This window comes from Triticum urartu, chromosome 6A (genome assembly GCF_056163025.1).
Source record: "Triticum urartu cultivar PI428250 chromosome 6A, HENAU_Tu73, whole genome shotgun sequence".
NCBI lineage: Eukaryota > Viridiplantae > Streptophyta > Magnoliopsida > Poales > Poaceae > Triticum > Triticum urartu.
This window is the reverse complement of record NC_141878.1, coordinates 269,501,059-269,573,147: the sequence shown is the minus strand read 5'-3', so window position 1 is coordinate 269,573,147 and position 72,089 is coordinate 269,501,059. Positions and strand designations below refer to the sequence as shown.

Sequence of the window (72,089 nt, the reverse complement as noted above, 5' to 3'; positions counted from 1 at the left end):
ACCATGACACCGGAGGAACACATAAAAGAAACCTTCTAGAACACTCCAGAACCCTGACAAATAGGAGGTACGTGATACGATAAGTAAGTGGACTCCGAAAAATCCGCCAAAATATTGTAGTGACCTGACTCGGTAAGAGTCGAAGTCTCTATGCTTACCGTGCTAGTCCCTGGATTGACTTGCTAGCACACACAGTACTCAATGAAATAACAGAAATAACACACATCTCTTTATTACATCGATAATCCAGGAGCAATACATTTATTACAAAATAGGGCCTAGAGCCAATAAGCAAATACTGCGGAAGCAAAGTAGTAAATGAGTCCAACTCCACAAGCAAGGTTGAGTGTAGAACATTGACCTATCGCACCTTAATCCTCGTCGGATATATCTGCAACGTGATAAGTTGCAGCCATATAGGTCAGTACATTGAATGTACTGGCAAGTCACATCATAAGTGTAAAGAACCTACTTGTACATGCAATTTGGCTGGTGGAAAGCTCTAAGTTTAGTTTTTGCATAAAGCTAGTTTTTCCCTATTAGAAAAGATGTTATTCTACTACTACACATTTGCATAGGATGAGTTGGCAAACCCAACTCATCCGTTCCCAAGTTTTTTTTAAACCCAACTGTTTAATCAAAGGTGAGGAGATCTCCCGGCATTTCCACTACTAGATGCTCAAGTTCTCCGTAACCGAGGACACGGCTAATCGATTAGGTGACACTCTACAGAGGTTGCGCACTTTTCCCCACAAGACTCGACCACCTCCATGATCGGATGATCGAGACATAGTCTTTCGAAAATGTTCCCCCTTAACCCACGGATAGGCCGGTACACCTACATCATTCTACATCTGCTAGCCCATCCTGGAAGGGGTCACACTAACTACTCAACTAAGCCAGAGCCCATATTGGCTTGTGGCTGCATAGTCAGCTTCTAGACATGAGAATATGATTGATCTCTTTGAGCCTGAGCGGACGGTCCACTAGTGGTGCACCACCATGGATTTCCCATGCGTGGCCCACTGTACTTCGGCACCATTCCAACAAGTTTCTGCCCAGGTAGTTCATTAATTAGCTTAGGTCCTATTTACTACATTGTCACTCATACTTTACAATGATCACTCCCCGATCCACATCTACTTAGCGAAGCAACACAATGTAAAACGATGGCGATAATGTTATATGGTTCAGACCTACCTCAATGAACTACTGGGTGAAAAGCATAATCATGCGGCTTCAATTCCTACCATGCAATCCTACTGCAAAGAACTAAGTGCATAATAAAAACATAGGTAATGAAACATGATCAAGATGCAACTTGCCTTAGTACTGCTGGTTGAATTCTAAAGACTGATAATATTCTCCTTCGCACTCCGGGCAATCTATCGCAAAGGAAGATACACAAACATAACCAAACATTTCTGAAAAACCAAGAAGAACATGCGAAGCAAGAAGTCTTGGAAAAACCAAATGAACATACAACACACTAAGCTACCATAGAAATAGGCCTATGGTTTAAAAAGTGATGTTAGCTATAGTGCATACTAATAAAAATATTAAAGGGCAGATTCTAGTGTGTGAAAATTATTGTGAGAAAGGTCCAGGTGATAGGGTTTGGCTACGGTGACAGAATGCAAAAATAAACAACTTAATCGGAGCTTCAGTTTGCGAGATATGGCCATTTGAAGTTCGAATTTGAATCTGAATAAATTCAAATTTGAATCTACCAAAATATTGCAAAAAGGATACAACTGCATAGCTCTAAACATGACGAAGAATTTGCCGTTGGTTCCATCGATTTTGGATCTACGGTTTAAAAGTTATGGCTAATCTAAGATCAGGGACTAATCTATGATAAAAGGGACTAGATAGTGAAGAAAAACTATCGCAAATAGGTCCCTAGCGCATGGCAGATTCCTACTGGCCGAAAGGTGTTCACCGCGTAGCTTATACAGCGGACGACCACAATCTAAGGAAAACGGCGGCGGCGGCTAACATATACAGAAACCGATCGGTTTTTAGAATAAAAACCCGCGGTTAACCGCGTACCGGTTCAACTAAAAAGACTAACCTAATCTAATCTGGGCCGTTGGTGATCGATCTAATGGGAGGGAGTGGGGTGGCGGCTTACAGTGGGTGGTGGTGGTGGCCGGCGGCGATGAAGACGTCGGCGCGGCGTCGGTGACGGAGGGGGCGGCGACTGCGGTGGTCCTTGTCGACGGGGAAGAAGACGGGAAGGAGCGACGCGGCTTGGGCGTCCGGATGGTGGCGTTGGGGCACCTCAGGGGCGTCGGGGTCGGCGAGGCGAAGACGGTGGCGCTCCACGGACTCCGGCGAGGTCGGGTGTCGTCGGGGCTAGTGCTCCGGCGGGTCCTGCGGTCAAAAAACGTGTCAAACAGATGCGCGTTGTCGCGGGGATCCAATTGACAAATGAAGGAGAGCTAGGGGTGCCACAGACAACGAAATGGAAGAGGAGTGGCGCAGCTCCGGCGAGATGCGAACGGCGACAGCGAGCAGTAGGGGCGGCGTGGGAAGAAGCGGGACGACGAGGTTGGAAGAGGGGGTCCTGGCCTTTATATAGGCGTGGCTAGGAGCGCTACGGGGCTGCGGATAAGCCTCATCCATGAGGGAACCGAGCGGCGGTTGCGGGAGCACGGCGAGGATGTTTATGCCGTGTGGTGTGGGAGGTCGGGACGGCCTGACGGGCGGGTCCCACCTGGCAGCGGCAGCGAGGGAGAGCGTGGGGCGGTCGACCGGTGTCGGAAGGTTTCAGGCGCTGGGTTCTAGGCGCTGGCCTTGGGCCAAATGGCCAGCTGAGCCGGTCGGGGCGCTCCTGGGCCGAACCTAGTTTCGGTCCAAGCTGCGTGCGGTTTTATTAAAAAAACAAAGACTAAACTGGCCCTAAATAATTCAAATGAATTAATAAAAACACCAAAATAATTTCTAAAATAACTATATAATATTTAGAACCTAATGAACATTAACTTAAGCACAGAACATTTTGAAAATATTTTCCTAATGCAATTAATGCACTTTTTGTACAAAAAAATAAATACCGATAAACTCCAAAACTTCAAATAATATTCAAAATAAAATTTCCCACTCCTTTATAAGTTTGAGGAAGTCATCTTATCCCCTCTCATTTGTTTTTCTCGAGTGGAAAAATATTATTTGAATACTTTAAAAACTCCAAAATGCAAAGAAATATGACATGCATTGAATGATTCTATTAACATCCAAATTTAATAAAAATTGGGACGTTACAAATATTTTCTGTCAATTTTGGAATATTAGAAAAATTAGGAAAATAAGAAACAACTAGGAACGAAACTGAGGTGGGCACTATACATGATCGAGGCGAAGGTGTCCCGATGTTTCAATCAGATGGATATCATTTTCTATCGGAGTCGACTTTGACGATCCGACTACGAACGTGCGAACACGTCGCGCCTTAGCAATCACTAAACCAACTTCCGAGGGTTATTGACCATGCCGGAGCACGATCAACCTGACCACGAGGGTCTATTTCCTGCGAGCAAATGAAGAACAAGCAAGAAACTGAGATTGCAGTCTGGATATTGCGAATAAAAGAGGAAAGCTTTATTAATGAAGGTGGGGTTGTGTGACGCCTTGGTCTGGTCGTTGAACACAAACGAAGTACGCGAAGTTTCAGCTATGCCGAACTTTTAATCTAAACAAAACCCAAAGTCTAAACGATGCCCTAAGGGCTATATATATGGAGGAGAGAGGGGAAATTTCATGGCCCTTGGTGGAGGGGTCTAAAACCAACCCTAACTCCTGTTTCCCCACACATACGGACTCTGAAAACAGCCTATACTTAAGTATTTCGAAAATACATGGGCCTGGCCCAATAATAAGGTGATGCAGCACCTAGAATAACCTCTGGACGAAATTTATGAAGTTGCATCTTGTATATTTTGTCCAATGCTTCATGCACTCATTATGGTGGCTTCAAAGTCCTGGAATCATCACTTGTAACTCCGTTCTTGTTCCCCTTGCGCATGCCATCATCTCCATGCTTGAACTTGCTCCAAGGTTCATCTTTCTTGTCCAAGCTAGGCCCTTCATTTGTAAGCAAAACAAATGTATCCAATTTAGGCAACATCATATTCTCATGAACATTAGAATCGGTACCAAGAAATGAAAGTACCTGATAATTAAATTGGCATGCGCGAGCTCTAGTAATTGGTCCAGTATGTATAACAACAAAAGCTGTGGGTGTAACAATGGTATTGATGTCCTCGTCATCCTCCCCTTCTTGAAATGAAGTCCTCCTCGACGAAAGCTCATCTTCCTCACCCAAATAAGGCTTCAAATATGCAAAGTTAAAAGTGGGACTAACTCCAAAATCTGCAGGCAGCTCAAGTTTATATGCATTATCATTTATTTTCTCTAACACCTTAAAAGGACCATCAGCACATGGCATTAGCTTTGATTTGCGCAAATTAGGAAATCTATCCTTACGCAAATGTAACCAAACAAGATCTCCAGGTGCAAACACAACATATTTTCTACCCTTACCTCCAGCAAGTTTATATTTAGCATTCATATACTCAATGTTTTCCTTAGTTAACTCATGCATTTTTAAAATCAATTCACCACGTTCTTTAGCATCAAAATTAACCTTCTCCGAAGATGGAAGAGGCAACAAATCAATAGGTGCACGAGGTAGGAAACCATACACAATTTCAAAAGGGCACATCTTAGTAGTAGAATGCAATGAACGATTATAAGCAAATTCAATATGAGGCAAGCATTCTTCCCACATTTTCTTATTATTCTTCAAAACAACCCTAAGCATAGTAGACAATGTTCTATTGACTACTTCAGTTTGTCCATCAGTTTGGAGGTTACAAGTAGTACTGAAAAGCAGTTTAGTCCCCAACTTAGCCCATAAACATCTCCAAAAGTGGCTAAGAAATTTAGTATCACGATGTGAAACAATAGTATTTGGCACACCATGCAAGCGAATAATTTCACGAAAGAACAAATCAGCAACATTAACAGCATCATCACTTTTATGACATGGTATAAAGTGTGCCATTTTCGAGAACCTATCCACGACAACAAATATGCTATCCCTCCCCATCTTTGTTCGAGGTAAACCTAAAACAAAGTCCATAGATATATCATCCCAAGGAACACTAGGTACAGGCAAAGGCATATATAAACCATGAGGATTGAGTCGTGACTTAGCCTTTTGACATGTAGTGCAGCGAGCAACAAAACGCTCAACATCCCATCTCATCTTTGGCCAAAAGAAATGTGTAGCAAGTATATCCTCCATCTTCTTAACGCCAAAGTGTCCCATTAATCCTCCTCCATGCTCCTCCTACAACAACAAAAGACGAACGGAGCTAGCTGGAATGCATAGCTTGTTAGCACGAAACACAAATCCATCGATAAGAACGAACTTGTTCCAAGTTCTCCCTTCCTTACAATTCTGCAATACATCTTTAAATTCAGCATCATCCACATATTGATCTTTGATGGTCTCCAATCCAATTATTTTAAAGTCAAGTTGTGAAAGCATAGTATAACAACGAGACAATGCATGAGCAATAACATTTTCTTTACCCTTCTTGTGTTTAATGACATAAGGGAAAGTCTCAATGAATGCAACCCATTTAGCATGTCTACGATTCAGTTTTGCTTGACTTTTAATGTGTTTCAAAGATTCATGATCAGAATGTATAAAAAATTCCTTGGGCCATAAATAATGTTGCCATGTTTCTAAGGTCCGAACAAGAGCATATAATTCTTTATCATAAGTAGAATAGTTCAGACTAGGCCCACTCAATTTTTAACTAAAGTATGCAACAGGTTTGCCATATTGTAATAACAAACCTCCTAATCCAATTCCACTAGCATCACATTCAAGCTCAAAAGTCTTATGAAAATCAGGAAGTTGGAGTAAAGGAGCATGTGTCAACTTATCTTTCAATACTGTGAAGGCTTCTTCTTGTGCGGTACCCCAAACAAAAGGCACATCCTTCTTTGTAAGCTCGTTGAGAGGTGAAGCAATGGTGCTGAAATCTCTCACAAAATGCCTATAGAATCCAGCAAGGCCAAGGAAAATCCTAACTTGTGTGACCGTTTTGGGCTGCGGCCAACTCTCTGTTGGGGATCGTAGCAGAAATTTAAAATTTTGTACGCATCACCAAGATCAATCTATGGAGTAATCTGGCAACGAGGGGAAGGAGAGTGCATCTACATACCCTTTTAGATCGCTAAGCGGAAGCGTTGCAAGAACGCGGATGAAGGAGTCGTACTCGCAGCGATTCAGGTCGCGGTTGATTCCGATCTAAGCGCCGAACCACGGCACCTCCGCGTTCTACACACGTGCAGCCCGGTGACGTCTCCCACACCTTCATCCAGCGAGGGGAGAAGGAGAGGTTGGGAAGACTCCATCCAGCAGCAGCACGACGGCGTGGTGGTGGTGGAGGAGCGTGGGACTCTAGCAGGGCTTCGCCAAGCACTACGAGAGACGAGGAGGGAGAGAGGTAGGGCTGCGCCAAGAGAGAGATCAAATCGTGTGTTGGGCGGCCCCCATACCTCAAGTATATATAGGGGGAGGGGAGGGGGCTGCGCCCCTCTAGGGTTCCCACCCCAAGGGGTGCGGCAGCCCCAAATCCCATCTAGGGTGGCGGCCACAAGGGGGAGAGGGGGAGGCGCACCTGGGGTGGGCCTTAGGGCCCATCTGCCCTAGGGTTTTCCCCCTCCCCTCTTGGAGACACCTTGGGCCTTGGTGGGAGGCACCCCAGCCCACCTAGGGGCTGGTCCCTTCCCACTATTGGCCCATGTAGGCCTCCGGGGCTGGTGGTCCCACTTGGTGGACCCTCGGACCCCTCCGGTGGTCCCGGTACACTACCGGTGATGCCCGAAACACTTCCGGTGGCCAAAACCATACTTCCTATATATCAATCTTTACCTCCGGACCATTTCGGAACTCCTCATGACGTCCGAGATCTCATCCGAGACTCCGAACAACATTCGGTAACCACGTACATACTTTCCCTATAACCCTAGCGTCATCGAACCTTAAGTGTGTAGACCCTACGGGTTTGGGAGTCATGCAGACATGGCCGAGACAACTCTCCGGTCAATAACCAACAGCGGGATCTGGATACCCATGTTGGTTCCCACATGCTCCACGATAATCTCATCGGATGAACCATGATGTCAAGGATTCAATCAATCCCGTATACAATTCCCTTTGTCTATCGATACGATACTTGCCCGAGATTCGATCGTCGGTATCCCGATACCTTGTTCAATCTTGTTACCGGCAAGTCTCTTTACTCGTTCCGTGACACATCATCCCGTGATCAACTCCTTGATCACATTGTCCACATTATGATGATGTCCTACCGAGTGGGCCCAGAGATACCTCTCCATTTACATGGAGTGACAAATCCCAGTCTTGATTCGTGCCAACCCAACAGACACTTTCGGAGATACCCGTAGTGTACCTTTATAGCCACCCAGTTACGTTGTGACATTTGGCACACCCAAAGCACTCCTATGGTATCCGGGATTTGCACAATCTCATGGTCTGAGGAAATGATACTTGACATTAGAAAAGCTTTAGCATATGAACTACACGATCTTTGTGCTAGGCTTAGGATTGGGTCTTGTCCATCACATCATTCTCCTAATGATGTGATCCCGTTATCAATGACATCCAATGTCCATGGTTAGGAAACCGTAACCATCTATTGATCAATGAGCTACTCAACTAGAGGCTTACTAGGGACATGGTGTTGTCTATGTATCCACACATGTATCTGAGTTTCCTATCAACGCATGGATAATAAACGATTATCATGAACAATGAAATATGATATAATAATAACTAATTTATTATTGCGTCTAGGGCATATTTCCAACAGTCTCCCACTTGCACTAGAGTTAATAATCTAGTTCACATCGCCATGTGATTAACACTCACAGGTCACATCGCCATGTGACCAACATCCAAAGAGTTTACTAGACTCAATAATCTAGTTCACATCACTATGTGACTAACACTCAATGAGTTCTAGGTTTGATCATGTTATGCTTGTGAGAGAGGTTTTAGTCAACGGGTCTGCCATATTCAGATCCCTATGTATTTCGCAAAACTTTATGTCATATCGTAGATGCTGCTACCACGTTCCACTTGGAGCTATTCCAAATTGTTGCTCCATTATACGTATCTGGTATCTCTACTCAGAGCTATCCGGATAGGTGTTAAGATTGCATCGACGTAACTCTTTACGTCAAACTCTTTATCACCTCCATAACCGAGAAACATTTCCTTATTCCTCTAAGGATAATTTTTGACCGATATCCGGTGATCCACTCCTAGATCACCTTTGTACCCTCTTGCCAGACATGTGGCAAGGCACACATCAGGTGCGGTACTCAGCATGGCATACCGTATAGGGCCTATGACAAAAGCATAGGGGACGACCTTCGTCCTTCCTCTTTCTTCTGCCGTGGTCAATCTTCGAGTCTTACTCAACTTCACACCTTACAAATCAGGTAAGAACCCCTTCTTTGACTGATCTATTTTGAACTCCTTCAAAAACATGTCAAGGTGTGCGTTCTTTGAAAGTATCATCACGCGTCTTGATCTATCTCCATAGATCTTGATGCCCAATATGTAAGCAGCTTTATCCAGGTCTTCCTTTGAAAAACACTCTTCAAACAACCGTTTATGCTTTCTAGAAATCCTACATTATTTCGAATCAGCGATATGTCATCCACATATATTTATCAAAATGTTGTAGTGCTCCCACTCACTTTCTTGTAAATACAAGTTTCTAGCAAACATTGTATAAACCTAAAAGCTTTGATCACTCCATCAAAGCGTATATTCCGACTCCGAGATGCTTGCTCTAGTCCATAGAAGGATTGCTGGAGCCAGCATACCTTTTAGCATCCTTAGGATCGACAAAACCTTTTATTGTATCACATACAACTTTTTCTTACGAAAACTGGTAAGAAAACTTGTTTTGGACATCCATCTGTCAGATTTCATAATCGAAAAATACAGCTAATGCTAACATGATTCCGACGGACTTAAGCATCGCTACAGGTGAGAAATTATCATCGTAGTCAACTCCTTGAACTTGTGAAAAGACCCTTTCCCACAAGTCGAGCTTCATAGACGGTAACATTGCCGCCCTCGTCCGTCTTCTTCTTAAAGATCCATTTATCTCGATGGCTTGCCGATCATTGGGCAAGTCCACCAAAGTCCATACTTTGTTCTGATACATGGATCATATCTCGGATTTCATGGCTTCTAACCATTTGTCGGAATATGGGCCCACCATCGCTTCTCCATAGCTCGTAGGTTCATTGTTGTCTAACAACATGATATCTAAGACAGGATTACCGTAGCACTCAGGAGTAGTACATATCCTTGTCGACCTACGAGGTTCGATAGCAACTTGATCCCGAAGCTTCATGATCACTATCATTAACTTCCTCTTCAACCGACATAGGCGCCACAGAAACATCTTTCTGTGTTGCACCACTTTCTGGTTGAAGTAGAGGTTCAACAACCTCATCATGTTCTATCTTCCTCCCACTCAATTCTTTCGAGAGAACTCCTTCTCGAGAAAGGACCCGTTATTAGCGACAAACAATTTGCCCTCGGATCTGAGATAGAAGGTATACCCAACTGTCACCTTTGGGTATCCTATGAAGATGTGTTTGTCCGCTTTTGGGTTCGAGCTTCTCCGACTGAAGCCTTAAGCATCGCAGCCCCAAACATTAAGAAACGACAACTTTGGTTTCTTGCCAAACCAATGTTCATATGACGTTGTCTCAACGGACTTTAGATGGTGTCCTATCTAAAGTGAATGCAACTGTCTCTAACGCATAACCTCAAAATGAAAACGGTAGATCGGTAAGAGACATCATAGATCGCACCATATCTCATAGGGTTCGATTACAACGTCCGGACACACCATTACCCTATGGTGTTCCAGGTGGCTTCAACTGTGAAACAATTCCACAATGTCTTAAGTGATTGCCAAACTCATAACTCAGAAATTCTCATCGATCAGATCGTAGGAATTTGATCTTCTTGTGATGATGGTTCTTAACTTCACTCTGAAATCGCTTGGACTTTTCAAACTTTTCAGACTTGTGCTTCATTAAGTAAATATACCTATATCTACCCAAATCGTCAGTGAAGATGAGAAAATAGCGATATCCACCGCACGCTTAAATTCTCATTGGATCACACGCATCAGCATGTACGATTTCCAACAAGTCACTTGCCCATTTCATTGTACCTGAAAACGGGGTCTTAGTCATCCTGCCCATGAGGCATGGCTCGCATGTGTCAAGTGATTCAAAATCAAGTGACTCCAAACATCCATCGACACGGAGTTTCTTCATGCATCTTACGCCAATATGACCTAAGCGGCAGTGCCACGAGAAAGTGTACTATCATTATTAACTCTACATCCTTTTTGGCGTGAACATGTGTATTACCACGACCGAGATTCAATGAACCATTCACATAGGGTGCATGACCATGAAAGTTATCATTCATGTAAACAGAATAACCATTATTCTCTAACTTAAATGAATGACCGTATTGCAATGAACATGATCTAATCATATTCATGCTCAACGTAGACACCTGATAACATTTATCTAGGTTCAATACTAATCCCGAAGGCAGATGGAGCGTGCGATGGTGATCTCATTAACTTTGGAAACACTTCCAATACACATCGTCACCTCGCCCTTAGCCAGTCTCCGTTTAGTCCATAGCTTTTGCTTCAAGTCACCAATAATGGCAACTGAACCGGTATCCAATACCCAGGTGCTACCAGGAGTACTAGTAAGGTACACATTAATAACACGTATATACTTTGTTGAAGTTGCCAGCCTTCTTAACTACCATGCATTTGGGGTAATTCCGCTACCAGTGACCGTCCCCCATACAATAGAAGCACTTAGTCTCGGGTTTGGGTTCAACCTTGCGTTCCTTCACTGGAGCGGCAAATGGTTTTCCATTCATGAAGTCTCCCTTCTAGCCCTTGCCCTTCTTGAAACCAGTGGTCTTGTTAAACCATCAACACTTGATGCTCCTTCTTGATTTCTACCTTTTGCGGTCTTAAGCACTCCGAACAGCTCCGGGATCAACTTCATCCCTTGCATGTCATAGTTCATCACGAAGATCTAGTGGCTTAGTGATAGTGGCTAGAGGACTCTATCAATCACTATCTTATCTGGAAGTTTTAGCTCCCACTTGATTCAAGTGATTGTAGCACCCAGACATTCTGAGCACATGATCACTAGCTGAGCTATTCTCCTCCATCTTGTTGGCAAAAGAACTTGTCAGAGGTCTCATACCTCTCAACACGGGCATGAGCCTGAAATCCCAATTTCAGCTCTTGGAACATTTCATATGTCTTATGGCGTTCAAAACGTCATTGGAATCCCTATTCTAAGCCGTAAAGTATGGTGCACTAAACTATCAAGTAGTCATCAGGATGTGCCTGTCTGGTGTTCACAACATCCACAGACGACGTTGTAGGGGTTTGCACATCGAGCGGTGCATCAAAGACGTAAGCCTTCTGTGTAGCAATGAGGACACTCCTCGGACTACGGACCCAGTCCGCATCATTGCTTACAATATCTTTCAACTTGGTCTTTCTCTAGGAACGTATTGAAACAGGGAGCTACAATGTGAGCTATTTATCTACAACATATTTGCAAAGACAATTTAGACTATGTTCATGATAATTAGGTTCATCTAATCAAATTATTCAATGAACACCCACTCAGATAGACATCCCTCTAGTCATCTAAGTGATACATGATCCAAATCGACTAGGCCGTGTCCGATCATGACGTGAGACGGACTAGTCATCAACGGTGAACATCTCATGTTGATCGTATCTTCTATACAACTCATGTTCGACCTTTCGGTTTTCCGTGTTCCGAGGCCATGTCTGTACATGCTAGGCTCGTCAAGTCAACCTAAGTGTTTTGCATGTGTTCCGGAGCCATGTCTGTACATGCTAGGCTCGTCAACACCCGTTGTATTCGAACATTAGAATCTATCACACCCGATCATCACGTGGTGCTTCGAAACAACGAACCTTCGCAACGGTGCACAGTTAGGGGGAACACTTTTCTTGAAATTTTAGTGAGGGATCATCTTATTTAAGCTACCGGCGTTCTAAGCAAATAAGATGTAAAACATGATAAACATCACATGCAATCAAATAGTGACATGATATGGCCAATATCATTTTGCTCCTTATGATCTCCATCTTTGGGGCTCCATGATCATCATTGTCACCGGCATGACACCATGATCTCCATCATCATGATCTCCATCATCGTGTCTTCTTGAAGTTGTCTCGTCATCTATTACTTCTGCTACTATGGCTAATGGTTTAGTAATAAAGTAAAGTAATTACATGACGTTTATGTTGACACGCAGGTCATAAATAAATTAAGAGAACTCCTATGGCTCCTGCCGGTTGTCATACTCATCGACATGCAAGTCATGATTCCTATTACAAGAACATGATCAATCTCATACATCACATATATCATTCATCACATCCTTTTGGCCATATCACATCACAAGGCATATGCTGCAAAAACAAGTTAGACGTCCTCTAATTGTTGTTGCAAGTTTTTATGTGGCTGCTATAGGTTTCTAGCAAGAACGTTTCTTACCTATGCCAAGACCACAATGTGATATGCCAATTTCTGTTTACCCTTCATAAGGACCCTTTTCATCGAATCCGATCCGACTAAAGTGGGAGAGACAGACACCCGCTAGCCACCATATGCCACTAGTGCATGTCAGTCGGTGGAACCAGTCTCACGTAAGAGTACGTGTAAGGTCGGTCCGGGCCGCTTCATCCCATGATGCCGCCGAATCAAGATAAGACTAGTAACAGCAAGTAAATTGACAATATTGACGCCCACAACTGCTTTGTCTTCTACTCGTGCATAGAAACTACGCATAGACCTAGCTCATGATGCCACTGTTGGGGATCGTAGCAGAAATTTAAAATTTTCTACGCATCACCAAGATCAATCTATGGAGTAATCTAGCAACGAGGGGAAGGAGAGTGCATCTACATACCCTTGTAGATCTAAGCAGAAGCGTTGCAAGAACGCGGATGAAGGAGTCGTACTCGCAGCGATTCAGATCGTGGTTGATTCCGATCTAAGCGCCGAGCCACGGCGCCTCCGCGTTCAACGCACGTGCAGCCCGGTGACGTCTCCCACGCCTTGATCCAGCAAGGGGAGAAGTAGAGGTTGGGAAGACTCCGTCCAGCAGCAGCACGACAGCGTGGTGGTGGTGGAGGAGCGCGGGACTCCAGCAGGGCTTCACCAAGCACTACGAGAGACGAGGAGGGAGAGAGGTAGGGCTGCGCCAAGAGAGAGATCAAATCATGTGTTGGGCAGCCCCCATACCTCAAGTATATATAGGGGGAGGGAAGGGGGCTGCGCCCCCTCTAGGGTTCCCACCCCAAGGGGTGTGGCAGCCCCAGATCCCATCTAGGGTGGCGGCCACAAGGGGGGGAGGGGGAGGCGCACCTGGGGTGGGCCTTAGGGCCCATCTGCCCTAGGGTTTGCCCCCACTCCCCTCTTGGAGGCGCCTTGGGCCTTGGTGGGAGGCGCCCCAGCCCACCTAGGGGCTGGTCCCTTCCCACTATTGGCCCATGTAGGCCTCCGGGGCTGGTGGCACCACCTGGTGGACCCCCGGACCCCTCCGGTGGTCCCGGTACACGACCGGTGATGCCCGGAACACTTCCGGTGGCCAAAACCATACTTCCTATATATCAATCTTTACCTCCGGACCATTCCGGAACTCCTTGTGACGTCCGGGATCTCATCCGGGACTCTGAAAAACATTCGGTAACCGCGTACATACTTTCCCTATAACCCTAGCGTCATCGAACCTTAAGTGTGTAGACCCTACGGGTTCGGGAGTCATGCAGACATGGCCGAGACAACTCTCCGGTTAATAACCAATAGCGGGATCTGGATACCCATGTTGGTTCCCACATGCTCCACGATGATCTCATCGGATGAACCACGATGTCAAGGATTCAATCAATCCCGCATACAATTCCCTTTGTCTATCGGTACGATACTTGCCCGAGATTCGATCGTCGGTATCCCGATACCTTGTTCAATCTCGTTACCGGCAAGTCTCTTTCCTCATTCCGTAACACATCATCCCATGATCAACTCCTTGATCACATTGTGCACATTATGATGATGTCCTACCGAGTGGGCCCAGAGATACCTCTCCGTTTACACGGAGTGACAAATCCCAGTCTCGATTCGTGCGAACCCAACAGACACTTTTGGAGATACCCGTAGTGTACCTTTATAGCCACCCAGTTATGTTGTGACGTTTGGCACACCCAAAGCACTCCTACGGTATCCGGGAGTTGCACAATCTCATGGTCTAAGGAAATGATACTTGACATTAGAAAAGCTTTAGCATATGAACTACACGATCTTTGTGCTAGGCTTAGGATTGGGTCCTGTCCATCACATCATTCTCCTAATGATGTGATCCCGTTATCAACGACATCCAATGTCCATGGTTAGGAAACCGTAACCATCTATTGATCAACGAGCTAGTCAACTAGAGGCTTACTAGGGACATGGTGTTGTCTATGTATCCACACATGTATCTGAGTTTCCTATCAATACAAGTCTAGCATGGATAATAAACGATTATCATGAACAATGAAATATGATATAATAATAACTAATTTATTATTGCCTCTAGGGAATATTTCCAACACTCTCAATAGCTTCAATCTTGGCTTTATCAACTTCAATTCCCTGTGGAGTAACAACATAGCCAAGAAAAGATACTCGGTCGGTGCAAAAGGTGCACTTTCCAAGGTTACCAAGCAAACGTCCATCACGTAGAGCAATAAAAACAACACGTAAATGTTCCAAATGTTCCTCCAAAGATTTTCTATAAAACAATATGTCATCAAAGTAAACTACCACAAATCGTCCAATGAAAGCACGTAAAACTTCGTTCATTAATCTCATGAAAGTACTAGGTGCATTAGTTAACCCAAAAGTTATGACTAACCACTCATATAATCCAAACTTAGTTTTAAATGTTGGTTTCCATTCATCTCCCAATTTCATACAAATTTGATGGTATCCACTGGGCAAATCAACTTTGGAGAATATTATAGAGCCACTCAATTCATCAAGCATATCATCTAGCCTAGGAATAGGATGACAATAAGGGATAGTAATATTATTAATTCCTCTACAATCAACGCACATACGCAACGTACCATCCTTTTTCGGCACTAAAATGATAGGAACATCACAAGGACTAAGGGATTCGCGTATATAACCTTTGTCGAGCAGTTCTTGTACTTGACGCATAATGTCCTTCGTCTCCTCTGGATTGGTACGGTATGGAGCACGGTTGGGTAATGATGCACCGGGAATTAAGTCAATTTGATGCTCAATCCCTCGAATAGGTGGTAATCCCGGTGGCACGTCTTGTGGAAAGACGTCAGCGAACTCCTGCAAAATGTTAGTGACAGCAGGAGGCAAAGAGGAAGGCACGTCCTCGAATGAAAATAATGCCTCTTTGCACACAAAAGCATAGCAAACAGATTTGCCAAAATCTAGATCATCAATATCAGATTTGGTGGCAAGTAAACATGTACTTTTCAATTTAATTTCAGAAGCAACACTAGATGGTTTATTATTAGGCTTCATTTGTTGCTCAAATTCTTTTGCCACAATCTGATTTTCACTCTTATTTCTCTCCTGGTTTGCTTTATTAGCTCTATTAATATCATCTTTCAAAATGGAATCAGGAGTCATAGGAAGCAAAGTAATATTTGTATCCTTATGAACAAGAGTATACTCATTGTTTCTACCATGGTGTACAGAATTTTTATCAAATTGCCATGGTCTACCAAGTAATCAGGAACATGCTTGCATAGGTACCACATCACAATCAACATAATCAGCATATGTAGAGATACTAAAATGCACACGAACAGTATGTGTTACCTTAACTTTGCCGTTGTTGTTGAACCATTGGATGTAGTAAGGATGTGGATGTGGTCTTGTGGTGAGAGATAGCTTATCCACCATCTCCATGCTAGCCAAGTTATTGCAGCTCCCTCCATCTATGATGACGCGAACAGAACGTTCCTTCACAACTCTCTTTGTATGGAACAAATTATGCCTCTGATTTTGCTCAGCTTGTGTAACCTTCACACTCAAAACATGTTGAGCAACAAAACATTCATACCTATCAGCATCTTCAGCAGCCATGTATTATGTCTCATGATCAGAATCCTCTCCATCGTGTTCTTCATGTGTAATAAGAGCCAAAGTCTCCTCATCATAGTCACTAGCGGACTCATACCCACCATCCTCAGTAACAATCATCACACATTGAGATTTGCGTTCTCTCGCAAAATGTCCTCTTCCCTTACAACGACAACAAATAATATCACTTGTGTGCCCTGTTGATGCCATGGAAGAAGAAGAACTCTGTGCAGGCCCAGCAGGTGTGCTCTTGGTAGATAGTGGTGGTTGTGCCTGCTTTCTTGTATCACGGCTGGAGGTGGCACCTGATGCAGGTGCTGGTGCAGTGGAAATAGAGGATGCACGTGGTGTCCATGATGAAGATCGACCTGCAGAAAAGTTAGTTCGCGTCAATGCCTGTCGATCCTACACTTCACGTTCAGCTTTACAAGCAAGATGGAATAAATGAGTGATATTAGTATACTCCTTATACTCTAGAATGGTCTGAATCTGTCTATTTAATCCACCCATAAAACATGCAAGCATAGCTTCATTCTCCTCAACAATACCACATCTAATCATGCCAGTTTGTAATTCCTCATAATATTCTTCTACAGAATTTTTTCCTTGTCTTAAATGCTGCAATTTTTGAAGTAATTCACGTTGATAATATGGTGGAACCCAATGAGTACGCATAGCAGTTTTCAAAGCAGCCCAAGTAGCTGGAATGGGATATAATCTACAATGTTCAGACCACCAAACACATGCAAAGCTAGTTAAAGCACAAACAGCAGCAGGAACACGTCTCTCCTCAGGATATTGTAAACATGTAAATCGTTGTTCAGTTTCTAACTCCCAAGTAAGATATATATAAGGAACATATCTACCCTCAAATGGTGGAATGTTCAATTTAAGTTTAGGTATATGGTCATGATCACGTACCTGAGGTGGTTGTGCAGCCCTACCATTGTGATGATATGCATGAGGACGACCTGGTGGCAGTGGTGTTGGTGGTTGCACGTAGTTCCGATTTTGATCAACCTCATCCTTGTAATGGTCCTCCACCTCTGCAATAGCAGCAGGAGCTACAGAAGCATCAACAGCGGCACTAGAATTTTGACCAGGCTCAAGGGGAATGCACAGTGCCCGTCCCACTTGATTTGGAAGACGATGTTGTTGTTGTTGTAGAGGTGCGTTAGGTGCAGCCGGTGGTGGTGGTGGAAGATGCACGAGCAATTCATTAAACTTGTTATCGAGCTTTGTTTCGAACGTCTTCTCCATGCCATCTATCTTCTCCATGGCCTCTTCAAATATGTTTAGCGCATCTTGCACCTGTCCACTCATCATTTGCTGAAATTTATCATGTAGCTCTTTGTTCGACATGTTCTCCCAATCTGTCTCATCGGCTTGTGATCCTGCCATGGTTAGGAGCAATAGGAACACACAAGAATATGATCCTACATAATACTAGGAAGTGGTGGTGGTGGTGGTGTATCACAAATCCGGCAAGCGAATCTCAAATTCTTACCAGTTCTTACCCAGCAGCAGGTGGTGATCGCAACCGTTGTAGTCAAAACCCTCAAAGCTTGGATAGAGCGATTACCAGGGAGAGTCAAATGCACGACGTAGATGTATGTGGAGCTGGGAAGGCTTCTAATATGGTAGCAAAAAGGGTCAGCAATAATCAATTCAGAGATGCAAAGTTGAATAAACGCTCAACGACTGTACTGTGCTAGTCCTAGGCTAGACCGTGCTAGAGACGCAAGCCTAGAACACTAACAAAATCACGGCGCTGCATGTAAACAAGGGAGGAGCATGCTCTGAATTTTTTCTTCTTTTTTTTGCACTTTTTCCTCCTTATTTTTTTGCTCCGCAATATGTTTTTTCGAAAAAGTCTACAAATGGTCTAAAAACTGCCTAGCCAGAATTTTTTTTGAGTTTGGAACTATTTTTCTTCTGCGGATAGCACAAAAGTTCAGGAGTCCGACTCTGTCATGACCCGAAGTATCGCGTGATCTGGAACTCGAAAACAAAGCAAGAAATACTAGACTCGTACTAGGACTGGTGGCGGAGATGAATCTGTTGAAACTTAGACTGGTGGCGACGATGAGTCTGGTGGAAATCGGACTGGTGGCGGATATATGATGCAGGTGGACTCGGATTGGCGTGATGGCGGCGGATATATGGTGGCGTATATGGACTCAGATTGGTGGTGAATATGTGGTGGTGGTATATGGCAGCGACGATCAAGTTGGTGTGGTGGTGGTATATGGCAGCAGCGATGATGATGATGCGGTGGTGATATATGGCAGCGGCGACGTGAGAACCTGTGAACAGAACTCGAAACTCTAAAGGACTAGACGCTAAGACCAGCAACTTGACACGACGATGCAACCGCAAATTCAACAAAGCAAATAGAGAAAGGATTATGAAAAGGCTCATATTGGTTCGGATAGGAAGAACTAACCCTAATTTTTTTGGCTTTTTCGTGGACTATAGGTATGAAGAATAGACTCGATCTAAACTACGAAAAACAGTAAAATCTCACCGAGCAACCTGGAAATCTGATACCACTTGATAGAGGTGCTGGTGTCCCAATGTTTCGATGAGATAGATATCGTTTTCTGTGAGAGTCGACTTTGACGATCCGACTACGAACGTGCGAAGACGTCGCGCCTTAGCAATCGCTAAACCAACTTCTTGGGTTATTAACCACGCCGGAGCACGATCAACCTGACCACGAGGGTCTATTTCCTGCGAGCAAATGAAGAACAAGCAAGAAACTGAGATTGCAATCTGGATATTGCGAATAAAAGAGGAAAGCTTTATTAATGAAGGTGTGGTTCTGTGATGCCTTGGTCTGGTCGTTGAACACAAACGAATTACGCGAAGTTGCAGCTATGCTGAACTTTTAATCTAAACAAAACCCAAAGTCTAAATGATGCCCTAAGGGCTGTATATATGGAGGAGAGAGGGGGAATTTCGTGGCCCTTGGTGGAGGGGTCCGAAACCAACCCAAACTCTTGTTTCCCCACACATACGGACTCTAAAAACAGCCTATACTTAAGTATTTCGAAAATACATGGGCCTGTCCCAATAATAAGGTGATGCAGCACCTAGAATAGCCTCTGGACGAAATTTATAAAGTTGCATCTTGTATATTTTGTCCAAGGTTTCATGCACTCATTATGGTGGCTTCAAAGTCCTGGAATCATCACTTGTAACTCCGTTCTTGTTCCCCTTGTGCATGCCATCATCTCCATGCTTGAACTTGCTCCAAGGTTCATCTTTCTTGTCCAAGCTAGGCCCTTCATTTGTAAGCAAAACAAATGTATCCAATTTAGGCAGCATCATATTCTCATGAACATTAGAATCGTTACCAAGAAACGGAAGTACCTGATAATTCAATTGGCGTGCGCGAGCTCTAGTAATTGGTCAAGTATGTATAATAGCAGGAGTTGTGGGTGTAACAATGGTATTGATGTCCTCATCACTACACAAGGGCGGCCTACCCTTCCTGACGTGCCCTGGTGGGTTGTGCTCCCCTCGGGAACCTTCTCGACTCCATTTTCCTTCCGTAGGTTGTTTCCCAAGATAAAAAACCTTTATATACCCCCCGGACGTATTCACCACCTCTCCGCGGGGAAATCCTCTACTCATTTTTTCGTGTTGTTTCTCTGTTAGATCTATCAAGCCATGCGTCATGTCTTCTCCCTCCTCCAACAACATAGAAGAAGATGCTTGGTTGATGAAGCTAGAACTGAAAATAGAGGGACCAAAAGAAGCCATCAAGGAGGCTGTGGGAGATCAAGTCCAAGCAGGAGGGAAGGCCATGCTGACAGAGGAAGAAGAAGAAGATATCCTTCAACCATATTACAACCATCTCACCCCTAATGAAATTGAAGCATTTAGGACCTTTGTAACGGCCCGTGTTCAAAATAAATATCTCACTCATGAAAATATTCTGTTACAAGAGCAAATCATCACCCTCCAGAGCATCATCCATAGATTAGTGTACCTTTTGAGCCTGAAGTGTGATGCTACTACTTCATCACCGCCTCCATCATCATCTTCCCCACCAAAGGAGACTTGAGTATATGGGTATGGGCACTCCCCTTGGCTTGTGCCAAGCTTGGGGGAGATGCCTCGGTATCGTATCACCACCACTTTATTGCCTTTACCCATCTTAGTTTGATCTTAAGTTATCTAAGGATTTAGTTGAACTAAAGTTAGCATGATCTAGTTTTGAGTGTTAGTTTCGTGATCTATCTATCTATGTAATCGAGTGAAAGTTATATAATAAAGTTTAGTTGAGTTTTACTTCTTTACTTTTATGTTTCAATGAAAATAAAATAAAATAAATAAAAATATCATATGCTAATCTTATGGTAAGTAATGAAATCACATAAGGAAAAGTACAAGTGGTAAAATTTGTTGAAAGTTGACAAACATAACATTGGTCAATGATGCAATTCATGAAAGAATTAATAAGGGAAGAGAATATTCCCATGCAAATACACTATCTTGGACATCTTTTATGATTGTGAGTTCTCATTAAAATATTATAAGGCAAAATTGTTGACGTTGGACAAGGAAGACAATGTAATGATTTGTGTTTGTTCATATTCACATAGAAGTTATATTGTCATTGATCCTTTAACATGTGGTGCTTTCTCAATATCTTTGCTAGCCAAAAATTCCGCACTAAGTAGAGTTCTAGCATGTGGTGCTTTCAGGTCTAGAATTCCAGCATCCAAAAACCCTTAAACCCAAAATCTTGTTTTGGAAGTCCACCATACCTACCTATGGATTGAGCAAGATCCTTAAAGTAAGTTGTCATCGGTGCAATAAGGCAATAAAAATTGCTTCTAAATGTGTTTGACCATTTAGTGTAAGAGAAAATTGAGCGTTGTACGAACTTGTGATGGAAAAGTAAGAAAAGCGACGGACTGCATAATAAAGGTTGTTATCATAAGGGGAAATATAACGTGACATTCTTTTGCATTAAGAGATTGAGCATACAAACCTAAAAGCGCATGACAACCTCTGCTTCCCTCTACGAAGGGCCTATCTTTTACTTTATGTATTTACCTTTCATGCAAGAGTAAAAGTATTCTTCTCTATTCCTTTTTATTTTCTCTTTTTGCAAGCATCATGTGGTGGGGAAAGATCTAGGCACATATACCAAGTTGGATATGAGTGAGCATGAGTTATTATTGTTGACATCAGCCTTGAGGTGAATGAGTTTGGAGGCGATATTATAAGCCCCTATCTTTCTATGTGTCCGGATGAAAGTTTTTGCTCATGTGTATGTGGTGAGTATTAGCAATCATAGAAGATTAAATGATGGTTGAGTATGTGGACTTGCCAAAAGGCTCTAATACGAGACCCTTCCTGAAAAGATGAGCAATTGTAGCTGCAAAGTTGACTGAGAACATAGTTTGTTGGTTTTCAATAGAGTTTATGCTTTTTACTTCGATGTTGTGATCAATTGTTACTTGTTCATGAGGAGTTATATGATAAAGTTTTATGATAAAGTTTGTTGTTTTTATAATAATATGCTACTATGTATGTATTTTGTTTTTATCAACACCTCTCTCTCTAAGCATGTGGACATGTTTTTCGATATCGGTTTTTGCTAGACGACAAGTGAGGTCTAAGCTTGGGGGAGTTGATACGTCCATTTTGCATCATGATTTCCTACTATTATTTATAATGTTTTAATGCATAATAATGCTTTATGGAGTAATTATAATGCATTCACTCTCATAATATGCAAGCCTTCGTCGACCTCACTAGCGACGACAACAATGATGGCGATACCTAGGGCAGTGTGCGTGCGTGTTTTCAGTTTATTATGTCTTCTATTAATTTTTATGTGGATTTTGGCCAACAGTCGCATGTTTTAAAAAAAAATGTGGACGCGGAAAAAATGCATCGGTCACTCGTTGAGTGATGTGGCCGGCCTGATGAGGACATCACTAACAAATATACACCCACAGCCCCTACTGGTACATATACTGGACCAATTACTAGAGCTCCTGCAGGCCAATTAAATTACCAGGTACTTCCGTTTCTTGGTAATGATTCCATTGTTCATGAGAATATGATGCTGCCTAAATTGGATACATTTGCTTTACTTATAAATGGAAGGCCAATCATGGACAAGAACGCTGAACATTGGAGCATGATCAAGCATGGAAAAAATGGTGTGCACAAGGGGAGCAAGAACAAAGTTTCTAGTTCAATTTTCAGCACTTTGGAGCCAACAAATTTCTTAGCCACTTTTGGAGATGTTTATGGGCTAAGTTGGGGATTAAAGTGCTTTTTAGTACTACATGTCAGCCCCACTGATGGCCAAATTGAAGTAGTCAATAGAACATTGTCTACTATGCTTAGGTCTCTCTAAAGAATAACCTTAAAATGTGGGAAGAATGCTTGCTTCATATTGAATTTGATTATAATCGTTCACTGCATTCTACTACTAAGATGTGCCCTTTTGAGATTGTGTATGGTTTCCTACCTCATGCACCCATTGATTTGTTGCCACTTCCATCTTCGGAGAAGGTTAATTTTGATGCTAAACAACGTGATGAATTGATCTTAAAAATGCATGAGTTAACTAAGGAAAATATTGAGCGCATGAATGCTAAATATAGACTTGCTAGAGATAAGGGTAGAAAACGTGTTGTCTTTGCACCTGGAGATGTTGTTTGGTTACACTTGGGTAAGGATAGGTTTCCTGATTTGCGCAAATCAAAGCTAATGCCACGTGCTCATGGTCCTTTTAAGGTGTTAGAGAAAATAAATGGTAATGCACATAAACTTGAGCTATCTGCAAATTTTGGGGTTAGTCCCAATTTTAACATTGCCGATTTGAAGCCTTACTTGGGAGAGGAAGATGAGCTTTCGTTGAGGATAACTTCAATTCAAGAAGGGGAGGATGATGCGGACATCACTAACAAAGTTACACCCACGCCCCTACTGCTACATATATTGGACCAATTACTAGAGCTCGCGCACGCCAATTAAAATTACCAGGTACTTTCGTTTCCTGGTAATGATTCTAATGTTCTTGAGAATATGATGCTGCCTATATTGGGTACATTTGTTTTTCTTATAAATGAAGGGCCAAGCATGTACAAGAACGATGAACATTGGAGCATGATCAAGCATGGAGAAAATGGTGCGCACAAGGTGAGGGAGTCCTGGACTAAGGGGTCCTCGGGCTATCGGCCTATCTCTTGTGGGCCTGACAGGTGGGCCACTCTGTGTCTACTAGAAAGTCGAGCTATAAGGCGACTCCATGTCCGGACAGGAAACCTTTGAAGCCTTGGTGTGTCTTGCAAGTCAATATGGTTGAATCGGCATGTTTATTCCTTCATTGTAACCGACCATGTGTAGCCCTAGTACTCCTAGTGCCTATATAAACCAAAGGGTTTAGTCCGTAGAGGCTACAACAAGAAACATCTCCTACTCACCTAGGGTTTAGTTCATCTAATCTCATGGTAGATTAACTCTGTAATCACCATATACGCTTAATATAATCAAGCAGGACGTAGGGTTTTACCTCTTCAAGAGGGCCCAAACCTGGGTAAGTATCGTCTCCTTCATCCCTTATTCCCCATTGATCCAAGATCCACAGCTCGGGACCCCCTACCCAAGATCCGCCGGTTTTGACATCGACATTGGTGCTTTGATTGAGAGTTCCCTTGTGAAACCGCCGAAGGATCGATGGCTCGACTGATCATCGGAGATGGCATCAACACCGGGGACATATTTGTTCTTGGCCAGCTTTTCACGTTTGGTGGCATCGTTCTGCACGCCAACTGGGCCGGTCATCTCGACTAGGTCGAAAGCTTCATCCCTGAGCACTGGTTCAATTTCAGTAACCAAGAGTATGTCACTGATGCTCAGGGTGATCTGGTCTACACCGGGTTCTCAACCTTGCCTGAGGCGCCCGAAAACCTTGAAGCTTTGCCTTCAGGCGCTCTTTCCGACCCGATCTCCGGGTCGGCCCTTACCTTGTATCCGGTATTGAACCCGGAATCGACTTCGGCATCTGAAGACTAGGAGTCAACCTTGGCCGGTGTAACGCCCTCGATGCGGCTATATCTCCTACGTGTCGAAGCACGACTTAGAGGCATAACCGCATTCAAAGCAATGTCTCAAGTAAGGCAATCTTGACAACATCCCATGTAATATAGATAATAAAAGGGGAAGGTACATAGTTGTCTTACACTCGCCACGTCAAACAAAGTACATAAATAGCATTACATCATCCAATCACTCATGGCCCGACTACGGTGCCAAAATAAAAGATCAACCCAACATGCGACACGGTCCCGATCGCCCCAACTGGGCACCACTACTGATCATCAGGGAAAGACACATAGTAACGGCGTGAGTCCTCGTCAAACTCCCACTTGAGCTCAAGCGCATCATCTAGAACGGAGTCGTATGGCCCTGCATCTGGTTTGGAAGTAATCTATGAGCCATAGGGACTCAGCAATCTCCCACCCTCGCGATCAAGACTATTTAAGCTTATAGGTAAGGCAAGGTAAATATGTGGAGCTGCAGCAAGCGACTAGCATATATGGTGGCTAACCTGTTCGCAAAAGAGAGCGAGAAGAGAAGGCAAAGCACGAACGAATAACTAGAGAACAACCTGTGCAAGCATTACTCCAACACCGTGTTCAGTTCCCGGAATCCGCCGAGAAGAGACCATCACGGTAACTCACACAGTTGATTCATTTTAATTAAGTTAAGGTTCAAGTTATCTACAACCGGACATTAACAAATTCCCATCTGCCCATAACCGCGGGCACGGCTTTCAAAAGTTCAAATCCCTGTAGGGGAGTCCCAACTTAGCCCACGACAAGCTCTCACGGTCAACAAAGGATATACCTTCTCCCGAGACATTCCGATCAGACTCGGCATCCCGGTTCTACAAGACACTTCGACAAGTTAAAACAAATCCAGCAACACCACCCGAGTGTGCCAAAAAATCCCGATAGGAGCTGCACATATCTCGTTCTCAGGGCACACTTAGATTTTCTAAACTTCCGGTAGGCCAGCCTAGAGTTGCCCCTGGTGGCCACCGGTAGCTGACGAGGTGGACCAACACTCAGAGGAGCACTGGCCCGGGGGGGGGGTTTAAATAAGATGACCCTCGGGCTCCGAAAACCCAAGGGAAAAAGAGGCTAGGTGGCAAATGATAAAACCAAGGTTGGGCATTGCTGGAAGGGCTTTATTCAAGGCGAACTGTCAAGGGGTTCCCATTATCACCCAACCGCGTAAGGAACGCAAAATCCGGGAACATAACACCGGTATGACGGAAACTAGGGCGGCAAGAGTGGAACAAAACACTAGGCAAAAGGCCGAGCCTTCCACCCTTTACCAAGTATATAGATGCATTAAGATAACAAGATAATATCGTGATATCCCAACAAGTAAATAATGTTCTAACAAGGAACGGTCTCCAATCTTCACCTGCAACTAGCAATGCTATAAGAGGGGCTGAGCAAAGCGGTAACATAGCCAATCAATGGTTTGCTAGGACATGGTGGGTTAGAGGTTTGACATGGCAATTTGGTAGGCATGATAAGCAAGTGGTAGGCATTGTAGCATAGGCATAGCAAAAGAGCAAGCATCTAGCAAAGCAAAGATAGAAGTGATTTCGAGGGTATGATCATCTTGCCTGCAAAGTTGTCAGAGTGGACTGGATCCTCGAAAGCGAACTCAACGGGCTCCTCGTTAGCGAACTCGTCTCCTGACTCTATCCAAGCAAGACAAACAAGCAACAAGAACACAATCAACCACGTGCGAAGCTCAAACAACATGATGCAAACATGGTATGCTATGCGGGATGCGATTTGTGATGCATATGCAAGATATGACAAGGAATGAAAGAACCTGGCCTCAACATGGAAATCCAAGTGTGCCACTGGAAAGGTGAGGTGATTTCGGTTGAAATCGATATAAAGAACAACGGAATCGGATGCACGGTTTGGAAATGGCAAGCAATTCAAATATGCCACCGGTCTGCGATATACAGCAAGTAACCATCTAAATGCAATAAGATAATTATGCTACAGCACTCAAACATGGCAAAAAAAACATGGCAGGGATCCATTCATGAAGATTAACAAAAGATGTACACTGAACTACGGCCAATTAATCCACTAACAGGTTCAAACAAGCATGGCAAAAGTGCAATTGGTAAACAGATTTCAGACTTTGTGAAATTAACACTTGTCTGGAATTTCAGATCAGGTAGCACACTTTGAAGCAAGAAAACTATATGCTACAGAAACTTAACATGGCAAAGCAAGGCATGCCATGGAGCTACTCAAAGAGCTTAACAAAAGTCCCTTAGCGATCTTGAGCCAAAAGGGATCGGAAAATACAATTGCAAGCATGTGAACATGGCAAAAACATAAACAGATCACAGACTTGGTGAAAAACTTGAACATGCAAATCAGATATCAAGTAAGCATGTTTACGAGCATGATGCACTCACTACAGAGCATGTCATGACAATCTAAGCATACACCCATCAAGAATACACATTATACAAGCTAGACATGGCAAGAACAACAAAATAGCATGCACGGATCAATTACAACATCCTCGGCAAAATCGCTAACAAGTAGACAATCTGCCCAGATTCACGAAATAGCAAAAGTAGAGCTCGATTGACTCAAGCTAGGTTGCTCCATAATTGCAAACAAATACATGGATGGATAGAGCACTACAAGATTAACAAATCATCCTTACTGATAATCCTCAAAAGAGGCATGGATCGCTAGGAAACAACATGAACATATGACATATTGATAAGAACAGATCAAGACATTGACATTACTAAGTCCCTGAAATCAGCATTAACGAATGCACCACTTTGCAAGCTTGTGCTAGTCACCACACACATCACAAAAATACATGGATAGCACCTCTGGAAAGATGGCAAGGCATATAACAAAACACATGTAGAGCTCAGGGGCATATCATGCACACAATAATCATGGCAAAATGACAAATAGCTATTTGATGCAGCAGATCTGACAACTAACTCAAATAGCACTCTTCAAACAGCATTTCGGGCATCAAGATGAACTCAAATGAAAATGATGCAGTGAGATTATATGATGTGCTCTCTAAGACGAGCATTTTGATATGCTATATGCCCAAAACGGATCTACGGATGCAAAGTTACGATGTGATGAACATGGCAATATAATCTGCAGACTTGAGAAAAAAATGGAGTCAACCCTAGTTTTCACATCTGGATCCGGCGACATTGTTCATGCGCGGGAACCGGAGTTGGCCAGAGAGGTCGGCGCCGGAGTCGATCGAGCTTGCCGGCGCGAGGGGAGGAGGAGGCCGGAGCCGGGGCCGGCGACGAGGGGCGCGGGGCGGCGATGTGGCGGCTCCGGCGAGGTCTAGTGGCGGCGGGGCGAGGTCCGGTGGCGGCGGGGCGAGCTCCTGCCAGCGATGGCGCACCGGGCGGCGGCGGCCGGGGCCGAGGAAGACGACGGTGGGGCGCGGGCGTGAGGCGGCGGACGAGATGGGCCTCGGGGGCCCGTCCTGGGCCTCCCGGGCCGGCGGCGGCGACGAAGTGGGGCGGCGGCGCGGGCCAACGGGCGGATGACACGTGGCGGCGGCGGCGCGGGTCGGACAATGTCCGGCCTGTGAGATTTCGTCCGGCGGCGGGGAAAAATGGGTCTAGGGTTTCGGGAGAGGGGAACCGAGAATTTCAGAGGGGGTGAATTTATAGGCATAGAGGGAGCTAGGAGAGTCCAAATGAGGTGCGGTTTTCGGCCACGCGATCGTGATCGAACGCTCTAGATGATGGAGAGGGTTTTGGGCCAAATTGGAAGGGTGTTGGGCTGCAACACACACGAGGCCTTTTTGGTCCCTCGGTTAACCGTTGGAGCATCAAACGAAGTCCAAATGGTACGAAACTTGACAGGCGGTCTACCGGTAGTAAACCAAGGCCGCTTGGCAAGTCTTGGTCCAATACGGAGATGTTTAATCCCCAAACACGAGAAGAAGGTAGAAGTGACCACCGAAGGAGAACGGAGCGCCGGAATGCAAAACGGACAACGGGGAAAATGCTCGGATGCATGAGACGAACACGTATGCAAATGCAATGCACATGATGACATGATATGAGATGCATGACAACAACAACACACGGAGACAAAAACCCAAACCCGAGAAAATAAAATAACTTAGCGCCGGAAACGGCAAGAGGTGTATTACATATTGGGTAAATCATATCCGGGGTGTTACAGCCGGTCTCGCACCTCACCCCACCGTACCAGAGGTCGACTCCGAAGAAATCCCGGATACCGATCCAGCCGATCTCTCAATATTAAGCGAGATGCTAGATCGAATCCAAGCGATGAACATCACGAAAGAACCATCCTTGACCCATGCTCGGATTGGTCTTAAGATGTGCCACGGGGAATTTTACATCCCACCCACCACCCATGATGAGGATATGGCTACCACAATTACACCCATATCTCATGCTGTTTTACCTCTTGGAACAGTTGCTAGAGCTCAGATAGGCCAATTAAATTATCAGGTACTTTCGTTTCTTGATAATGTTTCTAGTGTTCATGAGAATATGATGCTGCCTAACTAAGATACATTTGTGTTGCTTGCTATTGAAGGGCCTAGCACGGACAAGAAGGTTGAACATTGGAGCATGGTCAAGCACGGAGATGAAGGTGCATGCGAAGAGAACAAGAACGGAGGTTCAAGTGGAGATTTCTAGACTTTGAAGCCACCATGATGACATACAAGAAGATGGACGAAATATACAAGATGGCCTTTCATAAATTTCGTCCATAGCTTATTATTGGTGTTGCGCCACCTTATTATGGGCCAGGCCCACGTAATCTATTTTTAGAGTCCATATTGTAGGGGAAACGACTTAGGAGGTGTTTTAATCCCACCTTGCCAAGGGTGGAAAAAATCCGCTCTCTTTTCCCTATAAATATGGCCCTTAAGGCATCGTTTAGACTTGGGTTTTATTTAGTTAAAAGTTAGCCATCATTGCAACTTCGTGTACTCCGTTTGTGTCCAACGAGCAAACCAAGACCGCTTATGAAACCCCACTTTTATCAATCCTTCATCCATACTCGCAATATTCAGATTACTTAATCATATTCTTGCTTGTTCTTCGATTGCTTGCAGAAATAAACCTTCGTGGTCAGGTTGATCGTGCTCCAACATGGTCAATAACCTCTCGGAGTTGGTTTAGCAATTGCTAAGGCGCAACGTCGTGCACGCTTGTAGTCGGATCATCAAAGTCGTCTCCACCAAATCGATAGTTATCATCTCATCGAATGATTGGGACACCTCGCCTCTATCAAGAGGTATCAGTTTTTAGGTTGCTCGGTGATATTTTACAGTTTTTCATAGTTTAGATTGCATCTGTCATTCATACCTATAGTCCACGAAAAGCCAAAAAAATTAGATTAGTTCATTCGTGTCCCAGACAGTCCGAGCCTTTCGCTATTATCACTTAGTTTTTGCTTTGTTGAAGTTTCGGTTGCATCGTGTGTCGAGTTGCTGGTTTTAGTGTCTAGTCTTTTAGAGTTTCGAGTTCTAGTCACGTTTTGTTCACGCCACATCCGTATACATCATCATCCACTTCATTTTCATATTCTGCTGCCACTTATTTTGTTCATCGCCGTCACCACCATTCATCCATTGTTGTCACAAGTCACGATCTTTTTGATGTGTTTTGCAATCATCTCTTCACCGTTCATTGCGGCCTGATCCATCTTGGAGAGAGATAAAAAATGAAATTTGTTAAAAAAAGAGAAGAAGTCCAAGTTCGGTTTGGTCTGATCCGTACTAGTACATCTGTTCCATAAAATCAGCATCACGTTGTTTGTTTGGAGTTGGCCATGTTGGGTTTTGAAGAGAGAATAAGAACAAAAAATTCCTGATCGGTTGTGCATGCATATTTGGAAGTTGAGATCGCAGTAGAAAACGAGTAATAACAAAAAAGGAAGGAGGGAGTCGAGTACGCTTTGGAGAGAGAGCAGATCGTCCTTTGCACGTGGGCTGATCCGAAAAAAAAGTGAAAGAAATACTTGGGAAGAAGAAAGAAAGAGGAAAAGGTGACGTGGTGTGCTTTATTTGGAAGGTTTGGATTGACGTAAAAAAGAAGAAATAGTTCAAGTGTGGTGCGGCCAAAGGAGAAGGGCATTAAATCGGATTGCTTTGTTTTCCCAAAAATCTATTGTTATTCATCACAAAAGGAAACTAGTCTGTTTGGAAAGATTGACAGACGGAAAAGAATGCTCCCACATTAGTTTGGAAAGAAGTAGAGAATTTAGGGAGCGAGATCAGATCTGGTGGGATTTGGGGCGTGATCCTCCCACCTTAGTTGTTTGGATTTGGAAGGAAATCAAAGGGATTTAAAAAAAAGGCAATTCTGACCAGCCAAGAAAAAAACAGAATAAGGAAAGAAGTAAAGTAAAAGGAAAGTGCCCATACAATTGGTTGGTGGCTGATTTGGTGTCCTTGTGTGGCACATTTGTTGTTCAATAAAAAACAGTTTTGCTAAAGCACATCTAGATTTGCCATAAGTATTGCACATCTAAGTCATATGTCATTGATCTTACATTAAGATTCGTGTGAATATTTTCTTTCTCTTTTATCCTTTTCTCTTTATGCTTGATTCACTCACTTAGATGTGCAATAACTAGGGCACATCTAGATGTGCCCTAGAGACACCCAATAAAAAAAGCAGATTGCATTACGGGAGGGGTGGAGATCGTAGCAAGGAAAGAAAAAAGAGGTGTCCAGATTTGTTTGTTTCTCTTGAAAAACACAATCGGTTGGTGGTTTCCAATTTCTGGAAGGTTTTGTAGGTGAAAAAACAATAGAAGAGGAAAGAGATCTGTTGTGTTTTTTGGGAAAAGAGAGAGAGAGAGAGAGCGAATTAGGGGGAGATGGATGCGTACTAGTCCACCGAATTCGTTGGTGCGGTTGGATTCCTATAAGGAAACTATAATAAAAGATACTTTTCTCTTGGGTTGTTGCAAAGCGAAGTGCTAAAAGAGGATTGTTAAAAGAAAAATTGTTTGCTGGTGGGGATTTGTTGCCATTGAATACTAGTTGGGATTGTTAATATTTGCCACAAGGAAGATTAAAAAAAGAGAAGAGAACGTGAGGAAGGTTTTCAAAGCATCGTACTATAGTTTGCTTTGGCTGTTGTTTTTTCGGGGGCAGAAAACAATAGGAAAGGAAGTGTAGATTTTGACCCGGATCATTCCAACAGAAAACAGTGTCTATCTCTTGGGGATTCGGTTGGAAAAAAGGGTTCAACGAAAGAAGAAAAAATAGGTGTGAATATTGACCGAATCTGTCGCTTGGTTTTGCAACCGTGGATTGTTGTGTTGTCTCATGGGGAATTGCCAGTAAAAAAACAAGAGTTTGCCATGGTACAGGTGTCCATTACGCACACGTAAAGCAATAGAATTAATAAAGGAGGACTCGTTTGCTGTTTACGGAGAGCATGTCCAAGAGAAGGGGGCCCATGAATTTCTACTGTTGAAAGTACAAGAACTGTGTGGTGGTGCTGTCACGTACGGCTTTGCAGCCGACTTACCTCATCAATTGTTCTGTGCCTGCACGAAGTTCTAGGTTGTGAGTAAGCTGGAGTAGTTGTGTGACACAGGCTAGTGACTTCCATCAGCTGCTGCACACACTTGTCTTCTTGTATATTTTCTCTCGACACACACGCTATCCCGGTTTCAACTTTCCAGAGCATAATACATCTTTTGTCTTGTCTGGAGCGTGGTGCTTTCGTCTGTGTCTTAGGCACGCGTCTCTAGTACAGTCTAGCCTAGAACCAACTCTTGACCATTTTGAATGAATTTTCAGCTTGCATTAATTAATGTGGTTGTAGCATTTTCCCCACATATATAAAGCCAACACATCTCCACATATTTCTACATCGTGCATACATACGTTCGCCTGGCAATCGTTTTACCCAACTCTTGGAGTTATTTGACACCGCTGGTTGTAGCTCATCACCTGTTGCATGGTAAGAACTTGTAAGACTTTGATTTGCTATACTGTGAGCGTTTTACCATCACTTTCCAGTAGTTCATCGGAACATTATTTTTGGATTTTGTTTCTTCTTTCTACTAATCATGATAGGATCTAGAGTCAATTCATGGGGTTTGTCGATCGTGGGAGACGTGCCATCACCTATGCAAATACCACAACCGTCACAAGAGGTGCAGAAACATCCAAATGCACATTATCAAGTTAATGTTTCTATACCACCATTTAATGGCCGTTTTAGACCTGCTTTATATATTGAATGGGAGTCTGACATAAATAATATATTTGCTTCCAATAATTTTGATGAACATAAAAAATTTAAGGTTGCGGTTGGTTCTTTCACTGGTTATGATATAGTTTGGTGGAGTGAATATTGTCGGTTACACCCTAATGATATACCTACTACTTGGGATGATTTGAAACTTTCCATGCGACATACATTCGTTCCCGCTTATTATACTCGTGACATGATTAAAAAGTTGCAACATTTAAAACAAGGTACTGACACCGTAACGAAATATTATGATGCTTTACAAACTACCTTGTCGCATTCCTCTTTAGAAGAAAGTGAAGAAGATTTTCTGGATAGATTTTGGGGAGGATTAAATCGTGATATTCAGGAGATACTAATTCATGAAGATTGTTATCCTATGGATCGTTTGTTGCATCTTGCTTGTAAAGCTGAACAGGAAATAAAACGACGTGTTGCCCTCAAAGAGAACAAGCATAAGGTGCACAATCCAAGAGATGACACGGTTGTTCTTTCAACTACTAGGCATGCTATGACAACCACATCCGTTGTTGTGAGGACTACATCACCTCCACCATGTGACACAACACCACCGATAGTGCCCACATCTGAGTTGGTCGTAATAGGTAATGACAAAGGTACCGATCTCCCACCTCCACATGAGTATGATGAATGCCTTGTCAATTTCAATGAACCATAGGATGAGCTACCCACTACTATGATCACAACAGCTATTTTAGAAGACTATGATTTGACTTTGCCATGTGATCAAACAATTTTGAGTGAACCCATTGAACTAACTATTGATGCGAAAGAACCATGTGAATCAGGGAATAACTCAGATTTGGATCAAATACGTTTAAAAATAATTGTGCCAATGTTTAATCGTTTTGATATGACCTCTAATCTTGGTGATGGTTCATCAAAGTTGGGATGGTTTAATGATAAGCTTTGTCAATCTTTTGATATGAATAATAACTTCACTTATATGTGCAAACTGAGTTGCAATATTTTCATGCCTTTGACTTCTTGTGATAATATATTGGCTTTAAATATCACGACTTTTGAAGGGTGCTCTTGTATAATTGTGTCACATGTGCCCCAACTGAGATCAGTAAAAATGGATGACATATACATATACAACGTGTACACCTTGTCTCTTTTGTTAGCCAGATTTCAGATTAAGCAACGCCGAGGACGGCTTGTGAGGGAGTCCTGGATTAGGGGGTCTCCGGACAGCTGCACTATGTCCTTTGGCCGGACTGATAGGCTATGAAGATACAAGATTGAAGACTTTGTCTCGTGTCCGGATGAGACTCTACTTGGCGTGAAAGGCAAGCTAGGCAATACGGATATGTATTTCTCCTCCTTTGTAACTGACCTTGTGTAACCCTAGCCCCCTTCGGTGTCTATATAAACCGGAGGGTTTTAGTCCGTAGGACAATATACAATCATACCATAGGATAGCTTCTAGGGTTTAGCCTCTCTGATCTCGTGGTAGATCTACTCTTGTACTACCCATATCATCAATATTAGTCAAGCAGGACGTAGGGTTTTGCCTCCATCAAGAGGGCCCGAACCTGGGTAAAACTTCGTGTCCCCTGCCTCCTGTTACCATCCACCTAGACGCACAGTTCGGGACCCCCTACCCGAGATCCGCCGGTTTTGACACCTACATTGGTGCTTTCATTGAGAGTTCCTCTGTGCCGTCGCCAGAAGGAAGGATGTCTCGTCTCGTCTTTAAAGACGGTACTGCTGTCGGGGGAGCTTTGGCTGTCGGCCAAACTCTCCGGCTAGGCGGTTTCATCATGACCGCCTGTTCGGCCGCCGCACCGACGATGACTTCTCGGGTCATTGAAAAACAGCCTCCATGTCAAATCAGCATTCGCCGAACAGATGGATCCAATGGAGCTTGCCTCCTTAAATGAGCTCTTAGATCGCATCGCCGCCTTGGGAGTCGCTACGGACTATGATCGGATTAGGCTTAAACCCGATCAAAGGGAGATTAACTCCCCACCGGTCACCCATCATATTGCAGTGGTGGAGGAACAATGCGGCGACCTTTCCTCCATCAAATAATAGATGCAAGCGAACACTCCGCAGCATGGCCGAAATCTGCCACGTAGCAGCAATAAATCCATGGAGTGATATGGCTATTACCTTCAATGCCAGTGACGAACCTAAATTCTGAACAGCCCGAGCACCAGCCGCACTGGTCCTCAGTCCAATCGTGGACGGCTTTCGACTCACCAAAGTACTCATGGACGGCGGCATCGGATTAAACCTCATCTATGAGGAAACTCTTCAAAAGATGGAAATAGACTGGAACCGCATTGAGCAAAGTAGCACAACCTTTAGAGGAATCATCCCCAGTCGGGAAGCACGCTGTGCTGGGAAAATAACACTAGATGTGGTATTCGGCACGCTGGATTATTACAGGTCCGAAGAAATTACATTCCAAGTGGCCCCGTTCAGTAGTGGTTATCACACTCTTTTAGGACGGGAGGCATTCACAATATTCCAAGCCGTACCCCATTACGGGTACATGAAGCTCAAAATGCCCGGGCCCAACGGAATCACCACTCTCGCCAGTGATCCGGACACAGCACTCCGCGCCGAAAACAAAACAGCCGCATTGGCCCTCGAGGCATTATCCGAAGCCCTCTCGGCCGAGGAATTAACCACGCTACGCTCTAGAGTGGACAGGGACGACATGATACTCGACAAGAGATCCAAGTCCACCTCTTTTAAACCAGCTGATGAAATAGTCAAATTCCATGTCCACCCAACGGACCCTACAAAAACAGCCTCCATCGGGGCACAGCTAAGCCCCGCTGTGGATGTCGCACTACGAGAGTTCCTGCGCGAGAACTGGGACATATGCCTAGCATCCCTCAAACATGCCAGGAATCCCACGTAGGCTAGCCGAGCATAGCCTCAATATCCTAAAGGGATTCAAGCCGGTCAAGCAAGCTCTTCGGCGTTTCTCCGAACCTAAGAGACAGGCCATGTGAGAGGAACTAGCCAAGTTATTGGAGGCCGGATTCATCAAAGAAATAAAACACCTGGACTGGCTAGCAAACCTGGTGATGGTACCAAAGAAGGACAAATCCTGGCGCCTTTGTGTCGATTTCAATGACCTCAATAAAGCTTGCCCAAAGGATCCCTTCCCCCTCCCACGCATCGATCAAATCATTGATGCTACCCCAGGACACGAGTCATTGTGTTTCCTCGACGCATACTCCGGTTACCACCAAATCAATATGGCGGAGTCCGACCAAGCCGCAACGACATTCATCACACCATACGGTCCCTTCTGTTTTAACACAATGCCTTTTGGGCTCAAGAACGTCGGTGCAACATATCAGCGCATGATTCAGACATGTCTGGAGAAGAAAATCGGCAAAATAGTAGAGGCATACATAGACGATGTGGTTGTTAAAACCAAACACGTCGACTCTTTGATAGACGACTTGAGGCTCACATTCGACAACCTCCAAACATACGACATCAAGCTCAATCCGGCAAAATGCGTTTTCGGCGTACCAGCCGGAAAGCTCCTGGGTTTCATTGTCTCTAGTAGAGGTATCGAAGCTAATCTGGCCAAAATCCGAGCTTTGTCACAGTTGGCTACACTAACAGACCTCAAACAAATCCAGAAGTTAACTGGATGCGTGGCGGCTCCAAGCCGCTTTATCTCCCGCTTAGGAGAAAAAGCTTTACCCCTTTATCGCCTTCTTTGGCGCACCGAACACTTCGAGTGGACGGACGCTGCCACAGCCGGATTGGAAGAAATAAAGGCCATTTTGGCAACTAACCCAATCCTGGCTGCGCCAAACATTGGCGAACCAATGCTATTGTACATTGCGGCAACTCATAAAGTTGTAAGCGCAGTGCTCGTCGTCGAACGAGAAGCCGCCGGACATAAATTCCCTCCTCAAAAGCCGGTATACTATGTATCCACTGTCCTCACTCCATGCAAATCACGGTACCCACATTATCAAAAGATAGCGTACGTGGTATTCATGGCGTCCCGGAAGCTACGACACTACTTTCAAGAGTGTTCGATTATGGTAGCCTCGGAAGTGCCACTTAATGATATTATAAACATCCGCGATGCTACGGGCCGGATTGCCAAATGGGCCATTGAGCTCCTCCCATTTGAAATAACATACAAACCCCGACGAGCCATTAAATCGCAAGTATTGGCCGACTTCGTCGCCGAATGGACGGAGGCCGAACTCCCTAAAGAGTACGGCGCATACTCCAACTGGATCATGCACTTCGACGGTTCTAAAATGCTGGCCGGTCTAGGGGCTGGCGTCGTCCTAACATCCCCAACCGGGGATACTGTTCAGTACGTACTGCAAATATTGTATACAGACTCCAACAATGCAGCCGAATATGAAGCTCTGTTGCATGGTCTTCGGATGGCAGTCTCCATGGGCATTCAATGCCTGGAGGTGCATGGGGATTCAAACCTCGCAATATGCCAAATAAATGGAGACTTTAACGCCAAGGATCCGAAAATGACGGCCTATCGAAACGCCGTCCTAAAAATGTCAGCTCGGTTCAAGGGGCTCGAATTTCACCTTGTGACTCGAGAAAACAATCAGGCGGCAGATGTCCTCGCCTGCATCGGTGCAAAACGCGATACGGTCCCCCAACATATTTTTGGAAAGGCTGTTCAAGCCATCCATAGTATGGGAAGGAGACACCAGTAACAATAGTCCGGACCCGGCCAAATTGCCCGATACTGAATACTCTGACACAATCGGAGGCTCTGCCACCGAAATAACACCTTCAGACCACGTAATAATGGCCATTATTGCCCCGTGGACAGAACCATTCCTGGCCTACCTAACTAGACAGGAACTTCCGGAGGACCAAAATGAGGCACGCTGCATAGTACGGCGATCCAAGGCCTACAGGGTCCATGAGGGAGAATTGTACAAAAAAAGCACTACCGGAGTCCTTCAAAGGTGCATCTCCAAAGAGGAAGGGCGGAATATTTTGGCAGAAATTCACGCCGGACTCGGCGGTCATCACGCCGCAGCCTGGGCTCTTGTAAGCAAGGCCTTTCGCAGAGGATTCTATTGGCCAACAGCCCGGGCAGACGCACATGACTTGGTCCAACGTTGTGCCGGTTGCCAGCTCTTTGCAAATCAAAGCCACATGCCACCCACTGCCCTCCAAACAATCCCCATTACATGGCCCTTTGCGGTCTGGGGGCTTGACATGGTTGGACCCCTTAAAGGGGGAACCCACAAGAAAAAATACTAACTGGTCATGGTGGATAAATTCACCAAATGGATAGAGGCCAAACCTGTTAAAACAGCCAAATCCGGACCGGTGATAGACTTCATATCCAGGGTTGTACACTGTTATGGCGTCCCCCACAGCATCATCACTGACAATGGCACGAACTTCATGGCCGACGAGGTAAAACACTGGTGCAGCAAAATGGGCATCAAGCTCGATTATGCTTCAGTCTATCGCCCACAAACCAACGGTCAAGTCGAGCGAGCAAACGGTCTTATAATGAGCGGCATTAAACCCAGATTAGTGCGTTCCTTAACGGAGTCTGACATGCACTGGGTAGAGGAGCTCGACTCCGTACTCTGGGGGTTGCGGACCACGCCGAATCGTAGTACCGGATATACACCATTTTTTATGGTGTACGGCGCAGTCTTGCCCTGTGACATAATTCATGGCTCACCTCAAGTACGCATGTACGAAGAAAGAGAAGCCGAGCTCGATCGGCAGGACAGTCTGGACACCTTGGAGGAGGAGCGCGACATAGCCAAAGCCCGTTCTGCATTTTATCAGCAACAGGCTCGCAGATACCAAAGAAGAGAAGGACGGGCCAAAACTAATAATGTTGGCGAACTAGTTCTACGCCTGCCGGATAAGAAAAAGAACAAGCTCGAGCCCAAATGGGAAGGTCCCTTCATTATTGACCAAGTTCTGACCGGTGGAGCGTACCGACTGCAGGATGCATCGACTAGTCGACTCAAGCCAAACCCATGGAATGCGGCCAGGCTCCGAAGATTCTATGCCTAACACTGGACTTTATGTTAGTCCCCTCCCTTTGTCCATTTTCTGCATATACATCATCTGTCTTGTTTCCCTTTCTTTCATTCTCTTATTATTTCTCTAGGCCTTCAAGGGTCACCTTGTGCCTCACTTGTACATTACAGATGCGCTAGCCGCACTCTCCATACCTGGGGGCTTCTTTCACAGAAGCTTAAATTATTTATCTGGGCCTCACGCCCAACACATGCGTTATACTTCCGCATGTACCTTTTTTCACCATTATATGCATCGATATGACTTAAGTTTTGGCCAAGCTGGGTTGCCTGGCTCTTGTATTTATGCCCTGTGTTTCCGTTAATTCGGCTAGGGCATAAGGGGAGCACCTCTGCGATTGTTACTGCCGGGTCAGCCGGATGTGTACCTCAGACTGGGTGAAGCCGAAAGCTAGCGTTCTTAAGGGAATATTCGGTCGGTGATCAAAAGATGATTTTTATTTATTGTCCATATCCGCCCCCAGATGCTTTTTCTGTGTTTCTTATCGCAGTCCGAACATGCACTTTAGGGCATGCTTACCTAGGGAAAGGAACCCTTAACGGAACTATTCTCCCTGGAAGATGTTTCTTACTACCCATGTAATATAACATAACTAGTTGGGCACTTGTCTGATAAAGCACTAATGACCCCTACGCCTGGTCTCCACGCATACCCCGGTTCTTATATAACTGAGCGGGTATTCGGATTCACTCCGGACTATCAGGCCCGGAGGTTGAAGCGAAAAGGTCCGCAATGACAAATGATCTACAATCCGGCTAGAAGGCATTATACATGTCACTTTAATTACATAGTCATGCAGACTGACTAAACTCCTCCTCTATACCATCCAACAGGCCATCTAGCTTACAATCCTGTTGGGAATACTTTGCGGCTAATTCTACTTGCCCATAAACTAAGCTAACGGGGATCTCTTTTCCGTCGGTCCCCACAGGTCCGACCTCGGCCATGTGATTTGGGTCTGCCTTGGTATACCGAGTCTTCACCATGGCCCAGACCTCTCTGGCACCCTGTCGGCAGGCCGATATCTTCCATAATCGGAGGCGCCGCCGTGCTCCCCTGAGCTTCTCCGTAAGTTCTACAACGCCCTCTGTCAGAGAGACAGATGGCCACAAAGCCTGGGCAACACCTTGCATCACCTGCCGAACTTGTTCGTGCAGAGGCGACAGCTCGGATAGAAGATCACCCGCAGACCCGGGCATTTCCTCCGCGGGACGACCCGTCAGCATACCTACAGACATAACGCTGTTAGTCAGCTTCTTCGCCGAATTCCTTTAAAAGGATTCGTTCAAGCACTTACTGAAAATGCCGTGCCGAAGCCGCTTATTCTCCTTCTCAGAGTCGGCAAGCTGGCCCGAACGTCTTTTAGTTCCACGCTCAGCTGAATATTGGCGTCTTGGAGATTATTTTCCTCCCGCCTAACCTCAGTCAGCACGCATTTACCAGCCTCTAGCTGTCGCAAAACATGCTGGTCCTCCGGATTTTCTCCGGATTCATCTGCAACATCTGTTGTTAGATCTGCAGCCATGCCACACATTATATGGTAACCATCACTCTTTAAAATAAATGTTACTAGCAGGTGACTTTTTCGGTTCCTGCAATGCGGCCACAGCAGCCCGCAGTTGGGTCTTGCATTCCTCTAGCTCCTGTGTTAGCCTAGTATTCTTCTCTGTAAGAACCTGCACAATTAAGATGATCCTTAAATCAGTTCTGCTAACTATTTCAAGTCTCAGGGGCTACTGATAAATATGAATCGTCAGATTCACTTACCCGTACATCCTTTACATATTGATCTGTGGCTCTGGCTAGGCCATCTTGAGCAGCACGGAGGTACGCCTCTCCGGAATTAAAGGCATCAAATGCCTTTGGTGAGAAACAAGCGTCCCGGAGTACGGCCCGGCGGCGCCTATGTTCATGGCGCTTTCCACTCCTGAGTTAGTACCGGATAACCTATCCGCATCCTCCATAGAGGGATTATCTGGCGCCTGACCCATATCGGCTTCCGCCTTTATGTCCGGTTTTGGCGCCCGGCTGGTGGAAGCATGATTAGTAACATCGCCGGACATATTCCGGCGAGCGTTTTTTCTGTTAAAGAAACGCAGGTGTCATTATATTTCAAGAAAGGCGACAACCATGGAGTGGGGTTTGCTATACCTTTGCGTCGGCGTCTCCGCCCTGACCGCCTTCCTTTTTGGCCTACCCGGCCTCAGTGCCTCCTGTTGGCGTGATGCCATGGGCTCGGCAGGGCGTCCCGAATGCCTTCCCTATAAAATGCCATGTGTATATGGTGGGTGAAGTGTCTAAAAGGGGATCCTAGTTTTGGAGTTGGGATTTTTTGGTTTTTTCTTACGTGCGATGCAAGGAGCAGTCCGGGATAGTCAGCCGTAATGGCCACCATGGCATCATCGCAGCTTAATTGATAGAACTGCCGGTCTATCAGCTCCACGGATATAACCGAATCTTCTTCGAGTCTGGAGTCGAGGGCCCGGTCAGGGTCTTCTGGTTGTGGAGAAGGGCTGCTGACCTCCTTTATGGCTTTTCGCAGTTCCTGCCGCAAAGTGGCAAGATGAATACTTACGACAAAGAATGCGCGAAAAATGGGAGCAGGGAGATATAACTTACCCTGCTTGGAGGATTGTACATGGAGAATCCATCCCGTGGCTTGATGCGGGTGAACTCCTCCTCCTCACCCTTGAACAGTTCGGACAGAATCTTCGCTAGAGCGGCAGCATTGTCCGGACCCTTACGCCCGCAGCGGGTGGCTTCATCCGCCCCGTTATAACACCACAAGGGGTGCCCACGGTATTGAAGTGGCTGCACTCCCCGCATTATGAAAATCGACATAACTTCAATTATTGTCAATCCTGATCGAGCCAGTGCTTTGATCCGGTTCATTAGATAGAGGACTTCTCCGTTGTCTTCCGCCTGGGGGCTCCGTGTGCGCCAACTTTGGCGCTTCTTCAAAGGAGCATTGTTGAACTCAGGTAGGCCCTGCCGAACAGGGTCCGGAAGGGGGACGTCCTCCATATAAAACCATTCTGAAGGCCAGTCTTCGGACGGCTTCTTCGGGGTACCGGACAGGTATCCGGTATCGGCGATGCGCCATATTTCGTCTCCGCCTACTTGATAAAGTGATTCCCTCTGTGTGCGAGGGACAAGGCAGAATAGCCTTTTCCAGACCTCGAAGTGAGCCTCGCAGCCCAAGAACAACTCGCAGAGAGCAACATAGCCGGCGATATGTAGAATGGAGACAGGGGTGAGATTGTGTAATTGGACGCCGTAGAACTCCAGGAGCCCGCGGAGGAATGGATGAATTGGAAATCTGAGTCCCCTTAGTAAATAAGGAACAAGGCAGGCCCGTTCTCCCATGGAGGGACAAGGAAGGCTCTCCGCTTGCACCCCGCCATTATAGGTGGCGAGCCCGGCTCGAACGGGCACCATATACGCCAGAGGGAGAAATCCCTTAGTCTGCAACTCGACTAATCGGCTGTGCGGGACTGAACACCTCTCCCAATCACCGGGCTTGGGGCTACGGGGGCGGGAGGACGAGCTGCGGAGGTCGGCCGTGCTGGAATGGATCTTTCTGAAACACGCTCTGATGAATTCTCGCTGGGGGAGGATGATATGGATTGGATCAAAGAATCCCCATCCCTTTAATAGAGAATTTATTTATCTGGCTAGGGGGGGGCGAATGTAAAAACGCCCTGGCACCTCATATTCATTCAACGCGTGGGAGATAGCCCTTATTGGGCACAAAAGCCAAGAGGTTCAACATTTATGGAGCCGGACACTACTTACGAACACTTGAAAGTTGGAGAAGAACCCGCCTTGCAATGCCGAAGACAACACTGCGCACCGGACTCATCGCCATTGAAGCCTGGTTCGGGGGCTACTGAGGGAGTCCTGGATTAGGGGTCTCCGGACAGCCGGACTATATCCTTTGGCCGGACTGATGGGCTATGAAGATACAAGATTGAAGACTTCGTCTCGTGTCCGGATGGGACTCTACTTGGCGTGGAAGGCAAGCTAGGCAATACGGATATGTATATCTCCTCCTTTGTAACCGACCTTGTGTAACCCTAGCCCCCTTCGGTGCCTATATAAACCGGAGGGTTTTAGTCCGTAGGACAATATACAATCATACCATAGGCTAGCTTCTAGGGTTTAGCCTCTCTGATCTCGTGGTAGATCTACTCTTGTACTACCCATATCATAAATATTAATCAAGCAGGACGTAGGCTTTTACCTCCATCGAGAGGGCCCGAACCTGGGTAAAACTTCGTGTCCCCTGCCTCCTGTTACCATCCGCCTAGACGCACAGTTCGGGACCCCCTACCCGAGATCCGCCGGTTCTGACACCGACAGCTTGGTTTTCAAGAAGGGGTGGATGATGAGGACATGGCTACCACAATTACACCCATATCTCCTACTGTTTTACCTCTTGGAACAGTTGCTAGAGCTCAGATACGCCAATTAAATTAATAGGTACTTTCGTTTCTTGATAATGTTTCTAGTGTTCATGAGAATATGATGCTGCCTAACTTAGATACATATGTGTTGCTTGCTATTGAAGGGCCTAGCATGGACAAGAAGGTTGAACATTGGAGCATGGTCAAGCACGGAGATGAAGGTGCGTGCGAAGAGAACAAGAACGGAGGTTCAAGTGGAGATTTTCGTACTTTGAAGCCACCATGATGACATACAAGAAGATGGACGAAATATACAAGATGGCCTTTCATAAATTTCGTCCATAGCTTATTATTGGTGTTGCACCACCTTATTTTGGGCCAGGCCCATGTAATCTATTTTTAGAGTCCATATTGTAGGTGAAACGACTTAGGAGGTGTTTTAATCCCACCTTGCCAAGGGTGGACAAAATCCCCTCTCTTTTCCCTATAAATATAGCCCTTAAGGCATCATTTAGACTTGGGTTTTATTTAGTTAAAAGTTAGCCATCGTTGCAACTTCATGTACTTCGTTTGTGTTCAACGACTAGACCAAGACCACTTATGAAACCCCACTTTTATCAATACTTCATCCATACTCGAAATATTCAGATTGCTTAATCATATTCTTGCTTGTTCTTCGATTGCTTGCAGGAATAGACCTTTGTGGTCAGGTTGATCATGCTCCAACGTGGTCAATAACCTCTCGGAATTGGTTTAGCGATTGCTAAGGCGCAACGTCGTGCATGTTTGTAGTCGGATCGTCAAAGTCGTCTCGACCAAATCGATAGTTATCATCTCATCGAAAGATTGGGACACCTCACCTCTATCAACCCACTTAGTAGCCATTGTCAAAGGTTTAAACGACATGCTGGATATCTACTATTACTCCACACATCGATCGCTATCCAACATGCATCTAGAGAATTACTATCGAGCAATTGATAGAAAAGCGCATAGTTATGAGAATATCTACGCATAATCATGTATATATGCATCACGTCTGCGACAAGTATACCGAAACGATTCTGCATCTACTATTACTCCACACATCGATCGCTATCCAGCATGCATCTAGAGTATTAAGTTCATAAGAATAGAGTAATGCATTAGGCAAGATGACATGATGTAGAGGGATAAACTCAAGCAATATGATATTGACCCCATCTTTTTATCCTCGATGGCAATAATACAATACGTGTCTTGCTGCCCTTGGTGTCACTGGGAAAGGACACCGCAAGATTGAACCCAAAGCTAAGCACTTCTCCCATTGCAAGAAAGATCAATCTAGTAGGGCAAACCAAACTGATAATTCGAAGAGACTTGCAAAGATATTTAAATCATGCATAAAAGATTTCAAAGAAGAATCAAATATAGTTCATAGATAATCTTGATCAGAAACCCACAATTCATCGGATCTCGACAAACACACCGCAAAAAGAATTACATCGAATAGATCTCCAAGAGAATCGAGGAGAACTTTGTATTGAGATCCAAAGAGAGAGAAGAAGCCATCTAGCTAATAACTATAGACCCAAAGGTCTGTGGTAAACTACTCACACATTATCGGAGAGGCTATGGTGTTGATGTAGAAACCCTCCATGATCGATCCCCCCTCTGGCGGAACGCCAGAAAAGTCCCCAAGATGGGATCTCACGGGTACAGAAGGTTGCGGCGGTGGAAATTGGGTTTCGTGGTGCTCCTGGAAGTATTCGGGGTATATGGGTATATATAGGAGGAAGAAGTAGATCGCTGGAGCTGCGAGGGGCCACGAGGGTGGGGGCGTGCCTACCTCCCTGGGCACACCCTCCTGCCTGATGGCCTCCTCTCTTCTTTCTTGATGTCCACTCCAAGTCTCCTGGATCACGTTTGTTCCAAAAATAACTCTCCCAAAGGTTTCATTCCGTTTGGATTCCGTTTGATATTCCTTTTCTGCGACACACTGAAATTGGCAAAATAACAACAATTTGCACTGGCCTTTGGTTAATAGGTTAGTCCCAAAAATAATATAAAAAGGTATATTAAAGCCCATTAAACATCCAAAATAGGTAATATAATAGCATGGAACAATAAAAAATTATAGATATGTTGGAGACATATCAGCGATCCACGAGACGGAGCCACCGCCAAGCCCTGTTCTTCCTCGGGAGGGCATATCTGGAGTCCGTTTGGGGCTCCGGAGAGGGGGATCTTCGATCTTCATCATCACCAACCTATCTCCATCGCCAATTCCATGATGCTCCCCACCGGGAGTGAGTAATTCCTTCGTAGGCTTGCTAGTCGGTGAGGATTTGGATGAGATTCATCATGTAATCGAGTTAGTTTTGTAAGGGCCTAATCCCTAGTATCCACTATGTTCTTAGATTGATGTTGCTATGACTTTGACATGCTTAATGCTTGTCACCTTGGGCCCGAGTGCCATGATTTCAAATCTGAACCATTTATGAATTCATCATTATATCCATGTTTTAGATCCAATCTTGCAAGCTATAGTCACCTACTACGGTTATGATCCGGCAACCCCGGAGTGACTACAACCGGGCCCACTCCCGGTGATGAACGTAGCTTGAGGAGTTCGTGTATTCACTATGTGTTAATGCTTTGTTTCAGTTCTTTATTAAAAGGAGGCCTTAATATCCCTTAGTTTCCAATATGGACCCCGCTGCCACGGGAGGGTAGGACAAAAGATGTCATTCAAGTTCTTTTAATAAAGCACGTATGACTATTTATGGAATACATGCCTACATTATATCGATGAACTGGAGCTAGTGCCGTATCGCCCTAGGTTATAACTGTCTCATGATGAATATCATCCAACAAGTCACCGATCCAATGCCTACAAATTTATCTTATATTGTTTCTGCTAAGTTACTACTGCTATCATCATTGTTACACTTGCTACAAATTACTGCTATCACTGTTACTGTTACTGTTGCTGTTGTCACTATTATCAAAACTATCAAACTACTTTGCTACTGATCATATTGCTGCAGATAATTAATCTCCAGGTGTGGTTGAATTGACAACTCAGCCGCTAATACCTTCAAATATTCTTTCGCTCCCCTTGTGCCGAATCTATAAATTTTGGTTGAATACTCTACCCTCGAAAACTGTTGCGATCCCCTATACTTGTGGGTTATCAACCACCCAAGAGCCAACTGTTCAGTCCAACCGAGTTATGGTCAAACACGTCTTCAAACAGTAATAGGTACCATCTAGGACCTATCCGGCATCAAGATAATACAGTGGGGTGACTTCTCGACCCTCTCTCAAGGGCCCGTCAGCCGATTATTATCCCCTCCAACAAGTTCTTCCTCCCCTCAGGAGCAAAGGCGCAGACATGCAGCAGGGAATCATAGGGATGTCAAACTACGCATTAAGGCCCTGTGTAAACCTTTCCTCTCTAAAATTTAGTTGTTAATGAAGTATCTGTAATAGTTGCTTCGATAGTTCGAATTGTATGGTTAGACGGCAAGAGTTCACCACAAATAAACACCAATCTTTATGATGCTCTTGCAGTCATTTATATTGCATAACTTTTCCCGCTCTTCGACACGAAACAAACTAGTTTGATACATATTTTCTTTCGATGTGATCGGCTAATAGACCAGTGGCTCGATTATAAAACTCGCCCCAAGCATCACCCCGGCACTACTTTATTTCTCATGTGCTTGGTGTCTCAGATACTGCATTATATGAATTGGTTCTGAATTATGTATTGTGTCAATAGTTGGGTTGCCCGGCTCCTGTGCTTACCCTCTTAATTTCTGCATGTTCGGCTAGGAGGGTAAAGGGAGAACTGATGGCGCGTGCCTGTGTTAGTATTTCCCCCAAGAGGAAGGGATGATGCAGCATAGCTACGGTAGGTATTTCCCTCATTTAATAAATAGACCCGGGGGCTGTAGATTTCACTAGTGGCTTATCTTGAGAAAAATAGCATACGGCAGGTAAACAAATTACTGATGGGCAATTGATAGAACTTCAAATATTATGACGATATCCAGGCAATGATCATTATATAGGCATCACGTCCAAGATTAGTAGACTAACTCCTGCTTGCATCTACTACTATTACTCCACACATCCACTACTACAGGATGCTGCTAACGCGACACTATGATTAGAGACCCTTCAAGGAAACTGTGTGCGATGCATTAATCGCAAACGGTGATGTAAAGTAACCGTCAAAAATGATGAAAAATGTTTGTGATGAAGGATACATCAAGCACGTTCCAGATTTTATTTGCGTGTGCGATGAGGGGCATGCGGTTCAGTTGAATGAACTGTTTGCGATGAGGCAAACAAAAGAAACGGGCAGCCAGATGAAGGCGTGTGCGATATACAGCATATGATTCACTCGGTTGAACTGTTTGTGATTAGGCGGAACAATAGAAACAGGCAGCTAGATGAAGGTGTGTGTGATATACGGCATACAGTTCACTCGGATGAACTATTTGCGTTGAGCCAAGAGAACAAAAACTGTTCAACTTAACATGGTGTGTGTGATACGCAGCAGACAAGTCTGCAATCGGAAACGTGTGGGAAGACCGATAACAACAGAGACAATTCCAGTTAACAAGTCATGTGTGTTGTGAGCAAACGATTGCTGGTATGCAATTATGAGTGATTGACGAAAACATCACCGACAGTTTCCATTGTTTAGTCCATGTGCGATGTGATTTTCTTTGTCCGCACAACATCTATGCTCTGTCTACAGAGCATCAACATATATACTTAAAAACACAACATTACATAACCAAATTAAGCATACAATTACACAAGTGACTACACACATAACATTTCCACACACCAAAGTAAGCAATTAAATGCATACTAAACTAGGAGAAATGAGGATCTAATCATCTACTTCTTGTTGCGATGACACTTGCCATTGCTCTGCTTCCAGCTGGATCCCTAACCATTTTGGGGAAGGAGGCACTTCCTCATGTCAATGATCTGCCTGTACATGTCGCAGCTTGTGTACGCCTCCTTGGCCACGTACACGACGTGAGCTTTGTCGAGTTTCTCCATCCAGGCCGAGTGCCAGGCACGCTTGTCCTTGTTGCAGGAATCCTTCATGTCTCGGTAGTAGGGATCGATGATGGCCTTGGCGAGGTGAACCAGTGAGTCCTTCAATAGAGTTTATGCTTTTTACTTCGATGTTGTGATGAATTGTTACTTGTTCATGAGAAATTATATGATAAAGTTTGTTGTTGTTATAATAATATGCATGATGCTACTATGTCTGTATTTTGTTTTTATCAACACCTCTCTCTCTCTCTAAGCATGTGGACATGTTTTCCGATATCGGTTTTTGCTTGAGGACAAGCGAGGTCTAAGCTTGGGGGAGTTGATAGTCCATTTTTCATCATGATTTCCTACTGTTATTTATAATGTTTTATGCATAATAATGCTTTATGGAGTAATTCTAATGCCTTCTCTCTCATAATATGCACGGTTTGCACAAAGAGGGGGAATGTCGGCATCTGGAATTCTGGACCTGAAAAAGCTACGTCAGAGCTAGCTATTCTACACAACTCCAAATGATCTCAAAATTTACGGAGAATTATTTTGGAATATATGAAAAACACTAGAGCAAATCACTACCGGAGGGGGCCACCTGGTGAGCACAAGACACCAGGGCGCGCTAGGCCCTCCAGGCGCGCCCTGGTGGGTTATGATCAGCCTAGCCCACCTCCGGTGCCCATATTCTGGTATATAAGTCATTTTGACCTGGAAAAAATAAGGAGATGACTTTGGGGATGGAGCGCCGCCGTCTTGAGGCTGAACTTGGGCAGGAGCACTTTTGCCCTTCGGTGGAGCGATTCCGCTGGGGGAACTTCCCTCCCAGAGGGGAAAATCGAAGCCATCGTCATCACCAAGAACCCTCCCATATTTGGGAGGCCAATCTCCATCAACATCTTCAACAACACCATCTCCTCTCAAACCCTAGTTCATCTCGTGTGTTCAATCTTTGCACCGGAACCTCAACTTGGTACTTGTGGGTGACTAGTAGTGTTGATTACATCTTGTAGTTGATTACTATCTGGTTTATTTGGTGGAAGATTATATGTTCAGATCCATTATGCTATTTAATACCCTCTGATCGTGAGCATGATTATCATTTGTGAGTAGTTACTTTTGTTCTTGAGGTCATGGGAGAAGTCACGTTGCAAGTAATAATGTGAACTTGATATGTGTGGTGTGATTCCGTTAGTGGTGTCATGTGAACATCGACTGCATGACACTTCACCATCTTTGGGCCTCAGGGAATGCATTGTGGAGTAGTTATTAGACGATGGGTTATTAGAGTGAAATAAGCTTAAACCCCAGTTTGTGCGCTACTTCGTAAGGGACCGATTTGAACCTAAATGTTTAATGCTACGGTTAGATTTTATCCTAATACTTTTCTTGTAGTTACAGATGCTTGTGAAGGGGTTAATCATAAGTGGGGGGTTTGCTCAAGTAAGAACAACACCCAAGCACCGGTCCACCCACATATCGAATTATCAAAGTAGAGAATGCGAATCAAACCAACATGATGAAAGTGACTAGATGAAATTCCCGTGTGCCCTCAAGAACACTTTGCTTATTATAAGAGACCGTTTTGTCCTGTCATTTGACAAAAATGGATTGTGCTACCTTGCTGCACCTTATTTACCATTACCGTTACTTGTCCGTTACAAATTATCTTTGCTATCAAACTATCTGTTACCGACTATTTCAGTGCTTGCAGAAAATACCTTGCTGAAAACCACTTGTCATTTCCTTCTGCTCCTCGTTGGGTTCGACACTCTTACTTATCTAAAGGACTACGATTGATCCCCTATACTTGTGGGTCATTACCATTCAGTACGAATAGACAGAATGTGCACAAGGAATTTTGTTATATTACTTTTTAATGTCAGAAACGTCTTCCAAAGAAAATAGTTCCTCCATGGGTTCCTTTCTTTGGGTTGGTATGTTAACCATAGATGTTTTATCCAGACACCCGTAGTATGCGGGTGATGGTAGCTTCGGTAAAATAAACCCGGGTGTTTGGTAATGATCACCAATAATTTTCACTTCCCTCGTAGCTGACCAATTATGTTCTTAAAAATGCTAGCTTTCGGCTTCACCCGTCTGAGGTACGTATCCGGGTAATCCGGTCATAACAATCGCAGAGATGCTCCCTTTACCCTCTAGCCGAAAAATCGGGAACATAGAGGGTAAGCATAGGAGCAAGGCAACCTAGCTTGGCCAAAACTTAAGTCAAATTGACGCATATAATGGCATAAAAATGATACTGGAAGGGTGCAAACACGATAGAGGCAAATAGATGCACAAAAGGTATATTGATCAGCTTCGTTAAGGAAGCCCCAAGGTATAACCGGGTAGTACAATTGAAGATGTGTGCCGAAGGAAGCTTAACATAGTTCGGTTTAGCCGAACACAACCTGTGAGGTGCTAAACACCCAAAAAAAGGTGAAAAGGAAAGGAAAACTATAACAAAAGAAAGGCTGGTTGGAGTGATGACACCGGACTAGCCATAGAAGCGCCAAAGCTGAGCTGCGTTCCATGGGTTTGGTTCGAGGCGATTATCCGCTGGGTTGCGGAGATGATACGTTCCTCCTGCTAGTACTTTATCGATTATGAAGGGACCCTCCCATTTGGGCGAGAGCTAGTTCTTCTGCTTCTCGGGGAGACATAGGACGAGTTCGCCTATGTTGTATGCCTTCACCCAAACTTCCCTACTCTGGTAGCGTCGGCCCTGCTGTTGATAAAACATAAAGCGGGCCCGAGCTATGTTGCGCTCAACTTCTATGGCGTCCAGGTCGTCCTGCCGATCTAACTCGGCTTCCTTTTGTTTGTACATGCGCACTCTAGGTGCCTCATGAATGAGGTTGCAGGGGAGGACTACTTCTTCCCCGTACACCATAAAGAACGACATGTATCCCATTGATCGATTAGGGGTGGTCTACAGTCCCCACAATACGAATTCGAGCTCCTCCACCTAGTGCCAATCGGATTCTTTTAGGGAACGGACCAGTTGAGGCTTAATGCTGCTCATGATTAGTACATTGGCATGTTCGACCTGTCCGTTGGTCTGTGGGTGATGTACTGAAGAATAATCGAGCTTGATGCCCATGTTAGCGCACTAGTCCTTTACCTCCTGGGCTATAAAATTGGATCTAATGTCCGTTATTACACTGTCGGGGGACACCGTAATGGTGGACCATGCCAGATATAAAGTCGATGACTGGTCAGGACTTAGCCAAAGTTACTGGTTTCGCCTCGATCCACTTAGTGAATTTGTCAACCATGACCAGTAGATATTTATTTTTCTTGGCCCCTCCTTTAAGTGGTCCGACCATGTCAAGCCCACAGACCGCGAAAGGCCGGGAAATCGGTATCATCCGAACAGCCGTGGGGGGCATGTGGCTTGGATTTGCAAAGAGCTGGCATCTGACGCAATGTTGGACTAGTGTGTGGGCATCTGCGCGAGCGGCCGGCTGGAAGAACCTAGATTGACAGGCCTTGCTGACCAGGGTCCGAGCTGCCGAGTGGTGACTGCCCATGCCAGCATGTATCTCAACAAAAAGTTGCTACCCCTCTTCTTTGGATATGCATCTCTGGAGGACTCCGGTAGTGCTTTTTGTATAGTTCACCCTCGTGGACCTTATAGGCTTTAGAGTGCCAAATTATGCATCGTGCCTCGGTCTGTTCATCGGGGAGCTCTTGACGGAGAACGGAAGGTGTTTCTTCAAGTGTCGAGCCTCCAATGATTTCTTCATCTGGTTCGATGACAGGAGGGATGATCTGTTCTGGGCATTAACTCCGGCGTCCTTGCGCTCACCTTGCCACACCACGGATGTCCTGAAAAGCCGTTCAAAAAAGGTGTTCTTAGGGACCGGGTCGCATTTGGCGCCCATGAGAGCAAGGATGTCAGCAGCTTGATTGTTGTCTCTGGAGACATGGTGAAATTCTAACTCTTCAAACCAAGAAGATATTTTAAGGACGACATTCCGATATGCCGCCATCTTTGGGTCTTTAGCGTCGAATTCACCATTGACTTGGGAGATGGCGAGGTTCGAGTCTCCATGTACCTTGAGACATTGTACGCCCATTGACATTGCCATCTGAAGTCCATGAAACAAAGCCTCATATTCGACTGCATTGTTGGAATCAGTATACATAATCTGTAGTACATACCGAATATTGTCGCCAGTGGAGAGTTTCTGTCCATTCGGCGAGAAAGTCGGCCAACACCTGAGATTTAATAGCTCGGTGATACGTCCATTTTGCATCATGCTTTTATGTTGATATTTATTGCATTATGGGCTATTATTTCACATTACGGTACAATACTTATGTCTTTTCTCTCTTATTTTACAAGATTTACATGAAGAGGGAGAATGCTAGCAGCTGTAATTCTGGACCGAAAAGGAGCAAATCTAAAAGACTTATTCTGCACAACTCCAAATGTCCTGAAACTTTACTGAGTATTATTTTGGAATATATAAAAATACTGGGCCAAGAAGTTTCAGAAGGGGACCCACCAGGAGGCTACAAGCCTGGGGGCGCGCCCTACCCCCAGGGCGCGCCCCTAGGGTTTATGGGTCCCCTGGCCATCGGCTGGTGCCCATATTCTACTATATTGAGGGTTTTGACCTAGAAAAAAAATCAGAAGAGAGCTTTCAGGATGAAGCGCCTCCGTCTCGAGGCGGAACCTGGGCAGAAGCAATCTAGGGCTCCGGCGGAGCTATTCTGCCAGGGAAACTTCCCTCCGGGAGGAGGAAATCGAAGCCATCGTTATCACCAACGATCCTCTCATCGAGGGAGGGTCAATCTTCATCAACATCGTCACCAGCACCATCGCCTCTCAAACCCTAGTTCATCTCTTGTATTCAATCTTTGTCCCAAAACCTCAGATCGGTACTTGTGGGTTGCTATTAGTGTTGATTACTCCTTCTAGTTGATGCTAGTTGGTTTATTTGGTGGAATATCATATGTTGGGATCCTTAATGATATTCAATACACCTCTGATCTTGAACATGAACATGCTTTGTGAGTAGTTATGTTTGTTCCTGAGGACATGGGAGAAGTCTTGTTAAAAGTAATAATGTGAATTTGGTATTCGTTCAATATTTTGATGAGATGTATTTGTGTTTCCTCTAGTGGTGTTATGTGAACATCAACTACATGACATTTCACCATGATTTGGGCCTAGGGCAAGGCATTTGGAAGTAATAAGTAGATGATGGGTTTCTAGAGTGACAGAAGCTTAAACCCTAGTTTATGCGTTGCTTCGTAAGGGGCTGATTTGGATCCACGTGTTTCATGCTATGGTTAGATTTATCTTAATTCTTCTTTCGTAGTTGTGTATGCTTGCGAGAGGGGTTAATCATAAGTGGGAGGCTTGTCCAAGTAAGCACAGCTCCCAAGCACTGGTCCACCCACGTATCAAATTATCAAAGTAACGTGAATCATATCAGCATGATGAAAACTAACTTGACAGTAATTCCCATGTGTCCTTGGGAGCACTTTGCTATAAAAAGGATTGGGCCACCTTGATGCACCTTTGCTATTTCCTTATGCTCCTCATTCGGTTCGACACTCTTACATATTGAAGGACTATGATTGATCCCTGATACTTTTGGGTCAGCAATACTCTTTTCTGGCGCCATTGCCAGGGAGTGAAGCGCCTTTAGTAAATGGAATTTGGTAAGGAAACATTTATACTATGTGCTGAAATTTATTGCCACTTGTCGCTATGGAAAATCATACTTTGAGGGGCTTGTTGGGGGTATCTTCACCTCGAAGAGCGAAGAGTTGCTCCTCAACCTACTGCACCTACTAAAAATATTTATTATGAAATTCCTTCGGTATGATAGAGAAACTACTAGCTAATCCTTATGCAGGAGATGGAACACTACATCCTGATATGCATCTAATATATGTGGATGAAGTTTGTGGATTATTTAAGCTTGCAGGTCTACCCTAGGATGAAATCAAGAAGAAGGTCTTCCCTTTATCTTTGAAGGGAAAGGAATTGACTTGGTATAGGATATGTGATGATATTGGAGCTTGGAATTACAACCGATTGAAATTGGAATTCCGGCAGAAGTTTTATCCTATGCATCTAGTTCATCATGATCGGAATTATATATATATATATATATATATATATATATATATATATATATATAATTTTTGAACTCGTGAACGAGGAAGTATCGCTCTAGCTTGGGGGAGGCTTAAGTCAATGTTATATTCATGCCCCAATCATGAGCTCTCAAGGGAAATTGTTATACAGAAATTTATGGTCGGCTTTCACGTAATAATTAATCCATGCTCGATACTTCTTGTACTGGCTCTTTTATGAAGAAGACTATTGAATTCAAATGGGATCTTTTGGAAATAATTAAACGCAACTCTGAAGATTGGAAGCTTGATGAAGGTAAGTAGTCAGCCAGTCAGGTATAAACCTCGAGTTTGATTGTGTTAAATCTTTTATGGATATCGATGTTTTCGTGAATTTAGCACTAAATATGGACTTGAGTCTGAGGTAGTAGCTTCTTTTTTTGAATCTTTTGCTACTAATGTTGATCTCCCTAAGGAGAAATGGTTTAAATATCACCCTCCCATTGAAGTAAAAATAGTAGGACCCATTAAAGCTGAAGAAGAAACCATTACATATAATGTTGATCCAGTTTTTCCTACTTCTTATGTTGAGAAACCACCTTTTCCTGTAAAGATAAAAGAACATGCTAAAGCTTCAGTTATGGTTCATAAGAGTTATACAAGAACACCTACACCCTCTAAACAAATTAAAGTATAACCTAGTGTAGCTATGGTTAAAGATCTCCTGGGTGGAAATATTGATGGGCATGTTATTTATTTCTATGATGAAGCTGCTAGAATTGCTAAACCCGATGAAAAAGATAAACATAGACTTGTTGTTGGCATGCCTGTTGTCTTTGTTAAAATAGGAGATCATTGTTATCACGGCTTATGTGATTTGGGTGCTAGTGTGAGTGCAATCCCTTTTACTTCGTGTCAAGAAATTATGAATGATATTGCACCAACTGAAATAGAAGATATTGATGCTACTATGAAGCTTGCTAATAGAGATATTGTCACACCACTTGGGATTGTTAGAAATGTTGAAGTCTTGTGTGGGAAAATAAAATACCCTACTGATTTTCTAGTTCTTGGTTCCCCACAAGATGATTTTTGTCCCATTATATTTGGTAGACCTTTCTTGGGCACCGTTAATACTAAGATAGATTGTGAGAAAGAAACTGTTAGTGTAAGTTTTTGGGATGTGTCTCATGAGTTTAATTTCTCCACATTCCGTAGACAACCTCGTCATAAAGAATTACCTACTAAAGAATAAATTATTGGTCTTGCTTCTATTGTCGTGCCTCCTACTGATCCTTTATAACAATATTTGCTAGACCATGAATGATATGTTCAAGAGAAGGTCATCAACCCCTACCTTCCGGAGGTGCTGCAACACCATCGAACCATTGAGATGCGTGAGGGGGTGTTTCACATCCAGGATGTTCAAGGGCCAAAGAACACTGGAAGCGTGGAGGCCAGGCTCAAAGCGGTGGAGCAGGAAATCTTCAAGTGCCAAGGGATGGTGGAACATGGACTCAATGCCAACCACTCCATGATCACGGAATTCACCTGTGACCAAAAGCTAGACACCAAGGATATTGGAGAGGCCATCTTCAAGCTTTATGAGAAAAACGATCATCTCCAAGCCCAGATCTATGACCTGCAAAACCAAAACTATGAGTATGAATACATATTTAAGAGGATGAGTTTGGGTGCAGATTTGAGGATCCCGGAGACTCATTTATCCTTTTACGACGGTGAGACAATGCCTTGGAAGACGAAGGACAAGCCCTCCGCATCATCAACCTCATCATCACCACCTCCGAAGAAGGATACTTGAGTACATGGGTATGGGCACTCCCCTTAGCTTATGCCAAGATTGGGGGAGATGCCCCGGTATCGTATCACCATCACATCTTTATCTTTATCGTTTATCTTAGTTCGGTCCTTTTGGTTTTATCGTCATCTAGTATAATATAAGTTTCGGCATGATCTAGTCTTTGAGTTTTGCTTTGTGATCTATCTATGTAATTCAGTCCGAGAGTCATATAATAAAGAGTAGTTTTTAGTAGAAGGCTTTGCTTTCGTGCCTTGATCATGGAAAAGAAAAGAAAAGAATAAAATAAGTAAAAGATTATATAATGATCTTATGGAGAGTGATGACTTCACATATAAAGAGTATGATGAATAAAATTTGTTGAGAGTTGACAATCACAGTATTGGTCATTGTTGCAATTAATAGGAAATAATAAAGAAAGAGAGGTTTCACATATAAATACACTATCTTGGACATCTTTTATGATTGTGAGCACTCATTAAAATATTATACGGTAATAAGTTGATGTTGGGCAGACTAAGGCATAGCCTAGTGGTGGGAAGGGGCTGATGCCTTCCCACCCACCCAGGTTCAAGGCATGGTACTTGCAAGTTGGGTTTGTTGCACCAATTATACTGTAGGGGGTTCCCCTACAGTCTTTCTGTCAAAAAAAAGTTGATGTTGGACAAGGAAGACAACATAATGGGTTATGTTCTCTTATATCCAAATAGAAGTTATATTGTCATGGATCCTCCAACATGTTGAGCTTTCTTCTCATACCATGCTAGCCAAATATTTTGCACCAAGTAGAGATACTACTTGTGCATCCAACATCCATTAACCCAGTTTTGCCATGAGAGTCCACTATATCTACCTATGGATTGAGTAAGATCCTACAAGTAAGTTGTCATTGGTGCAAGAAATAAAAATTTCTCTCTAAATATGTATGATCTTTTAGTGTGAAGAAAATAAACTTTATATGAACTTCCCGTATGGAAGAAATAAAATAGACGGACTGCATAATAAAGTTCTTTATCACAAGCGGCAATATAAAGTGACATTCTTTTGCATTAAGATTTTGTGCATCCAACCATAAAAGCGCATGACAACCTCTGCTTCCCTCTGGGAAGGGCCTATCTTTTACTTTTACCTTCTACCTTTATACAAGAGTCAGGGTGATCTTCACCTTTCCTTTTTACACTTTTTCTTTTGGCAAGCACTCTGTGTTGGGGAAAGATCCAGACATACATATCCACTCGGATGTAGGTGATCATCAACTATTATTGTTGACATTACCCTTGAGGTAAAAGGTTGGGAGGCAAAACTAATGACATGACTACCTTGGATACGACCAAAAATATTGCATACATGCATATTTGTCAGGTGATTTCTAGTGCAAACTATTCAATAATTTATTTATGTTATCCAAAACAAAAACACTTCACACACTTTTGTGTTTTGTCTAATTGCAGGTGTATGGGACATTTGTACAATCCACATATGAAGATAAGGGAAAAGGAGAAGTTTAGGTTCTGTTCAAAAAGTTCTCTCACGTCACTTTTGGGCCAAGAGAAGATAGAGTCCAAGTCTCTCACGTTCTGGATTCAGATTCAGACTGCATAGACATACCTGACTCAAAACGCCAACAACTTTTTCATAAGGACTCCGAATTGGGTGATTTTTTTTGTTGGAAAGTAGATTCCGTGCTCTTTCCAACCCAATTGGATTCACCTTCAAATTCGTCCAGAGCATTGAGATATCGACGAAACAATCTGACGCTACAACAGAATCTGACTCAAACAACAAGTCCAAAGGTGTTGCATCACCTCCACTTGGGCCCATGAGCCTTGTACGACCTAGGGTTAGTTTTAGGCTGCCTTGGGACGTCCTCCCGCCTCCTTGGTTGCCACCCCTTGCTCCTATATAAGTAGATCCATCTAGTAGCTTTTTGCTTGGGTTTTGTTTAGATTAAAAGTTTGCCATAGCTGCAACTTTGCGTACTTCGTTTGTGTCCAACGACCAGACCAAGCCGTCACAGAACCCCACCTTCATTAATAAAGCTTTCCTCTTTTATTCGCAATATCCAGATTGCAATCTCAGTTTCTTGCTTGTTCTTCATTTGCTCGCAGGAAATAGACCCTCGTGGTCAGGTTGATCGTGCTCCGGTGTGGTCAATAACCCTCGGAAGTTGGTTTAGCGATTGCTAAGGTGCGACGTCTTCGCACGTTCATAGTCGGATCGTCAAAGTCGACTCCCACAGAAAACGATATATATCTCATCGAAACATCGGGACACCTTCGCCTCTATCAAGTGGTATCAGTTTTCAGGTTGCTCGGTGAGAATTTCCAGTTTTTTCTAGATTAGATTTATTTCCTTACCTATTATCCAAGAAAAAAAACAAAAATGTGAGATCTATTCATCATTTGTCCAAGCCAGTCTGAGCCTTTGCAATTTTCTTTTCATTGCTTGCATAGTTGAATTATCGGTTGCATCGTCGTGTCGAGTTGCTGGTCTTAGTGTCTAGTTCGTTTAGAGTTTCAAGTTCTGTTCACATTAGTCACACCGCCACTGCATCGTTATCCCTTCCACTGTCCACCACCCATCCATCAATTTCCACCACGTGCTACCAACCGTTCCTTGTCATAATAATAGTTGAGATCGTTCACATCTTCGCTTGATCCAATCTGCATCTTATCTAGTTTGTTTTGGAGGAGAGAAAAAAAAATAGAAAACAACGAGAGAAAAAAAAGTCGGAGAAAAAAAGAGAAATAAAAAGAAAAAATGTGAGGAAAAAAAGAGAGCAGAAAAAAAATTCAGATCTATCTAGACTCAATCTCGTAGTTGAATTCGGATTGGAATCTGTTTTGTGCACTGTTTAGTAAAACATGCATAACTTCCTCAAACGAAGTCCATTTTGTCTCCGCGAGTACTCAAAAGAAAGCTAGCGATGAGCCGCATCTAAATAGTTGCAGAAGCTTGTTCAATATTTGGCACCTCAAAATCGGCTTCTAAATAGGTCTTTTTGCCCTCCGAAGTTCATGAACACAGCTTATTCCAGTTTTTCAGGCCAGTTTTAGAATTTTTTGACTCCTCATATCAACTCAGAATTGAGTGATTCCTTTTGTGTTTGAAAGCTTGAGTCACTACCATTTTTGAAAAAAAATTATCAAAAGAATTGGCACAAACTTTTCCAGAGGAAAATTGGAGACAAAGTTGTTGATATATCCTGCTTGGCTGTTGTTTCACATCATTATCATTACTACCGTTGTGATCTTCACTTATATCTTTCTGTCCAGAGCTACTTAGTATCCTTCATTGATGCTATTTGTGCTACTTCGTGACCTCATTAGTGTTCTAGGCTCACGTCTCTAGTCCGGTCTAGCCTAGGACCAGCACAGTACCGTCGTTGAGCGTTTATTCAGCATTGCATCTCTGAATTGATTATTGCTAATCTTTGCTACCATATATAGCCAACCCAGCTCCACATATTTCTACACCGTGTATACGTACATTCCCCTAGCAATCACTTTACACAATCTTCGGAGTTATTTGACACCGCTGGTTGCCTGTCACCACCTGCCGCATGGTAAGAACTTGTAAGATATTGATATTTGCTTTACTGTGAGCACTTTACAACCACATCCTAGTAGTTCATAGGAACATTATTCTCGAATTTTGTTTCTTGTTTCTACTAATCATGATAGGTTCTGAAGATAGAAGTTCTTGGACGACGGACAAATCTTCACCATCACGAGAGTTGGGACAACACACACAAGCATATGGTCAGGTTATCTCTTTACCATCATTTGAGGGTAGATTTAACCCTGCTATTTATCTAGCTTGGGAGCTTGAAGTAGAACAACTTTTTAGTCACCATGACTTTTCTGAACTTGAGCGAGTGCGAGCTACCACTAGAGCATTTACTAGTTTTGCTTCTGTTTGGTGGAGTGTGCATTGTAAGAAAAACATTGATAACCAACCCACAACTTGGAAAGATTTGAAATATGTAATGAGACAACAATTTTTCCCTCCTTACTATCGTCGTGAATTGCTTCGCAAATTTGAACAATTTAAAAAAGGCAACAACACTGTTCATGCTTACTAACAAGAGTTCAAATATTATACGCGTCATTGTGACATAAAAGAACCTGAGGATGATACAATGAATAGATTTTTTGGTGGTTTAAACCATGATATTCAGGCAAGATTTCAGTATATTCCTCGTTGCATTACTGGTATATATGTTCATGCTTGTACCTTTGAGAAACAGATATTGGAGGATGCATTGGGTGACTATAACTACTACTATTCCAGTTCATGCTCACCACCGCCGGTTGGTTCCTCCACCGTTGCACCTACTAGAGCAGCCCCACCTCCGATTGTGAACGCGACATCATCTCAAGAGTATGGTACATTGTCAATGTCCGTATCTACATCATCTACGTCTTTGCAACAAGGTAACAGTAAAGGTATTGATGATATAACTTCACATGAGAATGATGAATGCCTAGTTAACTTGAATGCATCATCTGTTGAGTTACCTCTTGATTTGAGCACACCACCTATTTTAGAGAATCTTGTTACTGTCATGCATGCGTCATGTGATCAAACTACTGAAATATCAACAATTTTGAGTGCACCCATTGAATTATCTGTTGATGCAAAAGAACCAATGTTTAATCATTTTGATATGACCTCTAATCTTGGTAATGATTCTGTGTCAAATGACTTATTGCATGTTTGCTTATTTAAGCGTGTTGTAGCATGTAAATTTGATGCAAGTAAGGTTTATTCACAAATGTTGGGATGGTTTAATGATGAACATTGTCAATCCTTTGATATGAATAAGAGCTTCACTTATATGTGCAAAATGAGTTGCAATATTTTCATGCCTTCTACTTCTTGTGATAATATTTCGGCTTCAGATTTTATGAACTATGATTACTCATGTATACATGTGTCATTTGTGCAAAAACCAAGGGAAGTAAAAATGGATGACATATACATATACAACATGTACACCTTGTCTCTTTTGTTAGCCACATTTCAGATTAAGCAACGCCGAGGACAACTTTGTTTTCAAGAAGGGGAGGATGGTGAGGACATGACTACCTTGGGTATGACGAAAAATATTGCATACATGCATATTTGTCAGGTGATTTCTAGTGCAAACTATTCAATAATCTATTTATGTTATCTAGAACAAAAATACTTCACACACTTTAGTGTTTTGTCTAATTGCAGGTGCATGGGACATTTGTACAATCCACATATGAAGATAAGGGAAAAGGAGAAGTTTAGGTTCTGTTCAAAAAGTTCTCTCACGTCACTTTTGGGCCAAGAGAAGATAGAGTCCAAGTCTCTCACGTTCTAGATTCAGATTCGGACTGCACAAACATACCAGACTCAAAACGCCAACAACTTTTTCATACGGTCTCCGAATTGGGTGATTTTTTTGTTGGAAAGTAGATTCCGTGCTCTTTCCAACCCAATTTGATTCACCTTCAAATTCGTCCGGAGCATTGAGATATCAACGAAACAATCTGACGCTACAGCAGAATCCGAGTCAAACAACAAGTCCAGAGGTGTTGCATCACCTCCACTTGGGCCGATGAGCCTTGTACGACCTAGGGTTAGTTTTAGGCTGCCTTGGGACGTCCTCCCACCTCCTTGGCTGCCACCCCTTGCTCCTATATAAGTAGATCCATCTAGTAGCTTTTTGCTTGGATTTTATTTAGATTAAAAGTTTGCCATAGCTGCAACTTCGCGTACTTCGTTTGTGTCCAACGACCAGACCAAGACATCACAGAACCCCACCTTCATTAATAAAGCTTTCCTATTTTATTCGCAATATCCATATTGCAATCTCAGTTTCTTGCTTGTTCTTCATTTGCTCGCAGGAAATAGACCCTCGTGGTCAGGTTGATCGTGCTCCGGTGTGGTCAATAACCCTCGGAAGTTGGTTTAGCGATTGCTAAGGCGCGACATCTTCGCACGTTCGTAGTCGGATCATCAAAGTCGACTCCCATAGAAAACGATATCTATCTCATCGAAACATCGGGACACCTTCACCTCTACCAAAAACTATAAGCCCCTATCTTTCTCTGTGCCCGATCGAGGCTTTGATCTCATAAATATCGTGTGAGTGTTAGAAATTATGAAAGACTAGAAGATGTTTGAGTATGTGGACTTGCTACATAAAAGCTCTTACATTTACTCTTTCCAATATTATGATAAATTGCAATTGCTTCAATGACTAAGATCATAGTTTGTTAGTTTTCAATAAAAAAATTTGGTTCATACTTTACCTTGCGAACGGTTTATCACTTTACCATGAGAAGTTATATGATGATATGTTGTTGTTCTAAATATGATCATGATGCCCTCATGTCTGTATTTTATTTTTATTGACACCTCCATCTCTAAACATGTGGACATGATTATCCATTTCGGCTTTCGCTTGAGGACAAGTGAGGTCTAAGCTTGGGGGAGTTGATATGTCCATTTTGCATCATGCTTTTATGTTCATATTTATCGCATTATGGGATGTTATTTCACATTATGGCACAATACTTATGCCTTTTCTCTCTTATTTTACAAGATTTGCATGAGGAGGGAGAATGCTCGCAGTTGGAATTCTGGACGGGAAAGGAGAAAATCCGAGAGACCTATTCTGCACAGCTCCAAATGTCCTGAAACTTTACGGAGAAGTATTTTATGAATATATAAAAAATATTGGGAAAAGAAGTTACAGAAGGGGACCCACCAAGAGGCCACAAGGCTGGGGGTGCGCCCCCAGGGCTTGTGGGCCCATCGGCCATCATCTGGTGCACGTCTTCTGCTATATGGAGGGTTTTGACCTAGAAAAAATTGAAGAGAGCTTTCGGGACGAAGCGTCGCCGTCTCGAGGCGGAACCTGGGCAGAAGCAATATAGGGCTTCGATGGAGCTATTCTGCTGGGGAAACTTCCGTCTAGGAGGGTCAATCTTCACAAACATCTTCACCAGCACCATCTCCTCTCAAACACTAGTTCATCTCTTGTATTCAACCTTTGTCCCAAAACCTCAGATTGGTACATGTGGGTTGCTATGAGTGTTGATTACTCCTTGTAGTTGATGTTAGTTGGTTTATTTGGTGGAAGATCATATATTCAGATCCTTAATGATATTCAATACTCCTCTGATCTTGAACATGAACATGCTTTGTGAGTAGTTACGTTTGTTCCTGAGGAACAAATTATGCCTCTAATTTTGCTCAGCTTGTGTAACCTACACACTCAAAACACGTTGAGCAACTAAACACTCGTACCTGCCAGCATCTTCAGGAGCCATGTATTGCGTCTCATGATCAGAATCATCTTCACCGTGTTCTTCATGTGTAATAAGAGCCAAAGTCTCCTCATCATAGTCACTAGCGGACTCATACCCACCATCCTCATTAGCAATCATCACACACTGAGATTTGCATTCTCTCGCAAAATGTCCTCTTCTCTTACAACGACAACAAATAATATCACTTGTGTGCCCTGTTGATGCCATGGAAGAAGAAGAGCTGTGCGCAGGCCCATCAGGTGCGCTCTTGGCCGATAGTGGTGGTTGTGCCTGCTTTCTTGTATCACGGCTGGAGGTGGCACCTGATGGAGGTACCGGTGCAATGGAAGTAGAGGATGCACGTGGTGTCCATGATGAAGATCGTCCTGCAGAAAAGTTAGTTCGCGCCAATGCCTGTCGATCCTGCACTTCACGTTCAGCTTTACAAGCAAGATGGAATAAACGAGTGATATTAGTATACTCCTTATACTCTAGAATGGTCTGAGTCTCTCTATTTAATCCACCCATAAAACATGCAAGCATTACTTCATTCTCCTCAACAATACCACATCTAATCATGCCAATTTGTAATTCCTGATAATATTGTTCTACAGAATTTTTTACTTGTCTTAAACGCTGCAATTTTTGAAGTAATTCACGTTGATAATATGGTGGAACCCAACGAGTATGCATAGCAATTTTCAAAGCATCCCAAGTAGCTGTAATAGGATATAATCTACAATGCTCAGACCACCAAACACATGCAAAACTAGTGAAAGCACAAACAACAGCAGGAACACGTCTCTCCTCAGGATATTGTAAACATGTAAAACGTTGTTCAGTTTCTAACTCCCAAGTAAGATATATATCAGGAACATATCTACCCTCAAATGGTGGAATATTCAATTTTAGTTTAGGAAGATGGTCATGATCTCGTACCTCATATGGTGGTGCAGCCCTACCGTTGCGAAGATATACCTGAGGACGACCTGGTGGTGGTGGTGCTGGTGGTTGCACGTAGTTCTGATTTTGATCAACCTCATCCTCGTAATGGTCCTCCACCTCTGCAGTAGCAGCCGGACCTACATAAGCATCAATAGCAGCACCAGAATTTTGCCCAGGGTCAATGAGAATGTGCTGTGCTCGTCCCACTTGATTTGGAAGGCGACGTTGCTGTTGTTGTTGTTGTAGAGGTGCGTTAGGTGCAGCCGGTGGTGGTGGTGGAAGACGCGCGCGAAATTCATTAAACTTGTTATCGAGCTTTGTTTCGAACGCCTTCTCAATGCCATCTATCTTCTTCGTCGCCTCATCATATCTATTTAGCACATCTTCCACCTGTCCACTCATCATTTGCTGAAACTTATCATGTAACTCTTTGTTTGTCATGTTCTCCCAGTCAGTCTCGTCGGCTTGTGATCCTGCCATGGTTAGCAGGAATAGAAACACACAAGAATATGATCCTACAGACTACTAGGAAGTGGTGGTGATGGTGTGGTGGACAGTCACAAATTCGTCAAGTGAATCTCAAATGCTTACCAGTTCTTACCAAGCAGCAGGTGGTGATCAGCAACCATTGTAGTCAAAACTCTCAAAGCTTGGATAGAGCGATTACCAGGGAGAGCCAAACGCACGACGTAGATGTATGTGGAGCTGGGAAGGCTTATAATATGGTAGCAAAAAGGGTCAGCAATAATCAATTCAGAGATGCAAAGTTGAATAAACGCTCAACGACGGTACTATGCTGGTCCAAGGCTAGACCGTACTAGAGACGCGAGCCTAAAACACTAACAAAATCATGGCACTACACGTAAACAAGGGAGCAGCACACTCTGAAATTTTTTTTCTTTTTTTCTTCCTTTTTTTGCACTTTTGTCCTCTTTTTTTTTCTCCGTAACAATTTTTTTTTGAAAAAGTCTACGAATGGTCTAAAAACTGCCTAGCCAGAATTTTCCAGACTTAGTTTTTTTGAGTTTGGAACTATTTTTCTTCTGCGGGTAGCACGAAAGTTCGGGAGTCCTACTCTGTCATGACTCGGAGTATCGTGTGATCTGGAAAGCCAAAACAGAGTAAGAAAATACTGGACTCATACTAGGACTGGTGGCGGAGATGAATCTGGTGGAACTCGGACTTGTGGCGGCGATGAATCTGGTGGAACTTGGACTGGTGGCGGATATATGTTGTAGGTGCACTCAGATTGGCGTGATGGCGGCGGATATGTGGTGGCATATATGGACTCGGATTGGTGGTGAATATGTGGTGGTGGTATATGGCAGCGACGACGAAGTTGGTGTGGTGGTGGTATATGGCAGCAGCGATGATGATGATGCGGTGATGATATATGGCAGCGGCGACCTGATGACCTGTGAACAGAACTCGAAATTCTAAAGGACTAGATGCTAAGACGAACAACTTGACACGACGATGCAACCGCAAATTGAACAAAGCAGGTATAGAAAAGATTATGCAAAGGCTCAGATTGGTTCGGATAGGATGAACTAACCCTAATTTTTTTGGCTTTTTCGTGGACTATAGGTATGAAGAACAGACTCGATCTAAACTACGAAAAACTGTAAAAATATCACCGAGCAACCTGCAAATCTGATACCACTTGATAGAGGCAAAGGTGTCCCGTCTTTCGGTGAGATGGTGGCTATCGTTTTGGAGGAAGTCGACTTTGACGATCCAACTACGAACGTGCGAGGACGTCGCACCTTAGCAATCGCTAAACCAACTCCGAGAGGTTATTGACCACGCCGGAGCACAATCAACCTGACCACGAAGGTTTGTTTCCTGCAGGCAAACGAAGAACAAGTTAGAAACTAATATTGCAATCTGGATATTGCGAATATAAGATGAAAGCTTTATTGATCAAGGTGGGGTTCTGTGATGTCTTGGTCTGGTGGTTGGACACAAACGAAGTACGCGAAGTTGCAGCTATGGCGAACTTTTAATGTAAAAAAAACCCAAAGTCTAAACGATGCCCTAAGGGCTGTATATATGGAGGAAGAGTGGGGAATTTCGTGGCCCTTGGAGGAGGGGTCCGGAACCAACCCTAACTCTTGTTTCCCCACACATACAGACTCTAAAAACAGCCTATACTTAAGTATTTCGAAAATACATGGGCCTGGCCCAATAATAAGGTGACGCTACACCTAGAATAGCCTCTGGACGAAAATTATGAAGTGGCATCTTATATATTTCGTCCAAGGCTTCATGCACTCCTTATGGTGGCTTCAAAGCCATGAAATCATCACTTGTAACTCCATTCTTGATCCCCTTGCGCATGCCATCATCTCCATGCTTGGTCTTGCTCCAGTGTTGATCCCTCTTATCCATGCCAGGCCCTTCATTTGTAAGCAAAACAAATGTATCCAATTTAGGCAGCATCATATTCTCCTGAACATTAGAATCATTACCAAGAAATGAAAGTACCTGATAATTTAATTGGCGTGCGTGAGCTCTAGTAATAGGTCCAGATGTATAGCAGCAGGGGTTGTGGGTGTAACAATGGTATTGATGTCCTCATCACCCGTTACAAATTATATTATCACAAAACTAACTGTTACCGACAATTTCAGTGTGTGCAGAAAATACCTTGCTGAAAACCGCTTGTCATTTCCTTCTGCTCCTCGTTGGGTTCGACACTCTTACTTATCGAAAGGACTATGATTGATCCCCTAACTTGTGGGTCATTACTTGGCGTGGTTTGTACACGATTTCAAAAGGAAGGAGCCCTATAGCCCATTTGGCAATGCGGCCGATGGCGTCCTAGTTGTTGATTATGTCGTTCAGTGGTACTTCAGATGCCACCATAACCGAACACTCTTGAAAGTAGTGTCGAAGTTTTATGTATGCCATAAGAACTAAATAAGCTATTTCTGGTAATGCGGATACCGAGATTCGCACGGGGTGAGAACCTCTGATATATAGTAGACTGGCTTCTGCACCCGGAACTTGTGGCCCTTTGCTTCTCATTCTTGAATGAGAACAGCACTCACCACTTGATTTGTGACCAAGATGTACAATAGCATGGGTTCACCTATGTTGGGTGCTGCTAGTATAGGATTGCTACCCAATAACATTTTTATTTCTTCCAGTGCGGCAGTTGCTTCAACGGTCCACTGATACGTCCATTTTTCATCATGCTTTTATATCGATATTTATTGCATTATGGGCTGTTATTACACATTATGTCACAATACTTATGCCTATTCTCTCTTATTATACAACGTTTACATGAAGAGGGGGAATGCTGGCAGCTGGAATTCTGGGCTGGATAAGGAGCAAATATTATAGAGCTATTCAGCACATCTCCAAAAGTCCTGAAGCTCCACGGGAATTATTTTCAGAATATATAAAATATATTGGGTGAAGAAAGTACTAGAGGGGGACCACCCACCGTCCACGAGGGTGGGGGCGCGCCCTACCCCCCTGTGCACGCCCCCCTGCCTCATGGGCCCCCTGGTGGCCCTCCGATACCCATCTTTGGCTATATGGAGTCTTTCATCGAGGAAAAAAATCATAAGCAAGCTCACAGGATGAAACTCCGCCACCACGAGGAGGAACCTTGGCGGAACCAATCTAGGGCTCCAGCGGAGCTGTTCTGCCGGGGAAACTTCCCTCCGGGAGGGGGAAATCATCACCATTGTCATCACCAATGATCCTCTCATCGGGAGGGGGTCAATCTCCATCAACATCTTCACCAGCACCATCTCTCAAACCCCAGTTCATCTCTTGTATCCAATCTTTGTATCCAAACCTCAGATTGGTACCTGTGGGTTGCTAGTAGTGTTGATTACTTCTTGTAGTTGATGCTAGTTGGTTTACTTGGTGGAAGATCATATGTTCAGATCCATTATGCATATTAATACCCCTTTGATTATGAACATGAATATGCTTTGTGAGTAGTTATGTTTGTTCCCGAGGACATGGGAGAAGTCTTGCTATAAGTAGTCATGTGAATTTGGTATTCGTTCCATATTTTGATGAGATGTATGTTGTCATCCCTCTAGTGGTGTCATGTGAACGTCGACTACATGACACTTCACCATTGTTTGGTCCTAGAGGGAGGCATTGGGAAGTAAGTAGATGATGGGTTGCTAGAGTGACAGAAGATTAAACCCTAGTTTATGCGTTGCTTCATAAGGGGCTGATTTGGATCCATATGTTTCTGGCTATGGTTAGGTTTACCTTAATACTTCTGTTGTAGTTGCAGATGCTTGCAATTGGGATTAATCATAAGTGGGATGCTTGTCCAAGTAAGGATAGTACCCAAGCACCGGTCCACCCACATATGAAATTATCAAAGTACCGAACGCAAATCATATGAACATGATGAAAACTAGCTTGACGATAATTCCCATGTGTCCTTGGGAGCGCTTTCCTTTATATAAGAGTTTGTCCAGGCTTGTCCTTTTCTGCAAAAAGGATTGGGCCATCTTTTTGCACCTTATTTACTTTTATTACTTGTTACCCATTACAAATTACCTTATCACAAAACTATCTGTTACCGATAATTTCAGTGCTTGCAGAGAATAGCTTACTGAAAACTGCTTATCATTTCCATCTGCTCCTCGTTGGGTTTGACACTCTTACTTATCGAAAGGACTACGATAGATCCCCTACACTTGTGGGTCATCAAGACTCTTTTCTGGCGCCGTTGCCGGGGAGTGAAGCGCCTTTGGTAGGTGGAATTCGGTAAGGAAAAATTTATATAGTGTGCTGAAATTTACTGTCACTTGTTACTATGGAACATAATCCTTTGATGGGCTTGTTCGGGGTATCTTCACCCCGACCAGTAGAGCAAAGAGTTTCTCCTCAACCTACTGAACCTACTGAAAATGTTTCATTTGAAATTCCTTCGGGTATGATAGAGAAACTGCTAGCTAATCCTTTCACAGGTGATGGAACATTTCATCCCGATTTGCGCCTAATCTATGTGGATAAAGTTTGTGGATTATTTAAGCTTGCATGTATGCCCGAGGATGTTACCAAGAATAAGGTCTTCCCTTTATCTTTGAAGGGAGATGCATTAACATGGTTTAGGCTATGTGATGATATTGGATTATGGAACTACCAACGATTGAAATTGGAATTCCATCAGAAGTTTTATCATATGCATCTGGTTCATCGTGATCGTAATTATATATATAATTTTTGGCCTCGCGAAGGAGAAAGCATCACTCAAGCTTGGGGAGGGTTAAGTCAATGTTATATTCATGCCCCAATCATGAGCTCTCAAAAGAAATGATTGTTTCAAAAAAATTATGCTCGGCTTTCTCTCAGTAATCGCTCCATGCTCGATACTTCTTGTACTAGATCTTTTATGATGAAGACTATTGAATTCAAATGGGATCTGTTGGAAAGAATTAAATGCAACTCTGAAGATTGGGACCTCGATGAAGGTAAGGAGTCAGGTATAACACCTAAGTTTGATTGTGTTAAATCTTTTATGGATACCGATGCTTTCCGTGAATTTAGCACTAAATATGGAATTGACTCTGAGATAGTAGCTTCTTTCTGTGAATCCTTTGCTACTCATGTTGATCTCCCTAAGGAGAAGTGGTTTAAATATAATCCTCCCATTGAAGTAAAAGTAGTTGTACCTATTAAAGTTGAAGAAAAGACTATCACTTATAATGATCCTGTTGTTCCTACTGCTTATATTGAGAAACCACCGTTCCCTATTAGAATAAAGGATCATGCTAAAGCTTCAACTGTGGTTCACAAAAGTAATATTAAGACACCTAAACCCCCTGAGCAAATTAAAGTTGAACCTAGTGTTGCTATGGTTAAAGATCTCTTAGCCGATAATATTGATGGGCATGTTGTTTTCTTCTGCAATGAATCTACTAGAATTCCTAGACATGATACTAAAAATAAACATAGACATGTTGTAGGCATGCCTGTTATTTATATTAAAATAGGAGATCATTGTTATCATGGCTTATGTGATATGGGTGCTAGTGCAAGTGCAATACCTCATTCCATATACAAAGAAATTATGCATGATATTGCACCTGCTGAGATAGAAGAGATTGATGTTACTATTAAGCTTGCCAATAGAGATATTATCTCACCAATTGGGATTGTAAGAGATGTTGATGTCTTGTGTGGGAAAGTTAAATATCCTGCTGATTTTCTTATTCTTGGTTCCCCACAAGATGACTTTTGTCCCATTATATTTGGTGGACCCTTCTTGAATACTGTTAATGCTAAGATAGACTACATGATAAAGAATTTTGCTAAATTTCGTAGGCAACCCCAAGATAAAGAATTGCCTAGTAAAGATGAAGTTATTGGTCTTGCTTCTATTGTCGTGCCTCCTAGTGATCCTTTAGAACAACATTTGCTAGATCATGAAAATGATATGTTTATGAATGAAAGAAGGAAAATAGATGAAGTATTCTTTAAACAGGGACCTATTTTGAAACACAACTTGCCTGTTGAAATTCTAGGGGATCCCCCTCCACCCAAGGGTGATCCCGTGTTTGAGCTTAAACCTTTACCTGGTACTCTCAAATATGCTTATCTTGATGAGAAAGAGATATATCATGTTATTATTAGTGCTAACGTTTCACAGCATGAGGAAAAGAAATTATTGAAAACTCTGAAGAAGCACCATGCTGCTATTGGATATACTCTTGATGATCTTAAGGGCATTAGTCCCACTTTATGCCAGCACAAAATAAAATTGGAGAAGGATGCTAAACCGGTTGTTGATCACCAACGACTGTTAAATCCTAAGATGAAAGAACTGGTAAGAAAAGAAATACTAAAGCTTCTAGAGGCAGGTATAATTTATCCCGTTGCTGATAGTCAGTGGGTAAGTCCTGTCCATTGTGTCCCTAAGAAGGGAGGTACTACTGTTGTTCCTAATGATAAAGATGAATTGATCCCACAAAGAATTGTTACAGGTTATAGAATGGTAATTTATTTCCATAAATTAAATAAAGCTACTAAAAAGGATCATTACCCGTTACCTTTTATTGATCAAATGCTAGAAAGATTATCCAAACATAACACATTTTTGCTTTCTAGATGGTTATTCTTATTTCTCTCAAATACCTGTGTCAAAAGAGGATTAAGAAAAGACAACTTTTACTTTCCCTTTCGGTACCTTTGCTTATAGACGTATGCCTTTTGGTTTATGCAATGCACCTGCTACTTTTCAAAAATGTATGACTTCTATATTCTCTGACTTTTGTGAAAATATTGTTGAGGTATTCATGGATGATTTCTTCGTTTACAGAACTTCTTTTGATGATTGCTTAAGCAACCTTGATCGAATTTTGCAAAGATGTGAAGAAACTAATCTTGTCTTGAATTGGGAGAAATGCCACTTCATGGTTAATGAAATTATTGTCTTGAGACATAAATTTTTTGAAAGAGGTATTGAAGTTGATAAACCTAAAGTTGATGCTATTGAAAAGGTGTCATGTCCTAAGAACATTAAAGGTATAAGAAGTTTCCTTGGTCATGCCGGTTTTTATAGGAGGTTCATTAAGGACTTCTCTAAAATTTCTCAGCCTCTAACTAATCTCTTACAAAAAGATATTCCTTTTGTCTTTGATGATGATTGTGTAGAAGAATTTGAAATACTTAAGAAAGCTTTGGTTTCTGCACCTATTGTTCAACTTCCTGATTGGAACGTA

At 43.5% G+C, this 72,089-nt stretch overlaps 1 protein-coding gene across 1 annotated transcript; it reads left to right on the top strand.

Moving 5' to 3' along the window:
- Positions 1–31,875: 31,875 nt before the first annotated feature.
- Positions 31,876–43,453, top strand: LOC147964973 (uncharacterized). The gene is made up of 2 exons (XM_087526609.1): positions 31,876–33,309; positions 43,332–43,453. The coding sequence occupies exons 1-2, from the start codon at positions 32,508–32,510 to the stop codon at positions 43,451–43,453; spliced, it is 924 nt and encodes a 307-aa protein (XP_087382735.1). The 5' UTR covers positions 31,876–32,507.
- The last annotated feature ends 28,636 nt before the right edge of the window (positions 43,454–72,089 follow it).

What these genes read in the sequence shown, in the direction of transcription:
- LOC147964973 (XM_087526609.1), top strand. Translation starts at nt 32,508, where the DNA reads ATGATAGGATCTAGAGTCAATTCATGGGGTTTGTCGATCGTGGGAGAC. An exon ending in CGTAATAGGTAATGACAAAG is followed by an intron (nt 33,310 to 43,331) that starts GTACCGATCTCC and finishes TTGCTATTGAAG; the next exon opens with GGCCTAGCATGGACAAGAAG.